We start from the raw sequence: 62,994 nt of genomic DNA on the forward strand, positions 1-62,994 counted from the left end.
CCCCTTTAATTGCTGTTAATTAGGCGCTGGAGGGGGGGCGCAAGGCACGGAGGCCCCGCTCAGGTCCCCCCGGACCTGCAACACAGAAGTGAGGAGCGCTTTAGTGTGGGGGTGCGACACAGGGGGCGGCGGGGGGTGGGGGACACAAGGGACACTGAGCCCAAAAGAGCCAGCACCGGGGGGGGGCCGCTGCCAGGGCCCCGCTCGCCTGCTGCGGGCACCCGGCGAGTTTATTCCCAGGGCTGGTCCCCCCCCGGCCTTGGCTGGCTCTTTGAAGCTATGGGGGGGCCACAGAGATGGAGACAGCACAGGGGCAGCCGGACACACAGCGACACGGACAGACGGGCCCATGGCAGCAGTCCCGGCCCGGGGACGGAGGTCCCGTGCCGCTGGGCCGCCGGTGCCTGACGGTGACGAGGAGACGACGGGGGGACAGGCGGCGGGGGCTACACTCCCTGCTGTGCTGGGTCGTACCTTCCTCGACGGATGTTCCTGGGGGCGGCGGGGGGAGAGGACAGGAGCGTCAGTGCCCCCCCCATGTCTCCCCTCCTTCATTTTGTGTCCCCTCCTCCGCCACTGCCCCCTGACCCATGACACCCCCTGGTTCCATGGGCAGCAGCCATAGCCCCGAGCACGTAGGGGTGCTGGTGCCCGAGCACACAGCGGGACAGGGCTGGGGGGAGCCCCCCCGGGACCCCGCACCTGGGGACAGACGGGCAGGACACAGCTGGGGTCGGGGTGACAGCGAGGTCCTGGTGCCGCATGCAGGCAGGGCCAGGGGGCAAAGGGGACACAGGGACAGGGGCACCAGGCATCCTCGCATCCCCAAGGGATGGCACCAGGGCCACCTTCCCCACTGCCATGCTGGGAGATGAGGAGGAGCATGCGGCATCTGCTTACTTAAATCCCCAGCCAGTCCCTCCTAGGACAATGGCAGCCACCAGCACGGCCCCAGCGATGGAGCCAATAATGATATTGGTGCCACTGGGACCTGGGTCAGGGAGAAGAGGACAGGGACACAGGTCAGCAGGGACAGGGCCACGGGGCACCCTGGGGACCCAGCTGTGCCCAGCTGAGGCGCAGTCCTGGGATGGAGGGGGGAGGGAGCTGGGGACACGGTGGGAGCCCCCGTGCAGCGCGCACTGACCCTTGTATCGCTCCGTCTCGCCTGTGGGCTTTGGCTCGGGGATGGGGTCGTAGACACTGCAGTCCTTCCCCGTCCACTCGGGCTGGCAGATGCACTTGCCCTCATTGCTGCAGACCTGTGAGGGGACAGCGTCAGCACCCTGCAAAGGCCCCGCGCACCCCTGGGAGCCCCCCCTCCTCACCCCATGGTCAAAACAGATCTTCCCGTCCCAGCTGCCGGGACAGGAGCTGAAGTTAAAGGCTGTCACTGGAAGGCATTTATGGTCAAGACACAGCATGCTGGGCCCGCAGGGCGTCCCGTCCTCCACGTAGCTCAGGTCCGAGCCGTCCACCAGCTGCACGTGGCCGCCCCTGTGAGAGGGCAGTGAGTGGGTGACGCAGGGACTCCCAGGCCCCACGGTGGCCCCAGCCCCGTGCCCGCAGTGGCACCCACCTGCAGTCCACGTAGCGGTTTTGATGGAAGAAGGTCATGGTGGCAATCTCGCCGCTGAGCTCGCCCAGCCGGGGAGCACCCGAGATGTTGGCACAGAGGAGGAAGCCGCAGAGCACATCCCTGCAAGGCACGGGGGGCGATGGCACCAAGGGGGACGCGTGGCAGGTGGGGGGGCATGGGTGGGGGGCTCGCTCACTGCTTGTTGCACTGCATCCAGCCCGAGCCCTCGCGCCCGCAGTTGCCCCTCTCGGTCCCCTCCACGTTGAGCTTCTCATAGCAGAAACGCTCTGCCGAGCCTGGGAGAAAGCAAGCGTCACCCATTTGCCCCCAGTTTCCCATCCCCAGCAACTCCCCGGCTGCAGGGGATGGGGCACGGGGCGCTCCTCTGAGCACCCTGGGGCTTTCTGCAAAGACATTGCCACCCCGCGCTCCCTGATGGGCACAGGGTATGGTGTGGGCAGGGCACTTACTGCGACCCCACAGCGCGTTGCACTGCCGGTCTCGGGTTTTGCAGCGCCCACCGTAGCATCGGCCCTGGGGAGCAGGGAGCGGTGTCATGGCATGACTGGCACCCGTGGGTGAGCACCCAAGGAGGTGGCTTGGGCAGTGCAGGGTGACAACCCTGGGTGCATGTGCTTGGGGCACACGGCCCCGGAAACACAGCCTCAATTGCACGAGCACAGGGATGGCTTGCACGGCACAAGGACCCGTGCACACAGAAGGTTTGCAGCGCACAGGGACCATGCCTGCAGGCACACATGCACAACGAAGACTTGCGCGACATAAGGGCCATCTCTGCTGATGCACACACATGGGAAAACCTGCGGGGTACGGGGACCACGACTGCATGCACAGGGAAGGTGCGCGGCACAGGGACCATGGCTGCAGGTGCGCACACACTGCTGTACAGGCACGGATGACCCCACGCACTGGGGGGGCTCGCACAGCCCAGGGACCAGAGCTGCAGTGGGGTCCTGCTCTCCCCAGTGCATGCACCCCATGCACTGCAGCTGCCAGCACCGATGCCGGAGCCCACGGGATGTGCCCGAGCCCCCGGCCACGTCCCACGGGGCAGACTCACCTGCTCGTTTTCGCAGAAGTAGCCATCCAGCTTGTGGAGGTTAGGGGGACACTGGGGGTGGGCAAAGAAGAGGGGTGAGGCCGTGAGCCCCCTTGAGGCCCCACAGCCCCGCTCCGTCCCCGCCAGCCCGAGTCCTCACCTGGCTCGAGTCCCCAGTGCAGGTCTCGGGGATGTCGCACTCGTTCACGGCCTCCCGGCAGGACACGCCACGCGGCTCATACTGTGCAGGGGAAGGCACACGCGTCGGCACAGAGACCCCCGCGGCCCCCAGGGACTTCGTGCACCGCAGGACACAGCCCCCGCCGCCTGCCCCGCACCTTGCAGCCCTTGCAGCACAGCCCGTCGCTGCACATGGCGTCGTGGGTCAGCGTGCACTTCTTGCAGCAGTTGCCTCCGCTCTTGGCGCATTCCTGCCGGGGCCGGTGGCGAGTGTGTGAGCCCGCTGCCGGCCCTGCTGCTCGCCGCCGGCCCCCGGCCCCGCTCACCGCCAGCGAGCCGCAGTCACACTCCTCGCCCGCCTCCACGAAGCCGTTGCCGCACTCCGGAGGGTCCAGGAGCTGCCAGGGAGAGTGACTGCTGCAGCCGGGGGCATGCGGCGGGTGCTGGGCACAGCACTCCCACCCCCAGCGTCCCCAGGGGGGTGTGAGCCCCCTGGCACCCCAAAAGGGCTCTGCATCCCCAGGGACGGCAGGACCTACCGACCTCTCACATTTTGCAGGCAATTTTGCAGCTCAATCGGTCAATTAAGAACCAGAGCTGGAGCCAGCACCATTACCTCGCGCGTCACAGGGCTGGGGCAGCCCACAAGCCCCAGGGGACCCCCTGACCCTCCCCAGCATTGCTCACCCCCATTTTGCACCCACCCCGGTGCCAGGCCCGCTACCTTCAGGGGCTTGTTGAAGAGGCAGCTGCCGCCGCCGTCCTGCAGGAACTGGTTGTACTCGTCGATGCTGCAGCGGGAAAACTTCCGTGGGAGGTAGTACCTGCGGCAGGGGGAGGCGGTGACCCCGGGGGACGCCAACCCCAGGCAGCATCTCCCCGCAGGGTGCCGTGGAGCGGGCTGCCCAAAGCCAACGGGTCCATGCAGGGACGCAGCCCCCTGACGGGCACTCACCCTGTGTCCTCCATGATACAGCCCAGCCACGCGTCGGGACACCGGCAGTCCCCTGTGAGGAGAGAGGAGAGGAGCTGCATCCCCTGGCAGCCCCCGGGGCTGGCACCCCGTGCCTCCCGCCCGGCGGGTACCTGCCGAGGTGCGGTGCTTGTTCCACATCATGCCCACGTTCTGCCCCAGCGTCTGTGCCAGCGTCACGGCCATGGCCGCCACGTTGCCGTACTGCGCGGGAGGGACAGCAGGGTCACGGGGGGGGGACCCCTCGACCAGCCTACCCGCCTGCTTTCCTCACCCACCTCATTGACCCCCCCGCCGCGGCCGGGAGAGCAGATGCCCCCCACGAACGCGGTGCCGCTGCGGCTGCTCTGAAACGTCCGTCCCCTGCAAGGGTGAGGGAGGAGGTGATGGGCAAAGCGGCCGCCGGCTCCCGGCCCCAGGGGAGGCGGTGTGGCTGCAGTGCTCACGAGAAGAGGTGGACGGTGTCGCTCTGCTCCGGCATCGCCTCGCGCCGGTACTTCATGAACTCGTTCAGTGTCTCCAGCGAGTCCTCCTCCATGCGGATCCGGTCCTCGGAGGCCCACGTCTCCATGGCCACCAGCACGATGCGGGTGTTGAGCTGCTCCTTGTAGATCTGCGCGGGCGAGAGGACGGCGCTGGGGACAAACCCACGGGGGGCCAGGGACGAACCCGCCAGGGACAACCCCGCTCTCACCATGTCGGCCAGGTTGACCACGGACTTGGCAAAGTTGCTGGTGAGGACCACAGACTTGCGGAGCTGCAGGAACTGAGGGGAGTGGAGGTGAGGAGGGCTGGGGCCGGCCCACGCTGCCCGCTCTGCTCGGCTCCTCTCGGCCCGGTGCTTACCAGCTGATGGTCGTTCACCACCGCCAGCTCGATGTACTTGGTCTCGCTGTGAACCGTGTGCTGCGCTCGTCGCACCTGCAAGCAGGAGCCAGGAGCTGAGCCACTCCCCACACCCCGGGGGGATGCATGGGGCAGGACTGGCCCCGTGGAGCCTCTCGCTTTCAGGGAGAGTGCAGTGAATGGGATTTTTGAGCCCTGTTTTGCGTCTCGAGGTACATTTGGGAAGCACTGGCATCATCCTACTGACAGCTGGCAGGATGGACCTGGGACTGACACCCCATCACGCCCCAGCTACAGCCTCTCTGGTGGCTCCCAAGGGGGATCCTGTGCAGGAGCAGCATCCCACAAACACGTCTCCAGCACCCACAAACCAGCTCTGGCTGTGCCACGAGCGAGCAGCCACCTCAGAGATGCTGAGCGGGCAGCCGGAGCCTGGCTGGGGCTGAGCATCCCCATCCCCTGCCCGGTGTCCTCCACCCTGTGCCCACAGCCCTGCCACCCTCGCTTGCCTGCCGCCGCCGCCGCAGCTTGGGTAAACTGTCGGAGATGTAGTGGTCCAGTGCAGCGAAGAGGCAGCCTGGAGGGAAGGGAGAGAGCTGGCGGTGTGCGGGATGAGGGCACTGCCCTGCGTGCTCGGGAACAGCAGGGGGCACAGGCGCAGTGGCACGGATGCCAGCCCTCAGGAGCGAGCGTGGTGCTCACCTGGCTGGGCACAGCTTGGGGTGCGCTGGATGACGTGTGGCCGAAGGCCCTGCGGTGGGGAGAGGAGTGTCACCAACACCCAACGGCCCCCGCTCTCCAGCTCCCCGTGTCCCCGAGGCCGTGTCCCCTGACACCCCTGACCCACAGCCGGACCCTACAATGGGGAAACTGAGGCAGGGGCGAGCTCACCTGCCCGTGCTCAGCGCCCGCCTGGGGTTCGATCAGGTACGTGTCCCTGCCATCCGAGAAGACACCGCTGCAAAGGAAGCCCAGAGGTGTAAGAGGGTGCTGGCAGGGTGTAGCAACCCCTCGAAACATCCGTTTTGACCCAAATCATGGACGCGGGATACTCACTGCAGGCCCTGGCAGCTGGAGAGCGCCACGAAGGAACGGGGCCGGCCGCGCACCCGGCCCTGGTAATAACAGTGCTCCCCGGCACCCTGCGAGAGCCAGGAGAGGCCGCTGAGCCCATGGGGCCGGCGCTGCCTCTGCGGCACGGGGAGCTCCGCGCGACGGGCAGGGCCAGCACCAGTCGCCCGAGGAGCTATTTCTGGAAATCCCATTTGTCTTTTTCACACCGCCTCTGCTGGAGCCGTGCTGCTCCCTGCAGCCACCGGCCCCGCTCGGACCCCCCCACGGCAGCGATGGCACTGCTGGGCCCCATCCTGCCCATCGCAGGTGGCTGCACCCATCGCTGGTGTCCCCTGGGGTTCGCTGCCTTCCCAGCCCAACGCCCGAGCAGGCACCACCACGGTCCCAGAGCAGGGCTGTGAGCGTGGCAATGCGCTGAACCGTGCCAGGGGCAAGCGGGGAGCCCATTGCAGCAGTGCCCACGGGATGCGTGTCCCTGCGTCATGTGCTGGGGCAGTGCCCGGACACCCGGTGCTGGGCACAGAGGCACCATGAGGCTGCCCAGGTGGAGCCACCCACAGCCATCATCCATGAACCGAGGGCTGCATCGGGCAGCTCGGCGCTCACAGCCCGGCATGGAACCGTGGGCCCTGTGGTGCTGCTTGGCACGGCGCGGCACGGTGCTTACTGTGCTGTGGCTGCTGTTCTTGCCCGTGCCAACGTGCCGCTCCACGTAGTGTGAGGCAAGGAGGTGGCTGCGGGGAAAAGCAGAGGGGTGAGAGGCCACAGGGCAGCAGGCAGGAGGAGGATGGGGACGGCTGTGCCCCTGCCCCATGCACCCTCATCCTCCAGCACACACCCACGTGCCACCCCGTGCACCCGGCATCGCCTTGGTGCAGGAACCCCGTGGTTTGGGAAACCCAAGGCCTGCAGCCCCCCAGCTATGGCGCTGGCTCCTCTTACATCCCCTCTCCCTCTGGAGCGCAGCTCTGCCCATGGCCAAGCAGGCTCAGGGCTCCGTTACTGGAGCTGGGACAGCTCCGAGCGACTCCATCAAATATTAAGGACGCCTGTGCCAGCACGCCGAGCGGCACACGCTGTGCCAGGCACACGCTCCCAGCAGACACGGTGAGGACATCCACCTGTCCCCTTTCCCCGAGTGCCAGGGGGCACCAAGATGCCACTGCTTCTGCACCCCATCCCTCTTGTGGGGGCAGTGGCAGCCCCACAGCAGTCCGTTCCCCCCCCCAGGACACTTACTGGTTGAGCTCGAGGTCGAGGGTGAAGGCTGAGCCGAAGGCACGCACCATGAAGCTCACCTGTGCCAGGTGCACCCCCTGCAAGAGAGTGGCAGCAGTGAGGCATGGACGGCCCCGCGTGCCCGGTGCCGGGAGAAATCCCATTGGAATCGTGAAAAATCACAGCCGGGTCTGAGCGGAGCAGAGAGTGTTTGCATAGCAGTGTGGGAACGAGGAGCAGCTGATGTGCCTGCTGCCACCCCAAGCCAGGATCTGGCCTTAAACCCGTCACGGATCTGGTGTCACACCAAGGAGCGCAGCGGCCGTTTTGGCTCCTTGGTCCCACGGCAGCTGGGCTGGCGCAGGGACGCCTCTGGCCGATGTCGCCGTCACGCGTTGCGCATTGCAAGCCCCGCCGTGAGATCACCAGCAGCCCCCGGCCCCCCCATGCCAGGCAAGGACCACACACCGCGACGCAGCACGGCATCGCTCCGACAGCCCCGCTCGCGGTGCCCCAAGAGCCTGCGCCCACGAGTGCCCGGCACCGAGCCCTGCCCTGATGAAGGGTGCAGGCATCAAAAGCAGCCGAGGCTCCCACCTGGAGCTGATGAAGACTTTTCTGATTTTTACCTAAAGAAAAAAATAATAATCCCTAGACCTCAATCATGTGGTCTCTGAAGGTGTTCTTTCAATTAAAAAAAAAAAAAAGTAAAGGAAATAATCATTTTTTCACCCAAAACTTCACTAGCTGTGACCCAAGCTGCCCGTGGTCTGAGTGCTGGGAGCGCAGCATCTCGGAGCAGCAGCGCTGGGGACCAGCGCGTCACCGAGCAGCATTTCGGCGGAAGCCACTGCTGCTCCCGCAGCCCGGCCGGACATCGCCAAACCCACCCCAGGATGCCAAGGTGCCAAACTCCTCCGAGCCGGTAACTGGACACCGGTGGCTGGGGGGGAGCCGCCTTCGCCCTGCCCGGGGCTGCCAGAGCTCAGCCCCCAGCCCTGCCTGGGCTGCAGCAGCCCGGGCTCAGCGTGCGGAGCTGGCGCTTCACCCGCCCTGCGGCGCCCGCCGCTCGTGACCTAATTCCTGCGAGCGGCAGCGTGCCGGAGGCGGGAGCCGCGCTCTGCAGCGCCCGGCTGAGACCTGGCAAACTCCTCGCGTGGGTGAGGGGCCGCCCGGTGGCTCCTCACCTCCGGCCCCCACCATGCCCCAAAGCACCCTCGCCTCCGACACGCGGCTGTCACTCGCTGTCCCCGTGTGTCCCACGGGAGCCAACGCTCGCCCCCGCTGCCACGGCCCCGAGCCACCTGCCAGCCCCTGGGCTTTGCCCCCCGGGGGAAGCTACAGCAAGGAGAAGCCAAATCGTCAGGATGTGCTTCTCCCGTGGTTTTTGGGGTGAAAGCCCCCGTTATCTGCTTTGCTGAACCAAAAAGCTGTGACTGCAGCATGGGTCAGGGGCACAGTGCCAAAACCAGCAGGGACAGCTGCTCCTTGGCCACCAGTGGGTGTCCCTGCACCGCCGGGCGCATGGGCAGCAGCATCGGCACCGTGTCCTGCCCAGGGTGCGGGAGAGAAGCAGCAGGGGGTTAAGCTGGAAGCCAAAATCGAAGTGCTGGGTGATGGCCCCGGCACCTCCAGCTCCGCAGAGGGAAGGTGATGCCCCCTTTGGGGCTGGCAGACCCGGTGCGGGGTCCCCCTGTTGTCTCCCACCCCTTCCCCACCGAGGGGGTCTCTGGGCTGCAGGGGCCGTGCCCAGGGCGCCCCAACCCCAGGCTGCCAGCAGAGCTGCTGCCCTGCCAGGTGCTGCACCAAGGGCACCCGGAGCAGGAGCCACCAGGTGCCAGCCATCCATGGGCACAGCTCGGCACGGGGTGACAGGGACATGGGATGGCCCCACTGGCCCCTTTGCCACCACAGAGCAGCCACGCAGCGTCCCCAGAGCTGATCCCGGGAGGGGACGTCCCGGCCGCGGATGACATTGAACCGAGACCGTGTCCTTCAGCGGGCCAAGCAGTGCAGATGGAAGCAGCGTGCAGGGGCTCTGCCGGTGCTGGGACCCATGGCAGCACCCGACCCTGTCTCCTGGGGCCTGTGGCCACGCTGCCCGCCCCACGGCCGTGCTTCCTCACGCCTCTGCTTAATGCCTCCCAAAAAACCACCAGCGCCGGCGGTGCTGCAGCCGTCCCCTGGTGATTCTTCCCCCCCTCCGTGACATCCTCACCGTTAGGAGGTTTTACTTAATGCCAAGCTTAAATCACCTTCGCTGCAATTTAAGCCCATTATTTCTCCTTTTATCCAGCAAGGATGTGGGGAATCGATTATTGCTGGTCTCTGCGGCGGCCGCCTCTTTGAAAGCTTCCCCCTGTGCGATGGGCTCTCACCGGCTCCCCGAAATGCAGCCGCCCCCTGGCTCCAGGCAAAGCGGCCGTGTCCGAGCGTGACCGCCTGCCTGGCGTGGTTTGGGGCTGGCAGGATGAGGGTCGATGGCCGGCATGGTCATGCCGTGGGGCCACGGCTCCAATTTGGGGCCACGGCTCCTGTTTGGGGCCATGGCTCCGGCTCCGAGCGGCGAGCCCATCCATTATGCATGAGCCCTGCCAGCGTGCTGCCCTTCAATCTCTCCTAACGCCCGCACGCGCACCTCCGGTACCGAGGTTTAATGGAAGCCATCAGGGCCTCGCCGGCCAGGGGGAAGGCGGCGGTGGCACGGCCACGGGGCCGCTCGTGGCCGCGTGCGGCTGTGCCCGACCGCGAGGGCAGCGGGAGCCGCCGCGGGCCCCGGTACCACGGGAGCAGCCCTCGTGCCCGGGGGGCCCCCAGCCCCAGCCTGAAAGAGAGCGGAGGGGGGATGCGGTTCACTTACAGGGCCTCCTCCTCCTCCTCTAGGCTCATTCCTGACCCTGGTGTCCAGCTGATGCTTCTGGACTTCTCCTCCTGAGCTCTGCCCCACTAACCTGCTGGGGTGGGTGATTTCGGAAACAACACGCCCGTCCTGCCATCCGGCCCGCGGGAGCCTCCGCTGCGGAGCGCTGGCGTGCGCGGCGGGACCTGCGGGCGAGGAGAGGGTCGGTGGCGGGGGGACGCGGGTGGGCTGCCGTGGGGACACGTCCTGGGGGGGGACCCGAGGCCGGGCTGCGTCCCAGCGGGGACGTGTCCCCAAGCGGGGGACACGGAGGGCTGGCGTGGGGACGTGTCCCGGGGTGGGGGGCGCAGTGGGGACCCGAGCATGGCGCTGTGCCCGGGAGGGGACACCCGGGGCGCCAGGTACACGGCGGGGGACGCGGAGGGGACGCTCCGGAGGCCCTGGGGAGGACGGTCCGTGCTGGCGGGGACACCCAGGGGACACGGGGCTGGGAGAGCGACGGGTCCCGGAGGGGACAGGGAGGGGGACACCGGGAACGGCTCCGCAGCCGGAGCAACGCGGCCGGGGGCCACCTCCCGGGGGGTCACCGGGGGAATAGGGGGGGGGACACGAGCGGGGCCGGTCCCGGGGCCCCCCCGCGAGCAACCGGGCCCGGGGGGGGGTCGGGGCCCGCCGGGGGCAGCGGGGGCCGGGGGCGGCGGGCCCGGGGCCCCTCCCGCGCGGCTGCGGGGCGGCGCTGCGGAGAAATGTGTCGATGCAGCAAAAAAGCCCGCAGCGGCGGCGGGGCCGGGACCGGGAGCGGGGCCGGGAGCGGGAGCGGGGCCGGCACCTACCTGCCCGCGGCGTGAGCGAGAGGAGCGCGGCCAGCAGCCAGCTCCGCAGCGGGCTCATGGCTCCCTCATAATCCGCCCGCGGCGCTCCGGGCTCTGCCGCGCCGGGCGGCCCCGCGGCACCGGGCTCCCTCCGGCCCCTCCTCCGCCCGGGCCGGGCATGGGCGGCGGCGGCGGGGCCGAGCGGGGCCGAGCGGGGCCGAGCGGGGCCGAGGGAGCGGCCGCGGCCCCGTGCGCGCCGCCCCCGCCACCTGCACGCGCACTGCACCGGGCCCCGCCGCTCCCGCCCCCGCCGGCACCGGCGCCGGCACCGGCACCGGCAGGGCCCGCCCCGGGCCCGCCCCGCCGCGCCCCGCCCCCGCCCCCCGCCTGCCGCAGCGCCGCGGCCCCCCCCCGGCATTGCAGCGCGGGACCGGGCGGCACCGGAGCCCCCCCGGCAGCACCGGGCCCCGAGCCCCCGCCGGTAGCAAATGGGAGCCGCGACCGGAGCCACGGCAGCCCTTACGGCCCCCCCGCAGCCCGTACCGAAGCCCCCAGTCGGTACCAACCCCCCCCCAGTCGGTACCGGAGCCTCCAGCCGGTACCGGAGCCCCCAGCTGGTACCAGGTGCCCCCCAGCCACTACCGGAGCCCCCACCGGTATCAAATCAGAGCTGGTACCGGAGCCCCGCCAGCCCTTACACACCCCCCCGAAGCCCGTACCAAAGCCCCCAGTCGGTATCGCGCCCCCCAGCCTGTATCAGCCCCCCCCCCTCCAGCCGGTACAGGAGTCCCCAGCCGGTACCGTAGCTCCCCACCAGTATCAAAACCAAGCTGGTACCAGAGCCCTGCCAGCCCTTACACCCCCCCAAAACCAGTACTGAAGCCCCCAGTCGGTACTGGCCTCCCGTTGGTACCGGAGCCCCCACCAGTATCAAATCCCAGCTCTGAGCCAGAGGACCCGGGGCAGGATGGAGGTGCCTGGGCAACTGGGTCAACCCCGGGCTGCCGCCGGTGGGTGCTGACACCCGGGGGGGCCGTGGGGCCCCCACCCACACCCCGGCTGGCCCCGATCCCCCCGCACCAGCTGGGGACACCCGGGGGAAAGTAACAGCACAGCCGGGGTGCTCCCGTGCTGCCCCGGTTCTGGGGGGTGCTGCAAGGCTACATTTGCAACCTGGAGAAAAAAAAAACAATTGTTTTTGGGGAAAAACGATGAATTCCCTTTCATTCCACAGCAGGACAGAGCCATGGGATCGAGGGTGCAGAACAGCACGGGAAGGTGACACAGCCTGGGGGGGGGCAGCAGAGCCACAGGAGGGACACGGCACAGACACCGGCAGCGCGGGGGTCCCGGGGGGAGCAGGAGGGATGGGGAGCTGCACAAGTGGGTCAGCGCGAAGCTTCCCGGGGAGCAGCCGCCTCCTCCTCTCCCTGGAGCATAGCAGAAAGCTCAGCTGCGGCTGGACCGAGGCAGAGGCTCATTTATAATAGAGCTGCTGCCTCCCCCCGCTCTGGCTGGCGGGGAAGGCCCTGGGGACCCCCACGGCAGCGCCAAACCCAGGGAAACGTTTCCCTGCACGTGCTGGTGCTCAGCGCGTCCACGGGGCTGGCGGAGGTTGAAGTTTGTCGAGGATTTTGAGCAGGGACTCGCGTTAATGCACCAGGCGCCCTCCCCACAAAGATGGGGTGACAGCGCTGTGAAGAGCGGCTGCTTTGGAGCTCCAGCTACCGTGCAAAAAGGGGACAGGAGCTTTTAGCAGGGGAAGTGAAGGCAGGGACATGCCAAAGGTCATGGAGCAGGGTTGGGAGAGGTGAATTAGCCACGGCCCTCCCCATTTCCTCTCCCTGATGCTTCACAGGGCCTTAACAAAGCGGGAAGGGTTGCCCACGAGGCTGGGAGCAGGCTCTGGGGACTTCCCATCACCTCTGATGCCACCAGGCCGAGGGTGCACTGCCACATCCCACAAAGCCTTCCCTGTGCCCAAAGAGCAGGGTGGCAGTGGTGTGGGTGCAGTGACAAGGGGTACCAGAGCTTCACAGGAGGGGTCCAGGCCAGCTGATGCCAGCCAAGCACCTGCTGGACGGCTCAGATGGTCCTCGAGGGTGCACAGAGCAGCTCGGCTGCCCTCAAGAAGTGCCAGAATTTGGCTGTTACACAGGGGAGGGTTTGGCTTCAGAAGGACAGCTGAAGTCCCCAGCTGTCCCACCCTCCTGAGCAGGGAGCTTTTCCTTTCCCAACCTGCTCCCAACCTCAGAAGCCCCACTGGGCCACCTGGCACCACTGAAAGAAGAGAGTGGCTCCCTTACACCCGTAACTGCCCTTCCCCAAGTCACAGCTTTTCGACACCCCTCAGCAACACCAGCCCACCCCAGGCCCGTTCCCTGGCCAGCTCAGCAGCCTCCAGCGCCAGCTCTCCAGTTTCTCCACATCCCTCTCCACCTGGGGCCATCCCACACGCGGCTGTCCCTGTGCTAAGCAGAGGCACAATGCCTTCCCCCAACCTGCTGGCCACAACGTTCCTAAGGCAAGCCCCATCCCGGGGGTCGTTCTGGGACTGCTGGCTCCTACTCAACCTGGTGCCCCCCTGCAGCTCCTTCTCAGCTCAGTCACCGCCCAGCCCAAAGCCAGGGAAGATTCACACTCCCTGGAAGCAGCTGTGAGAAACAAGGCAGACAAATTTTACCCAGCATACAGCAGAATAGTATCTCTTCCACTTTATTTCAAAGTTTAAAAATTCGCTTAAAAAAAAAAAATCAACTTATTACCAGCTATAAACATCCGTAAACACTCAAGACATCCGACGCAGCCCCAAACCACAAGAACACAGATCTCACCGCCACAGCCCTCCTCCTCCCCATCTCTGCAACCCCAAAGACAGGGTGGAAGGGGGAACAGGCCATGCCCTGAATCTTGCTGGGCAACGAGCCTATTCCCACTGAAGATTTACCACCAGAGACAGACCACCTTGTCAGCAGCCTGGTGAGGAGTTAAGGAAGGAAGCTACCAGCTACAAGTAAGAGGAGGGAAGATGCCAGCCCCTGAGGACAGTGAAATCACTGCAGCACCCAGCAGATCCCAACAGTTTCAGATCCCGAATGCCTGCACAAGGAGGACGCACGTGTCACCATACCCTACCCAGGCCGGGATGAGGAGCTGCCTGTGGTGCTTCCTCACACATCCAGTGAAACGCAGCCATGAGGAGCTGGGCTGTGACTCGCAGCCGCTGGCGTCTTTCCTCCAGGGAATCAGGCAAGATGTCAGAGCCTAGGGAAGGCAGTGCTGGACAGAGATGCATCGCACCAGAGAGGTGTCGGCACATCTCAATCCCTCAGGCTCAGCCCAGGCTGTCTGGAAGAGGCTGTGCAGGCACCGTCCTCACTCCAGCTCCCAGCTGGCCCTAACAGCGAGGGTGCCTTGTTAAATCCCTCTCCAGCCACTCTGCAGCTCCCATTAAGGGATCAGAGAACTGCCAGGAGGCGGTTTTAACTTGTCCAGCTGCCAAAAAAGGTCTCAAATATAGGGAGGGAGGCTTCTTTGGTCTCCGTGCAGCAGTTCCGGCAGCTCTTGTCACCTTTGGCTGCCCACTCAAACTCCGAGTTCTGCTTCAGGACTGAGCAGAGCTGAGACTCGTACCCACTGTCCCTCACATTGACGTGCGTCCTTTGGAGCAAGTCCCTGTCCACAGCCCGAATCCTGCTGTCTTGGACACCCGTTAGTGTGGAGAGCAGCTGGACATCCCAGTCTGACTCAGAAGAACTCTTCCTGAAGTCATCATCGGCCTGTGTGTTACACGGAAGACGCTGAAGGAGCCCAGGGCACGTAGTCTGCTCCTTGCTGTGGCTGGGGAGGCTGGGTAGTTCAGGGGCTATTTTTTCTCCTGTTTTGACACAGAGGGAGCAGCAACATCTGGCTTCAGCCACAGGCAGTTTTGGAGAGGGCGACTGGCCAGCAAGACAGCTGCTCTTGCTCATTGTGGACTCCAGAGCAGGACTGTGCACATTCCTGGGTGTATTTCCATTCTCCCCTCCAAGCTTCCCATGGGAACTCGTGTTCCCTCTGCTCCAGCCATGCTTGCTGACAGTGCTCGCTGCAGCAGTCTCTGTGGGATCAAACCCCACAGACAGAGCTTCCAGGGAACCCGGCTGTGATGCAGGGTCCCCCCCAGGGTTCCCACGAAGGCACAGGTCCAACACAGGAGGGCGATGAGGCCTGGTGGAGAGCTTTGTGCTTAGGGGCCAGCTGCCAGCCTCCACACCAGGCAAGCCTGGCTCAGGCGTCCGTCCTGCACCCTGCACACCCATCCCGCCACCCACTGGGCTTGCCTGCTTACACAGGGAGCGGCCACCACCCAGCTCCAGCCTGGGCTTCTTTCCCACCTGGGTGCTCTGACTGGAGGAGAGCTGGCGTTTCCTGGAGACAGGCAGCGCCTGTGGATGGCTGACAGACCCGAGCACCTGCTGTTTATGAGGTTCAGAGGAAGAAGCGATTGCCCCTCCGACATGACTGGCTGCTACACAAGAGCCCCAGCCCAGCTCAGGAGCCGAGTCTGAATCCGTATCCTCCACCACAGCAAAGTCCTCGGCTGTGCCACGTGCAGCGCAGACCCCTGCGGTGAGTCCTGCTCCAACAGACAGCCCCAAGGAGCAGTTCTCAGACAATCCCCCTGCTTCTCCGGGGTTACTGACCCTGTCCCTGGGCAGGCCAGAGGAGCATTCCTTGGTCTTCAGGCCAGGATCAGGCTCTGCATCAACAAACAGATCCACAGCACCCTGCTCAGGCTGCTGGCTTTCCTTTCCCAGCTCTGCTGTCAGCTTCTCAATTCCTCCAGTAACCTGTGCTCGAGGCATTAAGTGTTCATCTGTCAGGCAGGACGGCGGCACCCTGGAAAGAACCATCCGTTAATGCTCGTTCTCCCTAGGCCTGGCGACACCCTCCCCCCAGCAAGATGAAGCATTTTCTGCAGAGGCAGTAAGAAATTTTAGACAGGTAAGGCTCAGCAAACAGCGATACTGCTGCTGGCAGAGGAGACGGGCAGCACGAAGGATCTCAGCCTGCTCAACAGCCCACAGTCTGGGCACAGGAGTGTAACAGAGCAGCAGGGTTGTGCCAGATGTGGAACAGAGGAGACAGGTCTGTTCTTTCGAGTTTAAGCTGTTCTTTCCAATTTAAGAGGCACTAGAAGCCCACAGGGAGTTCCTTGAAGCAAAGAACCCACAGAAACTGAAGAAGATCGTCTCCCACAGCTTGCCTAAGCCTTGTTGGCCAGGCCAGCAACACCGGGTTGGTTGTGCAGTCAATCCCAGCCCTCAGCTCCGTGCTGGCAGATTCTCTGGCACAGGGCATGAACTAGGATCTAGTACCACAGTGGCACGGTGATTCAGGCCTGTTCCCGTGAGCACACCACACAGCATGGTGCTGCTGTTCTGCTCCAGGAGTTACCACACACACAGAGACTTACTTGGCTGGCTGCTCCACAAAGTCATTGGTGAGCTGCGAAATGACATGATCCACAGGGGCGTACCGCGAGTCGTCCAGCGCGAACCGCTTGTGCTGGGGGCTCTGGAGATGCTGGAAGGTGGCAAAAGCCCTTTTAGCAACACTCATCCTTTCACAGAATTTGTAGTTAACAGCCACTTCCCAGAGCCTAGAGGGCACACAGTCTTTTCACCAGATAGAGCCATTGTTCGGAAGCAGATTTGGGAAACGTAGGCGACGCTGTTACCCCCAGTTGCTTACAGTGAGTATGCTGTTCCCATAGACACCTGATGATGAGGAGGCTGTGTCTATATCTAACAGCAGCCTACAGCTTTCCCCAGCAGCTACTAAAAAGGCAGATTCCAAGTATGTACTGTCTATCACTAGAGGCTGGGCTCTGAAAGCCACATTGTTCAGCATCTTGCAGGAGATAAAAACCTCTTCTCACCTTTTTCCATCAGCCTATCCCTCCCAGCTGCCAGGGAATCACGTTCTCATCTTACACTTCAGGTAACAGGACGATCCCTGAGGCCCTCCTAGCCCCAGAAATGAGCATGCCATGCTCTGATCTTCATAACCAGTTTACCCAGACCAAGAAATCTGGGTAGACATTCCATGGCTTTCGCCTACAAGGCAGATCCTACTATGTACCACGAAGGCTGTGTACCACGAATACAAACCTGCCTTTCTTCCAGAAGGGGTTTGTATTGATAACAGGCACATCGTGATCAGCTAAGCCACTGAGTAGTCTCCGTAACTTCTGCAAGGACCCAGGTCCCAGGGGAGCCTTTACCTTTTGCAGCTCTTCAAATGTCTCTCGGCAGCACTCACAAAATCCCCTCTTCTTCTTTGGCACAGTGACAGGCGTGGACCGGGGGCTCTTCTCCCCGTTGCTGTGCATCAGACAGCCCTCCGCACCCCTGCAAGATAACAGCAAACATCTTCCCTGCCCTCACATCACAGCAGCAGCAGGCACCCAGCTGCCTGCACAAGGCCAGGGACATGGTGCTGCCTTTGAGCTACAACTGTTTAACCCAGAGCAGCGCTCCTTTCACCCACGCTCACAAGTGCTTCTCCAAGCCCTGGTAGCCAGCAGGTCAGCAGGATTAAAAACTTGCACAGAAGTACCTACAACCTACCTGGCTCTGCAAGAATTCGAGAGGCTTTTCAGAGGCTCGAACGGGCTGGAACTTTTGGGTGCCAGGAAGTTCAGGTCAGGAAAGCTTTTAAACTGGTGGTGGAAGGGCCGGAATTGCCTGAAAGAAGCACATCAGGACATCTGGCAGTGATAGCAAGGTTAGAGAGCTGTCCTTCCCTCAGAGGGGCTCAAGGCACTGTCTCGCTTATGACGGGATACTGGCCATTGTTTGTCCTTATGTTTGGCTGTTCCAGAGACCCCTGCTCCAATGAGAAGTGGGAGAAGTACTAAACTGGATCCCCAGTAAGCAGCACTGAGGGGGGATGTTTTAGACAGCAGCAGCTAGCGTAGTACTTTCAGCTACGCTGCAGCGTAGGAAGGTTTCAATTCCCAGACCACATTTCTCTTCTTCACACTTTATTGCAGGCAGCATGTAAAACCTAATATTTGACCCTGTAGCTGCCTTAAATGTTGTCTTCAGAATAATTAGTTGGTGCTGTGGATACTGTTAGAGTTACAGAGTTGTTAGAAACACCATAGAGATCAGATCCCCTTGTGCTGGATGCTGTAATCAAATTACAGGCCTTGACCTTATGTGCTTCAATCTCTTTCCCCATTTCAGAGGGCTCAAACAGATTAAGTGACCTGCAAGGATCACATATGGAATCTGAGCAAGGAAGTAAACTCTGTTGTCAAGTCTCATTTAGCACCTTTTTTTCACCCCGACACACAAGCCGCCTAGATTATTTCTCTAAACTCCATTTGCCTCCTCTAGGAGAGTGTCACCTTTCTGGTGCATAACAGGGTCTTCAAAGAAGCCTTGGGAACAGGATATTCATTGCCACACAAGTAAGGAAAAGCAGAAAAGGATTCCCTCCCTGGGAGCCCTGAAGTTTTAATATAGTTTGGCTGTGATATTTGGAAAGGCCTGATTTACCTGCTCTGGTCTTCAACCTTCAGAAAAGGGGGCTTCAGTTTTCCTGCTAGGAAGACAGCTGGTTAGAAGTTACCCTGGCCAAATTCCCTACTTATTCATTCATTCCTCAACAGAAATGGGCTACAGAGCCAAGCTCATCAGTACTTCTGACACCCATGTGTGCCAAGTGCTGGCTAAGTGCAGCTAAGACAGGATCCAGCAAAAAGCTCTTTGGGAAATCTGCAACAGCCCCCACCTCCAGAGCATTCACTAGGGTGAACAAACCCTGCAGGCAGTCCACTAGTGGACTCTTTCCTCCTTTAAAAGGACATCCAGCCACAGAGGTTTGCATCTCAAACATCTCCTCAGCCTTAGCAGTCAGTGGCCTAACTCCAAGCCTCCAGTTTGGACTTGAATCTTAAGAACTGTCACGCATCCTCAGTGCAACATGCCACCAAGCGTGAGAAACAAGTCTGGAAGAAACAAAGCGCAGCTACAGTCACATAAACACAGTGCTCTGCCTCAGCCTTTCCAGTGCTGGTTTCTCCCCTGACTTTTATACAACAGCCCAGAGTTCAGAATGGCTCAGGCCAGGAGAGTTGAGTCTAATAGCTAAGAGCTGCTGGAGACACACCAACACGATGCAGAGCCAAGCCTGCCACGAGAACTCTGCTAGAGAGCAGTGCCTGGCCTTAGCTTGGTCCCTTAGGAGGTCAAACAGCAGCTATGTTTTGTACAGAGGCATATATTAAGGAAGCAGAAAAAAGCCTCACCAGTGCATTCAGAGAAAAAGGTTTTCAGAGGCAGGCAAATGACCAAGATAGGAAAAAACTACTTGGTCCCTCCTGCCTTGCAGGTCTGTTCAACTCACGAGTGATAACACTATGCTTAGCACACATATCTGAGTACAGACCTGGTTGAGAAACAGAAGGACACCAGGGTATTCCCGCTGAGCACCTGCCTGAACCTGAACCCAACCCTCTCCTCTCTCTCTCCTTGCCTCTGAAGGGCGAGGTGTTTTGTTGTCTTGTGATCCTGGAGCTCAGTGCCATTTTCTCTGAAGAAATTTTAACCTCATTCTCCAGAAAGGCAGAGTCCACCTGTTAGTTTCTCAAGTCTCATCCGGAGCTTGTACCAAATGTGCCGTTATGTCGCTAAAGTAGCTATTTAAGTACAGGATCAATGTTTCCACATAAATGCTGCCAAATGCTTAGCACTTCTGAGAGCAAGGCCACATTTAGGGGCCTAGATAAAACCAAGGCTGGTGGGCAGACCCTAAGCTCTTGCAGCAGAGTGCTGAATGGTGACAAGCCATTCAGCTGTCACCACAAGTCCCCAGGCAGAGTTCGAAGTGTGCCACAACTATGAGCTCTGAGCTTGCAGCAGACAATCTGGCTTACTCAACAGCTTTTCATGCTGTTTTTCACAACCTTTCCCCCAAAACTGGAAAATAGTCTAAGCAGCACACGAAGAATCCAGGTTGGAGTCTGCTTTAAGATGTTCTCTAACGAGCAAAATCTAAAAGTCACAAATAGACTTTTATCACTGGTGCCAATCCCAGTGGCATAAGTGGCTCTTGTCTAATTGCAGATGAGAACCTGGGCTTCCCCCCCTCCTTTGGAAGCGTTAGCCCTAGATTGTGTCTCAGCAGCGCATTTCAGCCTAACAGCAGTGAGTGGGTTGTGAGGAACACGCTCTCCTCCGTAGGATGCATTATTCTTCAAAACTTAGTTTGAGCCAGCGGATTCAACACAGTGCCAGCAGCACAGTTCTTAAGTGCCTTGGGATTCTGGGAGTTGAGCTGCAAACTGTTCATGGGATTTTAGAAACGCTGCCTGAAATCAAAGGCATAACATTCTCATCTGCATTAGGAGGCTGCAGCTAGACTCAGACAAGGAGTTACAAAAACTGTTCAAGAGAAACTGCCTTAAACAGTTGTGGTATCTTGCTTTGCTGAAGTTTCAGATAGATGTTCGATTTCTAAATGAGGCTTCTTCAAGCAGCTCCACATTTGAATGTGAAGGGGAACACAACTTCCAGGCCTACCTTTGCGAATTTTTGATCCAGACGCAAGGCATTTTGCCTAAAGGAAAAAGTGACATATTTAATATGGGAGCCAGTGCAAGCAGAACCGTAATTACTGATCCTCAACAAACTGAGATTACAGCAGTCTCACCCACCACTTCAGGGCTCTTGCATTGCAGACTATATCACCTCCCCCTGATTATTTTGTCTCCCAAGTTACCTAAAGGTACTTTAAATATGATATGCAGGCTGCCATTCTCTAATCTTCTGCCTTACCTTCTCACTGACCTCTCCAATACATTAAAGGATAGTTCAGAAAGCCAGTACCCCAGCCACATACAATTTTATTTTTTTAACCCTTAGTCCCCTACAAATCAAAATCAGCACCAGCTGTGCTACAGATGAGGTTGATAACTACCAGCTGTCTGGTTCTCATCTGCTTTTATCCCCACTTTAAAAATTCTTTGACTGTTGCGATCCCCATCAATGAACAGAAGCACCAATGCTGAATGAAAACCCAGGTCACCCTGCTTACTAACCCACTGGCATTAGATGAGCTAGGAGGAATGCTCAAGAGCTACCAAGGGATCCCAAGCACTTCCAACTGGGCTGGAGTTAGGTCAGTTACCTCTGTCTTCTGGCTCTGCTTCCTCGATCCTGAGATGGCACGCAGCAGCTGTTGAGCATACAACAACATTTCTGTAGAGGAGGGCTGTCAAAGAGCCATAGCTCAGCAAGAGAAGGTGAGCTGTTCCCCCTGCACCGAGTGCAGGGCAAGTACAACTGCCTGCGTGCACTGAGGAGAGCACGCAGTGCCTGAGCCTGCCATCACCTGGCACAGTATCACTACTACACAGGTAATTCACCCAAGAGCAAGACAAGAGTATTTTGAGGGAAGACACCCAACATTGCTCTTTGGCAGAGCTGGAGGCTGGCTTTGAGTCTCCGCAGAAATAAGACACTGTCAGGGATTGTTCAGCACACAGACCAGACCCTGGAATTTGAAAGCCTTGACAGACTTGTAACTCTGCTGCAGTTCAGCAGCGCTGGCTGCTCGGGAAGGGGTACTAGCAGTAGCAGCCTCCATCACGCATCCAGACAAGTGCAGCCAAGGCTGTATGTCACTGTCATTGGGCACTCAGGAACCTTTTACTCCAGACGTATTCTTAGAATCAGTTTCACCATCTGTCTTTCCTATCACCCCCTCCCCATTCATCACCAAGGCAGGAAGCGCCTTCCAGCACAGGTCCTCAAACAGCAGCACTTGCTAATTAAAAACAACCAAGTCCTGCCATTACTGTGATCTGTACTTCCAGGTCAATTAGTAAAAATGGTCTCCTTGGAAGAAATTCAGGCACCGACTGAGCTATTAACATTTCCTAATGTCACAGTCTCAGTATTTTACAACATACTCTGTGTTTGCTATCATAAATGTGACGCTAGCATGTTCTATGCATACAAAGTTAATCTCATTTTTGAAGCACAAACCTAACCAGTGCAGCATAGCTCAAGAACCAGGTATTCCTCACAATTTTTTCCTTCTCCCATACCACACTCACTGTATCACTTCTGCCCATCCTCCTTCAAAACCACTGATTACCAGAAGCTAAATTCCAGCATACAGAGAAGGATACCATCCACGTGCAAGATCTGGACTCCCCACAATCGAGCATTGGCGAGGATACTGCTGCCACTGCAGGTGTCCTGTTCAAACAGAGAGGTTTGGCAAGGTACAGCTCAAAGCAGACAGCACATGCAGCAATAGATCTAGTTTATTGTTAACCCTGCTGTCTGATTAACAGACCAATACATAGGTATTATTAAAACATGAGCTTCGGGGTACAGAAGTAAAGGCTCATACTCATGGCTTTACCTACCCCAAATCAACACTAGCATCTAGTTCAGATTTTTATCCCTGCTATAGTCTGAGCTTCTTAAGTGGGCACTGAGATTCTTTTGGCCACTGTGACAGTGAACAGACTCCAGAGGAGCCCTTTGCCCCAGCCATATGGCTTTAGTTCTTTCTAGGCTAAGAATTCATCTGTTAAGAATTCATCTGTTGGTTTTATGTTAATAATTCTCTTATGCAGAGCAACCAAATCACTAGGACAGGCCTTCGAAGCAGCTAACATGGAAGGATGACGTGGCTCCTTGAAGAACAGCGTCCAGGAGCACTGCATAGCTTTCCGCAGAGCCACAAACAATAGCTTCATACCTTTATTAGCCCCAGAGTCTGCTCCCGTCAGCAGGGAGGGGCTCTGGAGAAGTGGCTGGCACTGGTTCTGCACGGCTCAGCAGTACTGTGAACATACCCAGCTACAGGAAAGCCCATCCACATGCTGCTCACCTGATTCTTCATGGCCTTCTGCAGCAGCTCCTTTCCCCTGCTGATCAGGGCCTGCAGAGAAAGAAGCCAAGTACTGTGCTAAAGCAGAGAGCTGCCAGGCAGCACCAAGCTGAGAACAACATGGCTACCCAGTAACAACAATTTCTAGTGATACCTGCTCTCTGCTGGGGAGAGGAATCTGGCCAAGACTTCATCTCAAAGACAGCAGGACTTAGCTTTTCCAGGGAATACAAACCGCAGACACCCTTTATATCCACAGTAAGCAGCAATTCAGCCAAGGCTTGGCTTTTATTGAACAGCAGAGAATGCTCCAGAGGGAGCCAAGAGGAAGCAGAGACTTAGTTCTGAAACTCCACGTGCCAACAGGCTGGCAGGGGTTAGAACCGTCCTTGCTAGCCCTTCCTGGGAAGCAAGTCTCATTTGATAGCCTATGATTTCGGCAAACAGGTTAAGCTTATTGTAAGACAAATGGATAGGGCTGCAAGCAAGGGTGGGGAACAAACACACCATGAGTGAACCTCCTGACACCAGCCCAGGCTTCTCCAAGAGATGCTATGCTGCAAGTGGTCCAGATCCAGCTGGCAGAGATGCCTATGGCCTGGACTCGGGTAGTAGGCTCTGCCAGCATTGCTGCTGCCCACGGCCACAGCTTCCAGCAGGCCCCAGCACTCAAGGACACTGGAGCTTTGGCCACAAGCACTGCTGATCAGAAAGCCCAGCTCCAGCAGAGTGAATAGGACCTAGAGAAAACCCTTTTTGCAAGCTGCCCTTGCAGATCTCCTCCCACACGGCAACTGCTGTGCCCTACCCGTGTCTGTCCGCATGCAACCACAGCCTGCCATACTTCTGATGCAGATTTATCTCGCCTACGTTTCTGCACTTTCTAAATACACCTCTGTGTCCAGATGGACTACCTGCTCTGTTGGGAAGCCAACCAAGCCCTCTATTTCCTCTGCCATTTGAGTAGGTACCCTTTGCTTACTAGCTCAGTCGAAGCTGTGACATGCACATTAGAGGGGACAATGATGCAAAAGCACAAAGAACATTGGCATAAATATGAATGATTAGACTGATGGGAAAAAACAACACGGTTGCTCGGAGCAGAAACAACTACCTTGAACACTGGTCTCAGGTTCTACTCTATAGATCCCTTGGGACTATCTTCGGGTGGCCTAAACCTTGGTAGCTCTTACCGTGTCTGGTGGCTTCTGCTGAAGTTTGGTATGATTCCCCTTGGAGGTAGAAGGCATTGGGCTCTTGGCTTTTGCATCCTCTGACGTTGTGTTGCTCCTCTTTTCAGTCCGAGTCTTGGCTTTGTCTCGTTTGGCCTCTTTGTTACTGGACACCACGTAGTTGACTTCTTTGCTTAGGAAGCTTTCAGTGACCTGCAGCAAAAGAGAGAACAGAGCAGCTCTAAAATTGTCCAGCATCTGAGTCAGAAGAATCCTGCTAAACAAGAACTATTGCCTTTAGCTTAACCTCTCTGCAGCTAAGGGGCTACTGAACATACTCATCTTCCCAAGTACATCTTCCTTCTATTGCTTGCTGCGGTCTCTCAGAGGGAGGAAAACCCATGATATGGGGACAGTGTGTGTCCTAGAGATAAACTGCAAATAGCCACCAGAATTTTCAAACTGAGATTTATCTGGCACGATGCTATCATCTACTCCTCTAGCAGTGGTTTCAGAAGAAAGCAATGGCAAGTTTTCAAGGCAGCGAAAGCCAACAGGTGAAAAAAACAGACCTGGACATCATGCAACACTGGAAGACCTCAGTTCTGAGGAGAATAGAGCACATTTTGGCAACAGAAAGCAGAAAGTAAACAGCTGGGACAAGCAGCTTAGTGCAGAACAGAATGCCAGGCAACCAGAAAGCTGAAACACAAACACCTTTGTGCAGAAGGTAGAAGACTAAGAGGTGGAAAACAACATGCTTCATTTGGGGTACTAACTGTAGGCTTATCAGAAACTCAGCAGAAGGCAGAGTCACGGGGCACTAGCACACAGGTATGGGGCACACAGGAAGACACACAACCGAACAAGGTGAAGTCACGGCTGCTGAACAAGCCAGGCCTGCTGCCCTACAGAATCCCTGTGGACCAGGATCCCAGACTCACACACGTGAAGTGCCACAAACGACATTACAGGCTGCCCTACGGCAGCGACCTACGCTGCAGGACATCGAGAAAGCTGAAGGTATTAAAAACAAACTCAAAATATCCCAGTCCAAATAACGCTTCAATGTGTTATCACCCCTATATCGAGGTGAAATTTAAGGCCCCACATTCAAGTCAGAGTTAATTGCTCTTAACCTGGTCCTCGAAGGACACACAGGTTTCAGATGTTACCACTGAAGGGACACCACGTACTTGAATTCAGCATCTCCACAGCAGCAGAGGAATGAGAACTCCACCATGGGTGGGCTGCACTTCAGAGAAAGAAGTGACATGAGACAATGCCTGATAAGAAGCCAGAGGGACAGCCAAAAGGCTAAAATTAGATCCAGCTACTGTGGCAGCTACGTAGAGCACTAACCACTGGGAGCAAGCATTTCTCAGGCTTGAAAACACGCAGCTAAGTAAGGGGGAGGCTTTGAGGAGAGCCCTTGGAAGTTGATGGCAGAAAGAAACCAGCAAGTTAAGCATGAGCAGATGATTAAAAAAAAAAGAGGGGAAAAAAATCACACATCAGCCTCCCCAGGACCTGATCCTGAGGCAAGAACTAAGCAGGGATTTTACACCCGGGTGTAGCACTGAGGGACTTAGGAAGCTTTGGGGCGCGTGTGAGAAGATCTGCCTCAAGCAGAGAGAGGAGACAGCCTGAACGCAAGCAGCAACACCTCAGGACCGCTGCATGGTTGGGAGGGGAAGGCAGCACCGGGGCCCCCTGCTCCAGGCCCTGCTCCAGCCCAGAGCAGGGTGCCCAGGGCCAGGTCCCGGCAGCTTCTGGAGGTCTCCCAGGAGGAGCCCCCACAGCCTCTCCTGTGCCAGCTCCGCCACCGCCAGGGCACAGAAGCGCTTCCCGGCGGTCAGAGGGCACCTCCCGGGCCCCGCTTCGTGCCCGGTGCCCCTGGGCCCGGCTCCATCCTCCCCGCGGGGATTTACGGGCACGGCCGGGCCCCCCCAGCTCCCCCCTCACCAGGGGGCTCCGGGCCCGCCACCGCCTCGGTGCCCCCGCCGGGCCCCCCCCAACCCCCCTCCTACCGAGGAGGACCCCGCACGGAGGCACCGGCAGCCCCCCGGGGGGGGGGGGGGATCCCAGCGAGGCCCGGCAGCAAGAGGGGGTGCGCCGGGGCAGGTCCCGGTGCCGCTCACCCCGCCCAGGTGCCGGATGGCCGCCGCCAGGTCCCGCGCCGCCCGCCCGCTCGGCACGTCCAGGTAGAAGGACTTCCCGCGGAGCGGCCGGCCGGCGGCGGGGCCCGCCATGGCGGGGGAGGCTCCGCTCGGTCCCGAGGCCCCGGCACGGCCCCGCTTCCCCCGCCGCCGCCGTTTAAATTTCCGCCCGCCCCGCCCCTAACGGCGCCGCGGAGGGCCGCGGGCTGCCCGGCGAGCCGGGAGCGGCGGCGGCGGCAGCGGCGGCGGGGCTCGGTGCTGGGAAAGGGGGCGCGGGCCGGGATCCCGTGCTGCAAGGCTCAGCCCAGCCCGGTGCCGGTCCCGGTGCGGTCCCGGTGCCGGTCCCGGTGCAGCCCCGCGTGGCCCCTCGCGCACGCGCAGCCGGTAGCGGCGGCGCTGCGAAATGGCGGCGCCCAGCGCGGCGGCGGCGGCGGGGGGCGGCGGCGGCGGGTTCGAGCCGTGGCTGGCGGCGCGGCTGGAGGCGCTGGGGCTCGACCGCGCCGTGTACGGCGCCTACATCGCGGGGCTGCTCCGCGAGGAGGAGGGCGACGAGGAGCGGCTGGAGGCGCTGCGCGGGGTGCTGGCCGCCTGCCTGGTGAGGGCCGGGGACCGAGGGGAGGGCCCGGGGCACCCCCCCACCAGGTTGGGGAGCCCGGGCCGGGCTCCGTGGGTGGCGGGCGGCCGGGGCGGGCCGAGCGCGGGGCCGAGCGCGGGGCCGAGCGCGGCTCCGGTGCCGCAGCGGGAGGCCGGCGGTCTGCGGCGCGGGGAAGGGTCCCGAGGGCGAAACGTGAGGGGAGGGTTGGGGGGGTTCCGGGCTTGGGGAGGCCTCGTGGCGGCTTTCAGCCTCCTCACGCGGGGAGCGGAGGGGCAGGCGCTGAGCTCTGCCGGGGGACAGCGACGGGACCCGAGGGGACGGCACGGAGCTGGGCCAGGGGAAGGTCGGGGCGGTGCTAGGGAAAGGTTCTGCACCCAGGGGTGGTCGGGCGCTGGGACAGGCTCCCATGGGACGTGGTCACGGCACCGAGCCTGCCGGAGGTCAGGTGTTTGGACAAGGGTCTCAGATGTGCAGTCTGATCTTTAGGTAGCGCTGTGCGGAGCCAGGAGTTGGGCTTCATGATCCTGGTGGCACCTGGCAGATAGCTAGCGATGGGACTAGAGGGAGCAGCCTCAAGTTGCACCAGGGGAGGTTTAGGTTGGAAATGAGAAGACATTTCTTCTCAGAGCGATCAGGCACTGGGACGGGTTGCCCATGGAGGTGGTGCAGTCACCATCCCGTGGGGTGTTCAAGGAAATGTTGGACGTGGTGCTTGGGGACATGGGTTAGTGGGTGACATGGGTGGTAGGGGGATGGTTGGACCAGATGGTCTTGGAGGCGTTTTCCAACCTTAATGTTTCTGTGATTCTATGGCCCTTCCAACTCAGATATTCCGTACCTCCTTCACACCGTGGTGCCAGCTCCAAGGCTGGCCAAGAGCTGCAGCTCCTGCGGGGCCCGGCAGCTTGCCGGGGAGCAGAGGGTGCGAGGCTTGGGCTGCGAGCTGGCGGCTCCCAGGGGCGCAGGGCATGGCTTTGGAGGTGGTGTTCAACAGCAGACCCTCTCGGCAGCTATGCAACAGCTGTGCTAAGCGGTTATCGTTCCTTAAACAGGTCTCATTTCTCCCAGTACAGCACGGTCGTACAGGAATCAGTCCCTGGGATCCAACTGGAGCTGGAGTTAGTGACTGGGAGAGACTGAAGGTGCTGCCAGCCTCGCCTGGCCGGAGCCTGGAGCCTCCAGTGATGGGCAGTGCCTGCCTGCTCTGCCAGGAAAGCGTTAGGAGAGTTCACAAGAGTTTCTTCCCAATGGTCAGCTCTTTTGGGGGCTGTAAGACTTGTATATCAGCTGTGTTTCAGGACTTTGCATAAATGGATATTCAGTAGTATAAAGTGTTCAGTAGTAAGTGCACGCTTGTATTAAGTAACGGTCTGCTCAGGTGCTGTCACTGGTTTCCTCCCAGACTGTCTGTGTAAGAGCATAAAACCCAAAGGGGTTAGCACTTTTTGTTAACATGGGTAACTTTAATTCCCTCTGTTAGCTGGCTGCATGCCATTTTGAATCAGTTTTCCAAAAATTCAGTGTGGCTCTTTACTGTGTTCTGTTATCACTTCCCCACCCTGGTGGGGCACCAGCCATGAGTTTCTAAAAGAAGTTTAACAATGTCAGCGTAGCCATGTGCCTAGACTAATAGGAGGAGCAAACACTAACTCCTCTGGAGCTAGGGGCAGAGTGAAACGTCTTTGGAAATGCTGTTCTAAAGCCTTGTCTGTAACTGAGGTTAATTGCCTTGCCTGTAATCACCAGACTGCTTCTTCTCATCGCCAAAGGCAGAGCCTGTGTCTGAAGCCTGACCGTGCTGGTTGCAGACTTGCAGCTGGGGTGGGCCTTGTGTTTCGGTCTGCGTGCTCTTTCTGAACCTCGGAGGTACGTAGCTCATTGCCCTTCCCTTGCCCTGCAGCTGGCTGCAGTATGCTCTGATATTTCCTGTTTTCTCTTTATTGCTGAGGTACCCTTCTCTTGCACTGGCACCAGTGCGGTTTTTGAAGACTAGTGTGCGGTTTTCATGTGCATCTAGTTCTAGGCTGCCTTTCATTCATGACAATCCCATTTCTTCTGTTTTCTCTTTTGAGTCAGGGTTGACTCTCTTGCAATTGACTTATGCTTCATTTGCAAGTTCCAGGTCAGTTTGATTATCTACTCTTGTAAAATGTATTTTTGCCTCTTGAACCCTGTGACATTCTTTATATTTCTTCTAGTCAGTGCGTCTTTTCTTTATTTGTTAGACTCCATGCTTATTTCTTTATTGATTTTTGAGACACTCTTTCATTTGGTTAATTTGGGGCCTTTCTTTACAATTGTTTTCTCTATGTTCTGTGTACAAATTCCAGGTCGTCTCTTCATTTGTTTTTGACAGTCATCACTAAAATACATCTTGAGCAGCCTCTGGACCTCATGTTCGGGTTCCTCGGTCTCTCATACATTAGTTCTCTGAGTTTATTCAAACTTGCTCGTTTCAGATCAATTTCTGTTCTGTTCTCCTCCTTATGCCAAACAGACTCTGGATCACTCAGTCCATGTATATCTTCCATAGTTATTTTTTCCTCTGTATTTACTGACCTCTAAGATAACATAATTTCTTGTTTAGAGAATATTAGATGAAATATGTTATGTCCACAGCTATCTGAGCTCCACCAGTACCAGTAGCATTTGTTCTTCAGCTGTATACATGGGAGGTGAGTCTCCCACAGACCCAGAAATCGGTGCTGGTAGAGGTCTTTATCCAGACTGCGGTAAGACAGAAAGGTTATAATAGCAAACGCCCTGCACTATGTGGCAGAACTTCTCTCTGCTTCCTTCTGTAAAGGTTTCAGCTGGGCTGTCCCATCATGTTTCTTTTCTGTTGCTCCATTCATGTCCATTTGCACGCTGTCATCTTGGTCTTTCATTTCTTCCTTTTGGAATATGAAGACGCTCCAGCTCTGAGGCTGAGCTATTTCTTTATCATGTTTCAGGGATATCTGAAATGGCTCATCTTTGTGTTCTTCTCCCCATGTAGGCTACGCTGGTATACAAATACTTGGTTTGCTCTTATTGCTCAAATCCTCATAAGAAGGCACAGGTATCTGCCATCATTATTAGTCTTCTGCACTTCGTTTTCCTTCCTACTTACTGCTATTCCTTTGTCATCACTTACCTGATTTTCATCTTCCTGCACACTGAAAGCAGGCAGATGGGGAATATATCTTTCCCATCCTTCTTTCCTGCTTTAATATAAAGTTGCTGTCCATTTTGCCAGCCTTGATTTCAGTGGACTCGTGTTCCCAGTGCTTGGGGTAGCCCATCCATCACGGAGGATCCTCTTACTGTGAATGTTTCTAGCGCTTCAAATCCTTCATGTCTTTGAACCTTGTTGATGCTTGTTATCTTTTCACGACTCTGTTTTTTTCTCTGAGGACTGGAGACTGTCACATTGTGTTTCTATGCACATCATCCTTGGTGCGGTCTGCTCATCTGGCATGTGTGCCTGTGAGGATCTCAGAGCAGAATCTCCCAATGTGAATGGGGTCTGTAGGTTCTTACGCTTGATCTTAGCAGATTGGGCATCATCCCATCCTCTGGATTTACTCAAGGCAAGTTGTCTACTTAAAATGTTGGTGTGAATCACAAACCCTTCATCCTTCTGCTATTTCTGTGTTTGCACATCACCTCAACCTCACAGCCCCAAGTATCCTGCATACTTCTTGTAGCATCTCCTCCCTAAGCCAGGGTCTTTGTTCCTTGTTCATGTGCTGTGCTCGTGATCTCGGTGCTCAGCAGATTTGTGTAACGGTATTACTGCGTGGTGCTCTCCTGCCATCTCTGTTACGTGCAGAATTTTTTGCTTAGCTGTTGTAGACTAAGGGTGGGAGGACTTCACTCTGAGTTACTCTGTATTAGTATTGCAGCAAAAGGTGAAGAGATTTATGTGTTTCTGTAGATTGTCTGTCCCATGGCTGTGGAAAACTCAGCTTCTTTGCTGTCCCCCACGCAGGTGAGCTTTGCTCTGCTGGATGAGTGATGTTTTCAGCGACTATCCTGGAACTTGGAGGTGTTTTTTAGGTACCTGTTGCCCAAGTTTTCGAGATGAGAACTGTGAACTTGTTACCTGTTTGGCGGGAAGCCTGTGTGCAGGGGTTTTGTGTGTTGGCTTTCAAATGCCAGTTACTGCATGCCAAGCTGGGGAAGATGGGGAAAGGGACAGCTGAGGCCAGGTTATTATGCACCTTTATAAGATATTCGTTTCTAGGCAGAGGTTATCAAGCTTTCTGCAAGTATTTAGAGCTAGCTTTTGGCATAGGCAGGGTAAGCAGTGGTCATGGGTGGTAGAAGTAGTCTAGGAAGAGGCCACCACTGCTTTGGTGCCTAATTTGACCCTGTCTAAATGTAGCACTGCTTCCGAAGGAGGGTAGGAAGACTGCAAGAAGCTGCAGGCCTGGACTTAGCTGGACGTTAACGCCTGCGATGTGCTCAGCAGCCCTGCCAAGGTACCAGGGAGGGAATGGCTCAGTCCCAGCTGCCTGTGTCCTGGCCAGCTAGTTTCCGTTTGGTATTAACCCTTCTCAAGCCCCTCAAACCCTCAGCAGCTGTTTTTTCCTAAGCTGTGGGCAGATTTGCTGTTGGGTGATTTAGTGTTAATTAGCAAAAGCAAAAAAAAAAAAAAAAAAAAAAAAACCCAAAACCTTGAAACCTTCCGCATGCTATACAGGTACATGTTCCCAGTCAAGCGCTCCTGGCTGTAGCTGGAGCGGTGTGTCTGCTGCTGGTGCTTGTGTTACGCTGCTGGCGAGACCCCTGAGAAGCCACAGGTGGACAGTGGGGAGAGCGTCAGTGGTGGCGGAGCAGCGTGTGAAGGACCTGGTGGTGGGAACAGCTCCCTGCTGCTGCTCAGGCGTGCTTCCTTTCTCCCCACGGCTTCAGGTTTTCCTTTGCAATGACCAAGTGCATTCCACTGTCGCCTCTCTGTCATGTTTAATGCTCCAGGCAGGTCAAGGGGCTGCCAATATCGGTCCTTTAGTTGCTGGTGGGAGGATATTGTCTATCAATACCACCAGAGTGGGTTCCGTTCCAACCCATCCTGTCTCCAGTCTCGTTCATTAGGGTCGGTGAGGAGGTGGTCTTTGACTAGCTTCTCTGCAGCCTGGCTCAGGAGGAGATACGATGCTGCTCAGTAGCTGGCTAGAGTTATGGCAGCCTGCTCGCCTTTCTTCGGTGATGGTAGGGCTGTTGTGCCTAGTGAGCCTGCAGCTGTGAGACCAGCGTTTGTGAGGGCCGTACCTGGTAGAAAAGCAACGCGCGGTGATGATGCGGCATCTCCCGGCGTGGTGCTTGTGCTTGGGTAGCCGTGCGTAGCTCTCGCCCTGAGCTGTGTCAACAAGTGAGTGCATCTCGTGACTTGCCTTGTCCTGCTGCCCTGGGTTAACAGAAGTCCTACGCGTGCGTTTATTGAGTAGGGTCCATGTGAAAAGCTGTATCGCTTGAGCTTATTGCCGGGTGTTCAGGTTCTTTGCAGCTGGTACTACTTATATCTGATTCGTGCTTGTTTAAAGCAGACCAACTTTGCTCCAAGACTGAGTCTCTTTTCCCCTCACTAGGAAGAAGATCTCTTAAACGATGTATGCAGGGAAGTAGTCGAGAAGTGGTCTGAATCTCAGATTGTTGACGCCAAAGAGAAAAAAGAAGGTAGTGTCGCTGCTCCGTGTGTCTTTCCACGTGGTATGAGTACTTTGCAGGGCTTTACTAAGATGAGAACTGTGTGTCTGTCCTGTTAGGAGCTAAAACCAGTGCTGCTAATATGTGTGCAGATCTGGCTCACTTCTCATTGCCATGGCTGCTTATTTACTGTTTTGTCTTGAAACACGAAATGAGGTTGAGCAGTTTCACTTCTGGCTGTCACTAGCATTCTGCTGCTCTTTGGGCTCAGAATCCTGCAGAGGAAAAAGTTGTTTGTTTTTCTGCAGGATTTTTTAAATTTCCTTTTGCAAAAAAAACAAGGGCTTAATCTCCGTTAAATGCGAATGATGTAGTGATGGCAGCTAGGGCTCTGACGGTAGGTGCAGTTATGGTATAAAATGCATATGCTGCTTCAGTTTGTGCTCATTTGGGAAGTGAGTAGTTTTACACTACTACAGCTGCACCTACGGAGAGCTGTGCAGCCCCTTGTGCTGCTGCTCACCCCAGCAGGCATCAGGAAAGCATCCTTATTTTCCTCTTTCAAAATCTTCTCTTAAAACTGTCCTTTTTTTTTTCCCTGAACGCTTGCAGGGGGGAAGCTCTGTCGGGCTGCTGCTGTACTAATGCTGCTACTTTCCCAATAATGTGTATAGTCCCGCTGCTCCTTTCTGCCCTCTCTGAATCCATCCCTTGTCTTCAGCTGCTGGCTCTGGAGTGAAGACCTCTTGTTCTTGTCGGCTGGGGGAGGCATATTCTGGTCACTGAGCAGAGCTCTGGAGCACAAGGAAGTCACACTGAAAGGTTTTGCAGGTTTAAGCACACTGCATGGTTCAGTTAGGGGTCTTCCAACTGTACGGACCTAACTGCCGGCCTGCGTAGGTGACAGTGTAACATCCCCTTGGGCTAAATCTGTTTTTTTGGTTGCTTTGCATTTTTTTTTGTCAGTTCTGGTGCAGACGGAACATTATCTCTGATGTTGTTCTAGAAATAGCTCTCCCCAGTGAGCCCTTGTCTTGAGGGCTGCGTTTAAGCAGCGCTTCTGTCGTCTAAATCTTGGGGTTTCACTTAACTGCTGAAGCACACCGCAGTCAAGTGTCTTTCCCTGAAAATTCATGGAAGTACTCTGTCCTTGGCCTATCTTTTGCAGAGGCCAGGAAAATGTTCTGTTATTCTTTGTATTAGAAAAACAAATCCCTCTTTTGTGGACAATTGAGTGGAATTGCTGAAGTTACTGCTGGACTCCTGCAGCTCGTACCATTGGTTCCTCACAGTAAACCAGGGATTTTCTTACCTGTCACAAAAAGAAGGTAGCAAAATACATATGAGGTGTTAGCTCTTGTGGAAGAATGAAGTGTGTGAAATTAAAATCCTGGAGTGTATCTTCCAGCTTTTAAATTGAGCACAAAAGCTAACCCGTATGGAAGCCTGGCCTTGTGAAGCTGGCAGTGTGTAGCAGCCTTTCTACATTGGAAATAAAATTGTAAGTTATTAACAAACAAACAAATGCCAAAAATAAATGTCATTTTAAAATAATGGACACCGTGATATTAAAAAGTTAATCAACTGTTCATTTTCCTAGGTGAAAAAAGAGTATTGAACTGATTAGTAACTTTTTTTTCCAGAATTTCTATATAACATGATTTTAACTACATAGCTAAATAAACATACTTAGCCTCTTTTCACCAGAAGAGAGTGCAGTTTGGGGTGAAATGGATTTTCACCAGCTAATGGTTTTATTGATTTAAGAGTTGAATCGTGAAGCTTCCCTTACTCCGGGGAGAACAGCGCCTGGGCAGTGCTGCGTGCTCAGGTGAGCTCCTCCTTGCCACGAGGAGCCGCTGCTCCCATCGCCTCGGCCAGGTGGCTTTGCCTTTAGGTCAGCAGCAGGAGGGCGGCGTGCTTGGCCCCGGTGGCAGGATGAGGCCCTTGGGGGCCTGCGGAGGCACAGGCGGGAGGTGCAGGAGGGAGCAGCTGGGTCTTGGTGGCCTGCATCTGCAGGGACTGACTGATGCTCTGACTCTTCTTGCCAGATGAGATCCAAGCCATTGCCAGCATGATGGAGAAGCAGGCCAAGATTGTCGTGAAGCCAAAGGAGATCTCCCAGGAAGAGAAGCAAAGGAAAGCTGCCCTCCTGGCCCAGTATGCCAACGTGACGGATGAGGAGGAATATCCTTTTCCTGACCCAGTCAAGATGAAGTGCCTGGAAGGACGATGCTTATTTAAAAAAAAAAAAATCTCCTGAAATGCCTTTCTAGCTTTGCAGTGTCTAGTGGAAGAATTGGAGGAACTTGTCAGTCTTCTTTTTTCCTAGTGAAGTAGCTTCCATGGGAAAAAGCATGGAATCTCTTAGTTTGTGGAGTGCCATGTGTGCAGACACTTCTTTGAGTGTGGTTCTCCACCATTTTCACACTCCCACCAACACGGCTTGGCTGGGTAAGGTTTGTCCACTCTAGGTGCGTTGCAGAAGATGGGTGAAGCTGCTCCCAGCATGTGCATGGTAGGTAATGTATTGAATTTCTCTCTGGCTTTCTGGCAAGAAATCTGCTGAAAAGATCCTCTTCAGAGAGAGTATAGGTAGAGTGGGAGAGCTTCAAGTTAGCTCTTTGTAGTGCTGAAGAACAAGTTCTTCCTTGAAGAGAAAGTTGAATAAGAGCGGATCTTACCTGGCATTTGAGCAGTGGAGGGGAGTTAAACGTCGGGCTTTATGCTTGTCTTGTCCTTGATCATCAACATTAGTTTTTAGCTTCTTCCTCCTGGCTTGGTAAAATTGCTATTTGATGTATTTTGACCTGAGTGTGACTGTATAGAGGCACAAGTTTGTTACTGATGTCCGTATTTCCTTAACTCTCTCACTGGCGACGATGAACAGGATGGATCTGTTGGGACAGCAGTAAATATTGGATCAGAGAAATGTATCCTTTGATTCTCAATGACTTGGGCTTTTTGGAAGGAAGGCAGCATCTGTGTGAGTTTCTTGTCCTTTTTTAATCAATGTTGATGCTCACTGTTTCTTTAGGGCCACCATTTAAGCTGGTGATTATTTTTTTTCATGTGACCTCACCTCACTCGTAATGAAGTTAAAGGTTATCTGCTTTTCTGCTCTCCCCCCACTGCCTTGTGTGCACAGCTAAGACTGATCCTGTCATTTTCTTTTCTCTCCTTTATCCCTTCCTTTTCTCTCCTGTCCTCTCTGAAGCTTCACAGAACGTGCTACTGATAAAGATAATTCTCCTAACATTAGTTTAATGCTAAGTGGTGTCCAGATAGGCAGATCATATCAGGAACTAATAAAAGTGAAATAGAAACAAGACTACTGAGAAATGCCTGAGGGCATGGTGCAGTTGAACTTCGTTGGTGAACAAGGGCCAAACTATCTCATATTTTTCTCAACGCAATAATTTGGGACATTCCTTGAACTCACCAGCTGGTAAGTTTAAGTTGGAAGCAGGTTTTATCACAGCACAGAATTAAAATGTGAAATATTTAAATTATTCTTGTCCCTAAATTGCTGATAGTTAGGAGGAAGAGACAGAAAAGGAGACGCCCGCTTGCTCTTTCAAATGCTGTTCCCAAAGGGCTTACCATTAGTTCCTGCAGGAGAGAGGACCTGAGGCTGTGGCAGTCCTCGGCGTCTCATCTGTGCCCGTGTCTGCAGCCTTCCTCCATGGCGAGCAGGACGGGTAGAGCTGCGCTGCCTGGGTCTGTCCGTGCGGTGCCATTTCCTTTGGCTTGACGGTTACAGAGCTAGCGGGATGTGTTGCACCTGCTGGCTGACAGCTCTGTGCCTGGGATGTCAGCTGTAATCACAGTGGACGCAGCTATATGTGCACACATACATGTATAAACATACACATACATACAGCTGTAGCGAAGCCACTCAAGGAAGCTTTATGAAATGCATTATTTTTCTACTTCTGGTTTGTAGAGGTTTCACTTTTTTTTTTTCAAATCAGTCTAAAGAACCTGCAGGCTTGGTTTTGAACTTGCATTTTCTAGGAAAGAACTTGATTTTTCCATTTTCTAGGAAGCACAGATTTAAGCTACGTGACTTTTCTGTTTGGAAAAACAAGCAGAGTTTCCTTTTCGTTTTTCCATTCCTCACTTTGCATTCCCAGATTCCTTACCTGCTTGGTGAGAAAGCAGAACTGGGAGTCAGAAATGTTCCTTTTCTTTGCACAGCACTTTCTGTAGAGTTGCTGGCTGCTGGCGTGCAGGGTTTCTTTTCTCTGCAGAGCCCTTGGGTGAGAAGTGAGCAGCTGAGATCTGTCTTAGGTGAATCAAGGCTGAGCTTCCCAAGGCAGAACTCTGCCCTGCTCCCAACGAGGCAGGGATTCTGCAAGGTGCAGCCATCAGCAAGAAGCAGGAGAGCACAGGAACTGGGGGCGAAGCAGAACAGAGCTGATGCAGCCGCTGCCTTTTCCTGTGCCGCGGGGCTGCGCTGTGACAGCAGACACCCCTCGGCCCTGACCGCCGTCCCTCGGGATGGGAGGTGCGGTTCTAGGTAAAGGGGGAGATAAAACAAAGCAACCCATGTGCTAAAAACGGCGTCTGGTTTACAGCCCCAAAATACCGCTGAAAAGACGAACTGTGCATGTTCAGACAGAGCATGTTGTTTGCCCTTAACTCGCTACCAGCGCTGTTCCGAAACACCAATGTGGAGGATGTCTTGAATGCCCGCAAGCTGGAACGGGAGCTGCTGCGAGATGAGTTCCAGAAGAAAAAAGAGCAAGATAAACTCCAGCGAGAGAAGGATAAGCTAGCCAAGCAGGAGCGGAAGGAAAAGGAGAAGAAAAGGACACAAAAAGGAGAGCGGAAGCGATAGCTGGGGTTTTCTAGTTGGACTCTCAAGGGATAAAATCAATTAAGAATATGGTGTGTGTTTAAAAAGCTGCAGAAATTCTGGGCACGTGGCTGGTGACTGGTTCTCTGGAAGCATTTCCTCTTTTTTTTTTTAACCTAGCAAAAAAGAAATTTCAAGCACCTCTTAAACTCAAATTGTGCCATGTGCTTGTGGTGTCAAGTGTCCCAGTCGGTTATTGTGGCCAATGTCTGTACCAAAGAACGGTGAAGTGATTGTCTGTGTTTCAAATTGATCAATTTTACTTCTAACTACTTAAAGCAAAGCAAAATGAGATGTAGGAAAGGGCTTCCAAACTGGCTGCATCCTCGTGCTGGCCTAGGATTTGCAGCATCAGCATTGTATGACTTGAGAACAGAGCAAAGCCCCTTTCTGACATGTAATTAAGGACATGCTGCTACAGGGTGAATGTGAATTTACACTAGCCTGAAAAATGTATTTGCAAATACGTTTATTTATGCTGCCAAGAACAATGCTATGTCTTCATTCTGGCTGAGGGAGCAGGGTTTGGATCTGACCTCAGCAAGGGCAAGTGCTGTTCTGCAGCAAGAGAAAGGAAATCGTATGAAATATATATGAGTTCCAGCTATGAGACTGCTTCACCCACAGGCTCTTGGTAAGGGAAATGCCACAGTGATCTGAGTATCAGCTAGAGCAGTAGCTAATGGGTCAAGTCCTTGTGCTGTTCTGAGATTTAATGCTGGTAGCTGGAAAATGGTGCTCCCCGATGTTTCATGTGGGTGAACATCGACTGTTATTTCTACAATAGCTGCCAGGGCAAATGCTTTAATGCAGGCTCAGCGCTGAGCAGCTGCGGCTGTAAGCGATTTGGATGCGCTGGCTTTACCAGCAGGTCACACTCCCCGGGTCCAGCTTCGCTCAGGAGCTGTGTGTAGGGGTTGAAGGCTTCTCTTGCCGCATAAGGGCTCGTTACCTGCCATTTCCAGCCGCCTTCGTGACAGGGTCACCTGCCTCTGGTAAGGAGGACACCACCTCCTGTACACTCTCATTGGTGTGTGCAGGAAGACCTGCAGTGCTTCCAGGGGCGCGGAAGCGGCGTGCCTCACCCCTGTGCTGCTTCGTGTTCTGGCCACTGCGTTCACTTGCAAGGTTTGCTTTTGGCAACAGGCAGCTCCTGACCTGTCGGTGGTAACTGTCCCTATCTCCTGCTTTCAGCACCAGTCTGATTAAAGGGTAATGCATCCTATTTAACTATTTTGCAAGTGTGAGTATCTAACTGCTTTATCTTTGGACTTGAATAATAAAGCCGGCTGGCCAAGAAGCTGAGCTCGTCTCTGCGTCTTTGTGAGCGCCGGGGTCAGCGGCTGGGGCGACCAGGGGTGCGGTGTAGTGGCGTGGGGCCTGCTCTCTGGCGGGTTTATCCCAAGTCCTGCAACCTCCCTTACTCTTGCCCAACAGCAGTGTTTCAGAGGGCTGATCTGTTGCTGTCACGGTGCTGTTCTTCTCGTTCGCAGCTCTCTGCCCACGGCTGTAGTGCCTCCCTTCTCCTCTCCTGCAGCCTGGCTGGGTTGTACAGGAGCAGCGCTGCCTCAGGGCCGGGTTCTCCCAGCCTCAAGCGCTGCAGAGGAGCCCCGCTGCAGGGTCATCGTTTCCCTGCAGCTGCCACCAGTGTGCAGTGCTGCAGTGGGGTGGGGGGTTAGTGGGGGAATGGGGTGCTCTGACCCCAGCATTGTTGGCTGGTTCTCGCTTTTTCCTTGGTCCTGGAGCTCTTCCCACAGGAAGGTTTTGGGCAGCTGTCGGTTCAGTGTGTGTGTTAATGCTTCCACTTGCACCTCAGCTGGTCTGGCAGCAGCCTGCAGGTGGTACAAGTCCCTTTTCTCATGTTCCAAAACTGGGCAAGACAAACTCTGCAACTTGCTACTGAACCTTTACTTAGATGTGGACAGAAAGCTGAGGCCTGGAGCTGCCCATCTGTATAGCCACTGGTACACCAGAGCCTGCTACGTCTTTTTTTTTTTTTTTTTTGGAGACCTTTGCTTAGAAAGGTCAAGAGAAAACAGCCCATGTTACCCTACTTGTCACTGGCTTAGTCCGGCCTTTCAAAGAACAAAAAACTGAGCGGCACGTCACCCATCAAAACACATGCACATGAAATCATACGCATGAAACAGCCGGTTGTATGGCTTTCGGAGGAGACTGCTCCCAAGCACGCCACAGCAGCAACCTCTCGCAGATGGGTGGCTCACCTCTGCTGGCATCGTTTGCACTGCAGCCACAGGTTATTGGTGTAAACGTGCGATGTCTGGCTGGGGGGTCAGGACAGTACTCCTGGCAGCACGCCCAGGAGCACCTACAGTTAAAGCCCCTCCTGTGCCCACAGCGAAAGACCTAGATTTAAGCAAGGCACCTTTTGCTGTCAGGGAAGCAGCACCAAGGGAGGCGCCCAGCCTCACACACCCAGCAGGAACTCCAGGGCCACAGCGGCAGAGCCCCCCGCCAGCCAGCGGCACCTCACCACGGCAGCTGACCAGCATTCGGAGCTGGAAAACCAAGAGCACGGTGAAGTCGTGTGCGCACACAGACGTGTCAGCCGATGGGACGTGAGGAACTGAAGTTCTGCCTTGGCCATTAGCCCATTTCAGCAGTTAATGCTTCCCAGCTTGTGATGTTACAGGTCGTCCTTTAAGCCGCAAAGCTATTACCAAATGTCAATAAATTTTGGTGTTGATTCAGACAGCTGATCACTGATGTTAGGCTAATATTCAGGAGTGCATTACTGCAGACCCATGGGTCCCTGTTTAGGAAGTTCCTAATCTAAAAAATTGTTACTTTACTTTCCTTGTCCTGGCATCGAAACCCAGAAATTTAGAATAGGAGAACTCCAGACACACTCCTGAGATTTCTATTGCGGATACTGAAATTATTGCACAAGCTTTGTCTGACAGTACAGAGCTTGCAACTAAGAAAATACAGGAAAAAAAATATATATACACCACTTTGGATTCACTGCACTGATTTTGCCTTAGTTTGTCTAAAGTTGCAGTCATTTCCTCTATTAGCATCAAGAGAGTAATTTCAGTATTACCACTGCTTGGTAACTCTTATTTCAATAACTAACTGAAAATTACAATCGCCATTAATGGAGAATGTTTTAGGAACTGACGCTATGAAGAAAAACATAGCACAAATGCTCTTCAACAAAAGCTAATTTATTTCCTACCAGACAGACTACATTCAGTACAGTACTGTTTTTAACATCAACATGTCCTATGTTAAACTTAACAAATCTTAACGCAGTGACTTGTGGTATCAAGATGTACTTTGTCCTCCTGCCCAATAAAATCACTCTGGCAGTGCTTTTGGTCATATCAGTGATCAAAACGGTTACTCTACTTTCTCCTGCATTCTCATTCAGTTTCTTTCTCACATCATCTAATGACAATTTATGTGGTGTCATTACACCTTTTACGTATCAGGATTTCTAGAAGTAGGAAGAGCATAGACATTTCAAATATCTGGGTATCTAGGCAAGCATAGCTGAATAAATTTAATCCAGACATTATAAACGCGATGCTATAAGTGTTAAAACCCCTTATCTCCTGAGCCACATAATAACAACACTTTGTATCAATGAATAAGTTATTTATATTCCATACAAAGAGACTGAGATAAGATGCATAAACACCAAGTATTAATAGCTGTCAAAAATACAGATGTAAACTAAGATACCTAAAATATGACAATCAAATCACAAACCAAACTAGTGAAAGAGTAACTTTAAAAAAAAAACAGATTTCAGAACATTGTGATACCCTCTTTTCAAAGTTTAAAGCGAAGGTATTAAAAACAACACTCATTATTTCAGCTGTCGGACAGCTTTCTAGAGGTTAATACTGTGTGCATGTCATATTTTGATTATGTTTAAATACTTTAAAACAGAGGTTCTTTTTTTTTTTTTCCCCAAGAGCATGCCCGAATGATTTGAACACATTCACTAAATTGCATGGTTTCACAACAGCAATTTTATCATCATTAATTTAGTAGAACCTGGTGCATTTCCATTCACAAACTTAGATTCTAAAATCTCAAATTCATAAATATTAATATTTTAAATATTTAATTTTACATGAATATTGGGTACTTTTAGCGTTTTTCCTCCTGTTTCCAGGTATTAGTTTGATAAGGAAAACATTTTTACATCACAATCTTATCTGATACTGGCTGGACACCACAGTAGACTACAGTCTTTAAGACTCATTATTTTAAAACCTACTTACTAAAGCAAAACTAAATGAACTTAATGGAAGAGTTTCACACCAGGACTCACCTGTAAAAGTTAAATAATATCTTAGCTGTTAGTTGTTTAGTGAATCTGATTATTTTAAATTAACACTCATCAGTTTTTACATTCATCAGGCTTTACAACATCCTGACGCTGCCTGTAATGTTGACAGTTTGAGTAGAACTTGAGAGCCCTTAAGAAAATTCAACTTCTCATCAAGGTAGAGATTTAAATATGAATATTAGTTATTTGAACTTTAGAAATAATTAGGAAGATTTAATGTATCATCTCTTCATACATACACACTGCAAAGTTTACTTTTGTATGCAACTGATACTTCATTAGTGCTTGCTTATTTCAGCCCTCTGATTTAGGATGCCACAGCCGTTCAGATTTTCATGCACTTTTTCTTCAGGTTGTACCATCTCCCGCAGAGCTTTCTCCATAACTAGTTGTCCAGCTGAAGGTTTCGGTAGGGTCATCTGGAGCGCGCACCAGAGAGTTGTACGTGCTTTACGTGTTGCTACACTCATCTCTTTAATTGCCAGAGCAAGAGCAAAAACATCTGTGAGGGTGAAAGGTATTTTAATCTTTATTACAGAGTTAATCAGCAAGCATTATTGGAATTAATTCACCCTGGTGCTGATAAAAAGAGCAATACCTTTTAGGCCCTTTTTTAGTCTCATTTTGTGTCTTTTCCTTTAGGCCCCAATAGAAGGTATATGGAATTTAGGTACTTATTTTGTCGAAATTCCTGCTTAGCACTCATCTATTATTAAGAGCACCTAAAGCCTTGCAGTCACCTCAGTGTTTGAAAGTATTCCATGTCCACACGCATACTGAAGGCTTCCTCCCTGAGCTCATTGCTGATTACTCACAGTGACCTCTTCAGATTAACGCACTGGATCCTTTGCCCATCTTGCCTAATAAATCAGGCAAGACAACTGAAGGGATAGCGCATTTACAGCATTTTATTAGAGCATACAGATCATGTTCAGCAAAAACGTGACAAAACCCACCACTTTAAGATAAAACGAAGCAGAGGTGGTGCAGTGGTCCGTCTATTTAACAGCTCATCGCTTACAACAATCACTTAATGTGTAGATAATGCTTTGATTTCAATTCCAGCCTCTGTGAGGAAACAAATTTAATACCCTCTTCTAGGCACCGTAATTTTCAGTCAGAACTTGCATGTTATTTTGAGATAGGGGCACGCTCCTGTCAGAGCTGGTTAACACCCCACTGCAGATTGGACTGCACAGAAAGCACGTGAGTACTTGCCCTCCCTTGTCGAACACTTCCATGGGGTTTGGAAGAAGTGGAAGACTAAGATTTAAGATCTGCTCCTCCAAGCGCTGATGCTCAGTAAGCGTGACTGCAGTTTCATGCTACTGCAAAAAGCTTGTACCTACCTTCAACTAATATTCTTGGATTCACTGTTCTAGCTGAAAGCATCTCTCTCCTGGAGGTATTAAGGGTACCTCAGAAAAGGACAGAATACAAAGGCCTAACTTCACCTCCTCACCAGCTCATCTGGCTCTCACTCAATGGGCTGATTTCTGTGAAACCCATTCTGAGACATCTTCTGCACAGTGACCACTGATTCCTATATAGTTAATACTATAAGTAGCTGGAAGGAGTGATACAAGGAAGTTGATGTAGGTAACTAGGAAGAATCACAGATGAAATACACTTGTCCAACACAAATGTCAGCCACCCAAAGAACTCTGAAAGGCAATATTGGAAGGATAGCTCTGGAGAAATTAAGGACAGAATACAGAGTGGGAGGATTTTATTATTGACTCTTGAATTTTCAGAATTCCAACTTTTCACACCAAACTTCGTGAAATCAGGAACAGACCACAGCAATGGTATCATCTGGACTGCCTAGAAGAAGCTAAGAAACAAGTGACACTCAGATAAACGTGTATCTCAAAGCAGTAAGATAGGGTTGGTATTTGGTCACTACCACGTAAGAAGGGAAAATCCCAGAGGAATACGGAAGAGTTGTTTTAAAGTCTTTGGCTGAATGCAGTGTCAGAGTTACAGATATTAAAAGGTCTTTTTCCCCCCAAACAAACAAAAACAACAAAACAACCCCCCAAAAACCTGTAACATCTAGATTCTTCTGAGAAATCTTGAACATTGCATCTAGGGCAATCTCAAAACAGAGGTATGGTCACAGACGGCTCTGAATGCTGCACTGAAAGGTTTGATGGCTGTTCTGGGTGACAGATGGCACTCAGTATAAACCCTTTTCTCATCACCACTTCTTCCAGAACTTCATTTGTTAAGTGGTCACGAACATTTACAAACAACTGCCAGATACCTTGTACAGTTCTGCAACTCTAGTGTGTAAAAGCATTATTTTTCAGACTCGTGTTGTGCATGAAGGGGCAGATAAGAGGCAGCTCAGCTCCACCTGCTTCCCACTGAAGTAAATCTGTGTTGCAACAAAAGCAAAGTAGCTGGGAGAAGAAAATATTATTGTTTGTCCTAGAATACTGGACACAATAGATAGGATATGAAGTATCTTACAAGGCAGAACCTATCAGATGGAATAGAAAGGCGCACTGGAAACAAGGCTGAGCTGGGGGAGACCTTTTCTCAAGCAAAACAAACCTCATATAACAAGAAAGCTCTGCCAAAGAGAGGAGAAACACAGCTTCAAGTGTTTTCCTCAAGGCTTTCCCAGACATGCAACAAACGCAGTTACTAGATTGAATATTCTACTGTCTGAAAGTCTCCCCAGTTGCCATAACATGCTAACATGTTAGAGACAGCCAGCAGGGAGGAGAGGCAGGCACAGAAATTGTGACCCATCTAGTTCAGTCATCAGATCCCGTTGTACAAACCCCACTTCTTCCTCTGCCGGGGAACTGATCCTGAGGACATCTTGTCTTTGCCAGTCTACCCGGTTCCAAAGAGGTCACTGATCTGCTTAAGGAGCCAACACCAACAATTTGAATGGGCTTAAAGAAAAAAGTGACATGACCTTCAAGGTAAAGAGAGACGAGAATGATTGTGAAGAGGTGGAAAGGAAAACTGCTGTAGCGTGTCTTCTGAAGTAATCCTGAGAATTGGAGAACTGCATGATGGGACACACAAAAGGCATAAAGTAATCCAGATAATTCAGTTTGGAAAGCGAGGCAGGAAATGAACAGAGCAGTCACAGAAATGTAGCAAAGCTCCAATACAAGGCCATAAAGCAGAGCATCACAGGTGGCAGGACTTTAATCTGACACACCTCAGGAACAACGAGAGAAGAGAACCTGCCATTCTGCCTGTGTACTCGTGGAAGATTAAGCTGAATATTCTGCGTATTTTGGATGCCATTAAGAATAAGAACATTCTGACCAATGTGTCATTGTATATTCATCCAAAATATTACTTGCATTTTATGTCAATCTACGACAGAAATATTTAAAGAGGGAATCCATTCATAACTCAAGGCCATCTTCGTCTCTTTTCACAGATTCAACATTCAGATACCAAGGAAGTTGTACGCAGAAACACAGACAGGACTAGAAGGAGGGTGATGGTAACGGGGCTATGAGGGACTGGAAGAAGAAAGAGGCAACAGCTTAGTATCGTCTCCAATGCCAAGCTGCATTACATAAAAAACCCACTGCCTTTTATTAGTTGCTAGTTTATTAATCGAATAAATGCAATCAAAACTGATTTAAACCATTTGCCTCTAAACCGCAATGTTTTACCGTGTCCTCTCAAAACCATCATTTAGAAACCACAGTCTGCCTCTCTCAAAGCTGAAAAATAATTTAAGATTGTAATTTATTTTAAAATGGAATAAAATTGTAATATAAAAACCTTTACAAATTTTAATACAGACTTGCAATACTTGTGGAATGTTTCAGTTGCCTTATCGATGTAAGCATAGTTATACCTCTGTCATCTTGGCATCTGGGAGCTCCTTGCCTCTGTCGATTCGAAGCATTTACAATTTCATCTTTTCTACGTGACTGCACTACATGAATTACCTCCAGATGTTTATCAAGAGCAGTAGAAATGTTAGCATGAAGAGGAGAACTGCGAAGGCGCTCCATTTTTCCCAGCAAAGTCACAACCTAATGAACATTTCACACGTTACAAGAGTTCATGCTGTACTCACCAAGACTTACATGAAAATTAACCAGAGTAGGAAGAAAAGGTTAACAATAACCATTATTTTCCTTTGAGAACAGTTCATAAAGTTATAATTGAAGTAGTTAAACTCTTACCTGGGATTTTTTCTTCTCCAAAAACAAACCTGTAACATACATGGGTGTGCACACTGTAACAGCAAAACCTACAATAACCAAGTGTTAGGACACCTGCTTACTTGTTAATAATGGATATATCCAACTTTGAGACAACTCTGTAATGGGAGGTGGTTCCATGACAACATGCCCTCTTCTAAAACAAGATCACCATGTTCCTACTTTCTCTCAGCAATGCTGCAGCTACCTGGGTGAACAGCAGTCCCACCAAGACTGGCCAGTTTTCACCCAGATGATCTCCTTGTGCCAGTGCAAAGCAAACGGCAACAAGGCAGAGCAGCAGTCCCAATTCCGACCGGCTAAAGCCAGTTGTGGAACCACTGACTGAGGATGGGTCCTCAACACTAAAGGAGCTCTCTCAGAGAATACCAAGCACAAGCATCAAAAAATCATTGTTTTTTCAGTCAGTTGAAAACGTGCGTCTTTGCTGTCTTGTTTACCTTACAACAGTCACATTACTATGAATTTCCCCTGGGTGAGTGGTTCACAGACCTCTGGAGAACCTGGTTTGCAGAAACAGAACACAGAATTCCAAAACTGTAATGCTTACAGGACAATGGCTACACCTGATGATCTATAGAGATCTGATGACTAATGGTCATCCACAGATTAAAAAATACCAGGGGCAAAACCAAGTTCTTGATGTTTCCTTGCAACAGGACTGTAGGCTTTCCTAAGAAAAGGACAAGCCCTGAGTTTGTAAGATGTAACAGTGGGAAACAAAAGCATTTGAACCAGGACAATTCGTCCAATTTGCCCCAAGTACCGTCAGAACAGACTGCTGGCAAGACAATTATTTTGACAACAGCATCCACAATAGCAGCACAGGGCAGCCTCTTCTTTGCCACCAGGCTCAGGAGTGAGCATTTGGGAAGTAGCAAGGTCCCACTGCCAGAACAGTCCTGCTCTCTCTTAGGTCATGTGAAAGCCTTGAAAAAATGTAGGCAGGAATAAATTTTGTGAGTTACTGTGACAGCAGCAGCAGCAACCAGTAAACTCCAAAAGTGACAATCTACGTTTAAAAAAAAAAGAAAAAGCGAAGGAAGCAGGGAGAACTTCACATAAACAGCCGAGGAATCAGCCACTATGAAAGGAAACAAAAGTCAGTAAGATTGTTTGAAAATCACTAGAATTGTTTCTGAAGAAAAAGACAAATTTTAGGAGTGGCGTAGCAGGAAAGCAAGTAAGCAAGTGAAACGACGTAAGATGACGCTGACAGTCATTTCCCAGTCTCACTTAGGTATCTGATGGTTGGATTTGATGATCTTGAAGGTCTTCCAACCTAAATGATTCCATGTGCTACTCTTAAGTCCAGATCCACGGGAGGAGTTAGGTTCTGCAAGACCCATTTTTCAGGTACCACAACCTAGTCTAATGGGATCACAGTGGTGAGTGAAATGTCTCCGTTCTTTACACTGTGCCTGTGTGCCAGGTGTCTAAAATCAAAGTCCGTGAAGTCATGAAAACTGGGCTTCCCCAGCAACCCAAGGGGAACCACTGAAGGCTCAAATGCTCTAATTCCCACCCCCTCACGATTTTCAGAAGTTCCTTCTGAACTCCAAAGAGAAATTTGCTCCCACTTGCGACTCAGAGGCATTACTTAAGCCTGCCCTCCCTTGTAAAGCACAATCCTTTGACTGTCACAGGGCTTGCTGAGTAATTCAATCAAATCCTCCAGTGGGAACAGCAGAAAGCCAGCAGCAATGTTGAGGCTGACCACTGGAGTGGCACGCTCATAGGGAAACAGCCAGCACCGTACTGTCCCTCCATTTCAGAGGTGAGAACATACCATGGAGTAAGGACTGAAGTTTCAGGCCCAGCTTTGATGCCTGTTTGTCACAAAACGTCTGTGGATCAGGGACCATGATGCTTTACCAAGCCCATACAGATAACCTCATGACTAGAAATAAGTTCATATTTACTGCCTCTGGCAAAAATCATTGTTAGTCCAGAACAGAGAGGCTTCACCAGGACAGACTGAAGGTCCAGGCTCCAGGTATCCCCCAGCGGGATGGCTATGGCATTCTACAGTTACAAAAGAGCTGCAGATTCACATTTCCCCAGGCACAAAGGAGATGAGAGTCTGCAGAGAGTTGATTCTGGTTTGAAGTGTTTTTAATAGCTACTGATGGCACAGTGAATGAAGCTATTGTCACTTCTCCTGCCACTATTTTTCTGAAACTGAGCACAACTGCAAGTGGAAATCTCAAATGAGAAATGCAAAGTCTGTGACCACCAAGAGGATTTAACTGGATGCTCCACACTCTGAAGAGCTAATCCCAGATCCAGCCAACTCAGCTTCCACTTGAACCTTTGTGCCAATGTTTCTCTTTGGCTGTCACTCAGCTTTTTGATGTTAGAATCCAGGTTAAACAGCCCTACTGTGCTTTCGAGCATCCTTGAAACTACTTTTCAGCTGCCATCTACCAAGCATTTGCTTGGTAGATTTGCTTCACCATGAAGTTCGGTTCCTCAAATGGCTGAACAAGATTAAGTCCTATTTTAGACAAAGTCTTAAAGTAGTAGGACAGGGACAGACAAGCCTTCTCAAATTAAGGAGGTAACTTCCTAACACTGCTCTTTTGGGGTTCACAAAACACTAGTTTAAAAAGTGTCCACTACGACTTCAGCCTATCAACATATCTTGTACTATTCTCTCTACTCAGACGTATGAACAAAACCAGGCGGTTGCAGAAGACTGATTTCAGCAGGCTGTGAGCAAACACAGCTCCGTGGCTCATTTTTACCAGTGCAAGACTGGTGAGACTGCGCCTTAGCACCGCTGCCTCGGCAGCAGCTGAGCTCAGTCGCACTGCTTCCTCCAAAAAACAGCATTTTTCAGAACAACAGCCACCGCCTTTAATCTCATGTCCCTTAGCAGGGACAAGCTGCAGCGTCTCTGCTTTCAGCCCACATTTCTCTTCCTTCTGCAGCACCGGCAGCCTGGCTCCGGCCTCTCTGCCTCAGAACAGCCGGATCAGGCCGTCGCTGTTCTGTTGGCAGCGTGCAGATCGGCGCTGTGTGTGTTTGTCTCCTCCCTCTGGTCTCCCTGGCAGAATTCTGTACAGGCTGCAGCCTCTCAAAGCAGCACGACGCTGCACACTGGCACCATCGTTTGGCCACAGAGCCACACGCAGCCCAAACAACACCAGCCTCGTTTACAGGTTGTGGCTGTTTGGCTTAAAAAGTAAATTAATGGTGTAGAAATTCAGTCTAAAGCCGCATCAGATAAACATTCTGCACTAACACATATACAAGACTCTTACGCAAATATGTCAATGTCTTATAAACGTTAATAAACACCTGCTTTTTCACAAGTGCTTCCTCTTAATAGAGTGTGTACAAATCCACAACAAACATTTTTCTGCTGAGCAGGGGCAAAAGAGGTGTTCAAAACAGAAAAGCTCAAAATGCAGGCACATCTCAGAGCTGTGCAAGCAGTTTGGCTAGATTAGATTGATTTCTGGCATGGCATGCACGCTTTTGAACTAGAAAACACACCTCACATGTACATAGGTAAACGTGAGCCTCAGCTACTCAGTGGGTTCTCTGCTAACAGAGCATTGAACCTGGAGCTGTAAAAATTCTAGCTGTACCTGCTGAAGTATTATTCCCTGCACAGCCTTTAAGAACAAAGCTATTTGGAGAAAAGCTGCTCTGATAAATTTACATATCTTACTCTGTAGTCTAAGATCCACGTGATAAGTACAACAGGTTTTTTTAATCTTTCTACAACTCACTCTGGCTTGTTCACGTAGCTGATCCACAATTAAGCGATCAACTCTTGATGGGTTTGATGTCAGCCTTGGAATTGGGGTGTTGTTAGTACTGGAAACTTTTTTCCCTGGGTAATTCTTAGCAAGAGCTGATTCAGTCTGCAGGAAAACAAAAGATAACTTCCTAAGAATGTAAGTTGCGAGGTGTGCTTTATTATAGAAGCAAGAAGTGTAAGAAGCACAATATTTTTTCCCTGGGGTTTTGGATTTTCTGAAGTAGATAATGCAGATTCAGACACTTGGGATTTAACCATTTGGTATGACAATCACCTGCGTTAAATGAACACCCAGCTAACTCAAAGCAGTTCAAATAGAGTAATTATGGCAAGATAACGTGTGGTGTATATGTGGCACGCAGAAGTGCCACACCTCACTCCGATCACAGACTGTATAATTTTTTTTTCTATAAATAATATGGAGGCAAGCTAGAACTACAAGGCAAAAAAGAATGGGCAAACGGGTATACACCTCATCCAAAAAAATTGCCTAAGTCAGCAATTAACCTAGATTTTGTACAGTTTTGCCAAATCGCACAAAGTGTAGGCTTTTTTGTTGTTGTTGCTTTATGCCAAATCAAGTTTTATTTACCTGTAAGAAAATTACTTTGAAAACTGACTGCAAAATTTCAAATTTCCATCTCGTTCAGTCCAGTACTATGTCACTCTGGGACACCTGTAACAACAGAGACCTAACTAAATCTGTTTTAAAGTTGCCTTTCTTAAGATAGTTTGGTGGTGGTCCAGGCAAGGTTGCAGCCTCATTTTCTCCAGTCCCCATGTACTTCTCAGCATGCACCTTTCAACTCTTTCTCTTTTGCATTTTCCATGCAGACACCAACCGCATTTCCCTCTAACCACTCTATTCGAAGCAACAACTGGCTTTTGCCATGAACTGCTTTGCAAAAATCTACATTACATCCCCATTAAATTTATTCTGTTGGACTGGGACAACAGTCCCGGTAGTTCCACAGAGAAGCTAACAACCAAATGGCCAGCCCCCACTACTCCCTGGTTACATTTGGTCACAATTCCCTCAGAGAAAATGATGGTTCCAGATTGATTCTGAATTTCCGTATCACCTAAGCTGGAGAAATTAAGACAGCTTTTACATTTAACAATGGGAGCCTGAGACACTTAAGCTGATCACCAAAAAGGGCAACTGCTGTAAGTAAGGAAACTGCTTCCTACAGAATTGTCTGAAGCTTTTAAGTGTTTTAATGTTACTGTTTCTTCAGTTTCTGGAGAAAAACAAAAAACACTTCCCACAATATATGTTAGGTTTTAAACATCAGGGAAGCAGGAAGTGAGAAGAACCCCTTGAAAGAACTACAGTTCTTGAAAGGATTGATGTTTAGTCCTAATTCAAAATATAATTAATGTATCTGCCTTGCAAGTTTCCAAATGCATTATTTCTTGTGCTAGAGTGTATTTCTTTTTTCCGTCATACAACAAACCTTTCCCTGATCCCCAAAGAGAAACTGAAAACGCCACCAAATTCCTGCTCTAGGTGTAACATGCAGTACAACATTGGGTATGCTCCAAAGCAGGCTATAAAACTTCAAAAATTCTGTATTCAATCTCAAATATATATGGAAGCAAAATCTTTAAGTGTTTTAACTCATAACAGTGAGAACTATCCATGTTCTCTAATGGGTCTGACCTTTGAGTATGATGAGATCTAAATTAAATCTGTGCTATGGCATATTAATATACATACTTTTTTTTCCTTTACCTTTTTTCTTTCTTTTTCCAAAGCTCTCCACTGTTCATAACACTCTTCTAGTCTAAGATGGAGCTCGCTGGCAGGCCCACAACGGGTTTTAACTTGCCTTTGAAATCCAAATGCTGGTACAAAACCCGAAAAAGAGCTGTCACCATACGTCATATCATTAAAGTAAGGATAGAAGCGATTTAAATCATCACCGGAGAACAAGTCGTAAGACTCCATCAGAGGGACAACTGAATGGCCAAATGGACGAGCTGATCTCAAGGGGAATGCGCTTGAACCAAGCTGCGGATTACGTCTCAAGTCACCCATCATGCAGTTGTTGGGAAAGCTGGAGGCCTGCAGGCGAGTCAGATGGTTGATAGCATTACTGTCTCCGCTTCCCTGCCTGAGACTAAACTGCCCCTGAGACTCCACTGAACCTTGGTACATGTTCTGCAACAAACTGCCTGCATGTTTTTGTCCTTCCAGATCGTAATGTCCACTCTGTGGCTTCAACTGAAAACAGTGTTTGTTCAGATTTTCAATGATCCCAAACTGCTGAGCTGAGTAATTTTCACAGAATCCATTTGGTTGCTTTAATTTCTTGTCATTCAGATAGTCAATGAGATTCTCTTCTCCAGACTTTACCAGTGCTTCCACATAAGAAGCAGACTGAGCTCGTTCTGAAGCGTTATAACCAAAATCAAGACTTGAAAAAAAGGAAGGATTATCTTGACAGTACTTATGAAATAAATTACTATTTAAAGGGAAGTTTGAAGATGATAACGGAAAAGAATCATGAGGATGACTGAATTTTTTTGGAAAAGCAGATAAATGATTATTCAGTTTCACCGAAGGACTTGGGCTCTGAAATGGGACAGAAGCAGTGGTTCTACTTCGAACATTCATCCAAGTTGGCCTTATATTAGTACCTGCTGAAGTGTTTGCTGAGTTTGGTAGTAAAGGAATTGATTTACAGTATTCAGAATTCTGAAGATCAGACCTGGAAAACTGCTGCTTATCTACACCATTTGCACAGTCACTATTTCCTGGACAAGCTGCAAGAGATTTTAGTCCATAGTCAAATTTTTGTCCCAGATCAGTGCAGAATGAAGGCTCATTGGAAAACTGTTTTTCTGATAGAAGTCCTGCAGCCTTGGGAAATGTAAAGTTCTGCTGATCTGGAATTGTATCTTCTATTTTTTTCTGAGTACCTGATTTAACTTGAAATAATTTGGTATAGGGTTCTGTGTCCAGAAATGATGCCTCAGTTGTTCCATTTACTAACTTCTTATTTTCTTGGAGGCTACAATTGGTGCTCTTGTTAGGCTTTGCTTTACTAGAATGACAATACTCAGTGTATCTGCTATAATCCATACTTTCGTTGCATCTGTGAAACTGTGGAAGAAATGTTTCTGCCCGCTTTTGGTGCAACTGCATATCTGCTCCTTTGGGACAGACCTTCTCTCTTCCGTAGGAGTAAGCATCAGCTCCTGAGTCTTTAATTACTTCTAAGTACCCAACCTGAGGTGTAAAGGTGTTCTTTATATATGGATAGTTCTGATATATGGGTGTTGTCTTAATATTCTCGTTAGTCTGCATGTTGCAACAGTTGACATGCTCATTTTTAGGAGAGTATAACCATTGCTCTTCAAGGTCTATACCAGTAAACCCGTCATAACATTCATCTACTTTTTGTTGTGATGCAAGATTACCACTTTGCAAATACTGTTTTTCAGCAGCAGATGTGGATTCACTACTATAAAAACCCTGTTGCGAGACAGCTGCAACAACTGGTCTTTTAGTTTCTGACAAGTCATGGTGGTCTGCGATTCTGGTTGCATTCATGGGCCATACTGACTTTAAGCTGGAAGAGCAACTCCTTGAAAAACAAATACATGGTTAGATTCTGTCCGTGGTGCTCCTCTTCCATTCCCAAATGCAGGAAAAGGTTTAAGCATCCAATTCTCCCCCAACCATTTCTCTTAATTGATTAAAGGATCTCTTTCTCCAACTTCTATCTACTACTGTAACCTGCTCAGCTTCCCGTACCTGGACTAGACAGCTAATTCTGGCTTGCCTAAACCAACCCATACAGCTTGGGAGCCATGTACAATGCCTGCAAGCCTCAAGTGATGCATGCACACCAAATACGTTCAACCAATTCTTTCCAAGTATTTACTATGCATTATCGCCAACATATTCCTGGTGGAGAAACAGGTTAAGATTATCATACTGCTCAAACTACCCACAAGCCTTCAAAGCCATGACTGAGTTCTCCAGACAAAATGCTTCTGTGTATCATCTTGCTTCCTGCTTCTGAATCGCCTGTGTTTCACACTGGCTTACACTGCTTCCTACAGGTAAATCAACTCACTAAAAATAGGTTTCTCAGCAAATTTCCTTTCATTCCACTAATCACCATGGATTAACACAGGAACAAACACTATGTGTCAAGGAAAGCTGTAAACCGGCTAAGTGAAAAATGGAACCGTAGCTGGTTCCAGCCAAATTTGGCAGTACTGAGAACAGAAATCCAGTCAAAACTGGCTAAAGCAAAGGAATTACTAGGTACATATTTTGATCGAGACTGACTCTCTCTAAAGTCTTCCTTCACTTCAGCCACATAACTCAGCAAACAGAGAGAAACCAGTAGAGCTGTTTGGGGAAGACGGGAAGGAAGAATGGTGCCTGACTTGGGAACCTTGAGAAATGGGTTTCCTTTCTTATCCTTTAAATCTAGAATGCTCAGATTCAGAAAAAAAATGGGATCTGAATTGCTCTGTGTCAAGTTATTGCAACTATCTAATGGTTTCTTACAGCATTAGAACATCGGCATAATTAATATAACATTTAGATATATAAATATTGCTTAAGGGGCACATACATAAAGAAATACTCTTCCCTCCTGCCAATTCAAGCGTGTGAAAGAGTACTATTTCTATTTTTGTGTATTCTTTCTGTGACTTGAAATTTATTAATAAAGAACCTAAAGCCTGAACCCAATCTTGATCTAAAAAAATAAGCCAAGGCATACACTCAAGGAGATTTGCTTTAATACAGCATTTCCAGAAGGCTCATTAAGAACTTATTTAAAAACGTCTATTAAAAGAGTTCCATAAATACCAGAAAGCCAAAAGGTACTAAGCTACTCTCACAAGTAAAATACTTAGAAGATTAGGGTGAAAGAAGGGTGAAGAATATGAGGAATATGAGGGCTTGCTTGCTAACAGCTGACATGAAGATGACAAATAGAAAGCAGACGCAGATCAGTGAGGGTAGTTTTTGTCAGAGAAAGAGAATGACAATAGCGCTCGCACGGCAACCTACTCACCCCTCAGCACAATATGGCTGCGATTTATCTTGTTCTTCCAAGATGTTAGACACTAGACCATATAAATCTGTTTCACTGCCATAATCATTCCTTTCAGTCTGAATTCTGAGAACAAATTGCATATCAAATAAAATAATTACTTTGTTTTAAATACTTCATTAGATTTAAATCACACAAAACAACAACAACAAAAAAATCTATTCCTTCAACACAGATGATCTCTGTTAAAACTGACTACCTGGACTTCATATTAATCTGGGAAGTGGCAGACTGCTTATTGTCATCTCCATACACAGACCACGGTGCATATAAAAGGGAAGGGTCCGCAGGTGCAGAGTACTCTGATGTTGAAAGGGAAGAACTGTAGGTCTGAGGTAGGTCTACATTTTCTTCATTCTGCATTTTATATACAATAAAAGCATTGATTTTAATATGAAACACTTATTATAAATTGTAATATTAAATCAAATTGTCATCTCATCATCCTACCAGGTTGTAAATGAGTTTACCCCTGGAGTACCCGGATCACGAGAAAAAAGCAAACCACATGGTTGTAGCATTATGTCAAAAAGTAACTCCTGCTACTGGCTACTGCCCGGTGCAGATAAGCATAGAAGTACAAATTCCAGGCCATGTCAGCCATAAACTTTACGGCTATGAAATGCAAAATGAAAAGAAATCTAGTATACGTAACTATCACGGCGCTTCCTACTGGCCAGACTAATCCTCCTGCTCAACAGGCTGGTTTATGTGAACGCTTGGACTCTATGGCATGCCACTCAAATACCTGTTGCAAGATCTAAGCTGCTGCTTCTTCCCAGTTTTCTTTAGAATAGTCATTTGTTCCTCACTTTGTTACAAATGTTTATGCTAACAGCAGAACAAAGCATATATTGAAACATTATCTTCCTCAACACTATTCCTTCATCTCTCACACTGAGATAATATACTTCATAATATCTCAATCTTTTTTTTAATGCTTCATTAGACACCCTCTAACCAAGTCCTAATCCCCTCCCTTCATCCTTACATTTTGTTGTTTTTGACTTTAACTCTCCTTTCAGTCACAATTTCTTGATTTTGCTCCCGTGACTTTTAATTTTTTTAATCCAGGTGAGCTCAATACAAGCAACTTCAACAACTACTTTTTAGCTCCAGATGTCCCTTTACTCTAAACCCATTTCCCTCTGCTGGCCCTAAACACTCCACATTTCAGCATGCCAGTGGTTAACTCTTCCATGACTTATTCAGCTACATTTAGCACATCTGCAGCTGAAGTCCTAATTTCTCCTCCCACACTGCTTTTTGCTCCACAGTCTCTCTTGTTGGTTAATGCTGCCTCTCACATATTTATCAGCTTTCTACATAAATGCCTGTGTCTTCTGCCACTCTGCCTCTAAAACCATGAAATGTTCAAACGGAACCCATCTGTTGTCCTTTCCCTCTCTTTCCAGTACTGTCAGCCCCATTTCTGAGATGTTTGGGATGAAACAGAGGGACAAAGTGCAAAATAAACAAAGCAGGTTTATGGGAAGTTCATGAACTATGAGAGGGAGAGAAGGGGTAGAACGCCCTGTGCTATTCTGCAGTTATTCTGTTATTCTCAAATTGAAGTCTCTCTTAGGGGGAGTTTTCTTGGAATTCTGGGTGCAGCGGGGATGACAGGGAAGCTTTCAAAATCTATCCCAGCACAGCAGGTGGTATCGGGCAAAAGCTGACAACAGAAGTGAGGCAGGAAAAGATGGGATACACAAGCGAACAGCCTTTATCGTGACTGTACTAAAAAAGTCACTGTCCTTTCTGGTGGGCAAAACTACCGCAGACACTTAGTATGAACAAACCAAACACTGTAATTGGTGTTCTCCAGTATAAGAAACTATATTAGAAGTATTTTTGACTGTTTTGCTTACAAACAACCAAAACTCTTACAAAGATATAAAAAAAATGATTTATAATCAACTGAACCTGTGATTTGTAGCAACCATACAGTGAGCCAGAGCCCGTCATTACGCTACTGAATGCATCAGTCAGCCTCCCGCCAGCTTCCGTGCTACTCCAGCAGCAACTGCCACCTCTGCACGCAACTTTAGACTATGCAAGACAAGGGGGAAAAAACAAAGAGGACATAATTACACATAGACCTGAGAGTTGTAGATCTTATACCAACTTTAACTTCTCTTAACATTTTCACTTACCTGTGGATTCTGCTCATCTGAGCCCTCGAGTTAGCTCTACATAACGTCATTTTAACACTTTCAGATTTACTCTCAGATCCAAGTTTGATCCAACAACCACAAGAAATTCACAAGGTGCTTAAAGACAGAGGAGGTGCAGGTAAAGAGGAAACCTGTGTTCTCCGCTAGGCTTCTGAACAGCAAGAGCAGACAGGTTGTTTGGCTATCTATGCACCACATGACACCTCTTGTCTTTAGTGATCCTTTCATTGCTGCTCTTATTGGATATGCTGTGCTACATAACCGCACATACATGCATTTTCAGATTTCAGGAGCTATAATTTCACTGTAATGCACACACAGTGAGATACTGGGGAAATGTGCCCCGTTCTCTAACTCGGGGAAACAACCTCCACCTAGGAAACCCCTGCCCCACCGCCAAACTGGATGTGCTCAGAAAGAGGCAGCCAGTGGGAAAAGGCAATGAAAACAGAATGAAAACTTCAGCTTTTCTTCCCTTTTTCAGAACACTGAGGTACACAACAAAATTAAAATTAAAATCCAACTGGCTTGCTAAAAAAACACCCTTAGTTCAGAAATACAGAAATGAAGTTATTTGCATAATGTTTAAAATATTACTGGAGCACCTAGAATCATAGGCTCGTTTAGGTTGGAAAAGACCTTCATGATCACCCAGCCCAACCCCCAGCCTGCCCTGCTGAGCCCCATCACTACAATGTGTCCGTAAGCGCCACATCCACACATTTAAGAGATGTGTGAGACACATTTAAGAGATGGGTTTAAATACCCCCAGGAACAGGGACCCCACCAATCCCTAGGCAGCCTGCTCAATGCCTCACCACCACTTCTGTGAAGAAATTTGTCCTGACATCCAATTTAATCCTCCTCTGGCACAACTTGAGGCTGCTGCCTCACATCCTAGCACTTGTCACCCGAGAAAAGAGATCGGCAGCCACCTCACTGCCACCTCCTGTGAGGAGCTACAGACTGCGAGGAGGCCTCCCCCCAGCCTCCTGTTCCAGACCAAGCAGCCCCAGCTCCCTCAGCTGCTCCTCACAACTCATTTTCCAGTCCCTTCACCAGCTTTGTTGCTCTTCCCTCCATTTGTAATGCTTACTACATTCAGAAAACGTACAAGTTTGACAGTGCTAACATTCTGAAATTACTTGGAATTAGCCCTCCTCTCTAAAATGTTTTATCTATAGGTCCATGACAGGAAAACGCGGTCTGCAGCACGAGCTTCCTTCTAGTTTACACAGCAATTACACTGATGTATTTTAACACATTGGTTTCTTCAGACTTTACAACTGTGTGAACACACAAAGCCAGAACCAGTGTGAAAAACTGTGACTTTTTAATCCAAATTACGCCATGTTTTCTCCTCAGTAATCTCCTCGTCCAGGAGGGTCACCTAGCACTTACTGTGTACTTGCATGGTGTGTGATCTCAGAGAACGAGGGGGCACAGGGACACACAGGGGCAAGGGAAGCTCCTGCAGACGGGTTACACCTCCCCACCCCCAACCCCCAATTTTCCCAAATAAATTTTTACATGGCTGTTTGGAGCTCAGCTTTGCAGCGCCTCCTGCCACTACCGGCAGCCCGCACCCCTCACAGGCAGTGCCCGCGGCCAAGCCCCAGCACTGAGGGCGCTGAGGGAAGCGGGTTGGTGACAGGAGCCCCACCGGGGCACAGAGTAGCGCCTCGCCCGCCCCCGGCCCCGCTCCGTTACCGGCACCCCAATTCCCTCGCTGCCTGCTGGGGTTCTGACAGGAGAAGTGCGGCGGCCCGGCCTCCCGGGCCCCGCGGCCGGGTCCTCGGGCTCTCCTGGCCACCCTGCCGCTCGCCTCACCTCCATGGGTGCCCAGGACGGCGCCTCCCGGCCCCCAGCACTACCGACCCCCGGCGCGGCCGCCCCTGCCCCGCACCGCCATGGCGGCTCCTGAGTTCTGAGGCGGCCGTTAGCCTCCGCCGGGGCAACCGCCGGCCCCGCCCCGCGCGCCCGACGCGATTGGCCGGCTCCTGAGGGAGCGGGCCAATGAGGAGCCGTTCTGGCTCCTCGCGCCTCCCCGCGCCGCGTGACCGCCCCTCTTCTCCACGCGGCTGCTCGGGCTTCGAGAGCAGGCGGCGAGCTACGGGGAAACGGGGCTGTATTTCGATTGGCTCCTGCCTGACGAGGAATAGCCAGTGAGAAATGAGCTCGCTCCGTCCTCCCGCCCGTATCGGCTGCCGGCCGGCCTATGAGGGCCCGCGAAGGAAATTTTTACCCGGAGACAGCGGCAGCGGTGTTTGGGCGGCCTCGCGCTGCCCCCCCCCCTCAGGCGCTGCCCCCCCCCCAGGCGCTGCCCCTCCCCCAGGCGCTGCCCCTCCCCCCAGGCGCTGCCCCCCCCCCAGGCGCTGTCCCCCCCCCCCAGGCGCTGCCCCCGGTGGCTGCTGTGTTACGGGCACTGGCAGCAGAGCATTCCCGGGACCCCCTGCCCGCCCTTGGGGGCCCTGCCCCGGGTGGTCGGGTCGGTGGGCACCCCCCCAGCGCCCGCTGCGCCGTGCCTAAAAAAAAGCAACCACACACCTAAAAGCCCTGAAACCAAACCCAGCTTGGTTTTCACTGCTCCAGCTATTTCTGTGCAATCTAGGGATGCCGTTTTTGCTGCCGTAACCGCACAATGTCTCTTTTTGGATAGAGGCCCGAATGTTTTCTTATGACTTGCGAGCGCTTGTTTGGATGCATGTCTCTCGTTCCCTGCCCAGCTCGCCTCCAGCGCTCCCGCTTCCCTCAGCGCACCACAGCCCGGCCCCGTGCAGGTTCACGGGCAGGTCACTGGGACGAGCCCGGCTGCTGCAAAACGCTCTGTGGTGGGCCTGATCCTGCCCCTTGTGCCTCCCCAAGCTCACCAGGGACAGGAGCTGTCCTGCCTGCCCTGGGATTCAGGACGCAGGTGTGTTTGCCTGACCGAGAGGTTTCGCCTGGGGAGACCGCAGGGTGAGTGGGGAAGGTCTTGGTTCTGTCACATTCATGGCTTTCCAGCATCAGCCCTCACTCCCTGCCCCACGGAAAGGCCGGCTGTGGGGCAGAGCTCTGGGGCATGCCCTGGCGAAGGCTCTGGAGTGCTTTCCACTACCCTGCTCCGAGCAGGCTCAGCTCTATGTTCAGAGCTCCCCAAGGTGCAGTCCTGGTAACTTGGGAGGCAACTTGTGGCTGGAGCACTGGGCCAAACGGGGGGCCGGGAACATCTTTGGTCTTGGACCTGAAGAGAAACTTGTGCAGCCATAGTGTTTGGTTTGGGAAGATTTGCTTTTTTTTTTTTTTCTCTTAAAAAAAGGCAAAATATGGGGAAACAGAGGCCAAGTGACAAAGCTGGCACCCTACCCTTGCCATTCCCTTATGTGCCCTCTTGTTCCCCAGATCCCATCCTGAAGCCCAAGCAGCCACAGCCCGCCAGCAGCCTCCAGGCCTCCTTCCCAGGCCTCTGCATGGAGATTGGAGCTCGAACTGGAGCAGGATCCTTCCTCCCTTGCCACAGGACTACACAGACAGAGGCCAGGTAGAGCCCCAGGAGCTGCAGGCCCTGCTGGGGAGGAGCAGGAGGGTGATGGAGGGAAGGGCTCCTGGTGCTGTCCCTAATGCACCAAGAACAATCATGGTGATTCCTGCCTCCCTGTGCACTCATCCACCTCCAGCCCTCTCTCCCTTTCTCCTCAGTTCAACCCCTCCATTCCCCTCCCTCTACCCTTCTCTCCTCATCTCCATCTACCTCCACCTCCCATTCACCCATTGCTCCATCCCCTCTTCTATCCATCCAGAGCAGTAACAATCAGTGAACCAGGCTGGCACTGGTTTTCCAAGGCTTAACCCACAGGTCCCAGTGCCATGAGCACTCTTCTGCCATTTGCTGGAGCTGGGGGCACTGTAGTAGTGCCCAGGCCTGATTCTGGAGGAGCTGGGCCATGAAGGCTGCCCCGGTGGATTAGTTAGTGGCTGTGTAAGGGCAGAGCAGGGACTCAACAGGTATTACCTGCCAGCAGCCAGATTTTACATGACTTAACCAGCGTTTTCTGTCTTGGAGACTCCAAATTCCCTACTAAGTTAGTGCAATAGTGCATTAAAATGGGCTGCACACACTGCAAAATCATTTATCAGGAGCCATAAGCACATCCAGTTTAGGTAGGAAGAGTTGCTGCAAATTGAAGTCTGCCCAGCAGCCTGGACTTCAGCTGGGGTCTTACATGTTACGAGACCGTGCTATAGGCTGGCTGTGAGGTGTTGAGCGGTCCATAGCAGGACTATCTCCCTGCAGATGCAGAGGTCATATTTCCTGTGCTTGTTTCTGTAAAAGACTTTTCAAGGCCATAGGGCAGAGAGCTTTGGGAAGCTCAGAGTGCTGAGAAATCCCCCCCGTTACGCTGTTTAGCTAGAGTTCATGGCTGGGGGTGCAGCAGCATGGTACCTGACTCCTGCAAGGATGACCCTTCAGACCAGGCAGCTTTGCCAACTGCAGAGGAAAATGCTGTTTCATCTGACTAGTGTTTTTTACATGTCGGCCTCACAGCTGGTTTCACATTTAACTGAGGCCACGAAGCAAACCCCCACCAACAAGAACTGCCCAGCAGATACCTCCCCTAAGCTGACAGGCTATTTGCACTACTGCAGGTGTTTGCAATACAGCCACTGCAAAATGTTTTTAGTTGCTGCTTTTATCTCCATAGTCTTGATGTTCCTTGTAAAGCATCTAACTCGGCAGAGCTCATGTCCACCGACAATACACAGCAAATTGCAGCCATACCTGTCAGTTCTTAGTTGGAGATTCTTAGAGCACCAGCTTGCAGTTGCCTGCTGAAGGGACCCCTGCTTTCCCCATGCGTGAAGTCTGCATTCCCCACTCTGTTACCACTGACATTACTACCTGTTCAAGGCAGCTAACTGGCAGTTAAATCAATATTAATATTTTATTATGTTGTCGAAGCCCTGCACAGGAAGTTGATGTAACAGGTTGCTAATGCACTAGAACTCGTGCCCAGAATTGATTTCCAGGCCATTGAGGTCAGCTTTGGAGACAGTATTGAACCTTGCTTTGGAGTCCAACTGTTTGCTGCCTTCCTCCTTCAAAGCAAAGTCAAGACAAAAGACCATAATTGGAATTTCATTCTCCCGCGGAACATTACACTGGGGGATGCAGCTCTCTTCATCTCTCAGTGTGAGACAGTTTACCCGATATGATTTGTTCTTAAGAGTGAAGCACTGTTTCAGCCAAATCCCAGGATGGGGGGCCCCCATGCAGATCCATATCCAGAAGTCTGGTTGCCAAGATTCAGCGAGTACTCAAATTGGACCAGACTACGCCAGCTGCCTGTAGAAGCAAGACTTGCACGGGCAGAAGACAGCCATGTCAGGAGTGAAGGCCAAGCAACTGGCTTTACAAGCCCCTGGCGCTCCCTACCAAAGAATGGGCTTGACTCCAGGCTCCAGCACACGGTACGAGACTGGAGTAGCAGCGCTAAACTCCTCTTATCTGGCTTTCTGATTGCACCCACCTGTAATTTTTAGCACAAACTAAAGCATGGCAAGATGCCATTAGTATAAGCCATATGCAGTTGAATGGAAAGGCAGTTCAAGAAAAGGTAAGTAATTGGATTTACCAATTATTGGAGAATGCCACAGCATCCCGTTTAAAGTACTATCTGCTGCTAAATGATGCACTGCCTACTAGCAGCAATTTGAAAGATTAAAGTCCCTCTTATTCCACAAAGAACTGTGAAACTGCTCATTGAAAGCTCTTTAAAACTCCTTGTCCAGGGGCCTGGAGATGTGAAAGGTCTCTGAGCCCTGCGTGTCCCCTGCTACAGCCAGCTGACCTCCTGCTGCACCCTGCCAGCCCCCAGTGCTGCTCTCTCACTCCCCCTCCTCAAAGGAAGAGAGGGGGAAAATATGATGTAAAGGGTTCACGGGTTGAGATAAGGTCTGGGAGATTCCTTACCAATTATTGTCACAGGCAAAACAGACTCAGCTGAGGGAGATTAATATGATTTATTGCTTAGTACTAGCAGTAGAGCAGTGAGAAACAAAAAGCAAACTTAAAAATCACCTTTGTCCCCCATCCACCTTCCTCTCTACCTCTTTCCCCTGGGCAGCACAGGGAATGGGGGCTGCAGTCAGCCCAGCACACTTCCTCATCCGCTGTTCCTTCATGGTCACTCCCTTCCCCTGCTCAAGCGTGGGGTCTCTCCCACGGGGCTGGAACTCCATACTGATCCTATGTGGGCTTCTCACAGGCTGCAGCTCTTCAAGAACTCCTCCAATACATGTCTGTACCACGGGGTCACAGAATGACTTGGGTTGGAAGGGACCTCAAAGATCATCTAGTTCCACCCCGCCTGCCATAGGCAGGGATGTCACACAGTAGATGAGGTTGTTCATGGCCTCATCCAACCTGTTCTTGAACACCTCCAGGGATGGGGCATCCAAAACCTCTCTGGGCAACCTGTTCCAGTGCCTCACCACCCTCTGAGTGAAGAATTTCCTCCTAACC

At 51.8% G+C, this 62,994-nt stretch overlaps 4 protein-coding genes across 7 annotated transcripts; 1 reads left to right on the plus strand and 3 right to left on the minus strand.

Annotated features, from left to right (window-relative positions):
* Positions 1-254: 254 nt before the first annotated feature.
* ADAM11 (ADAM metallopeptidase domain 11) lies at positions 255-10,913 on the minus strand. The gene is made up of 26 exons (XM_066981860.1): positions 10,624-10,913; positions 9,791-9,975; positions 6,952-7,028; positions 6,380-6,446; positions 5,695-5,780; positions 5,530-5,596; positions 5,341-5,389; positions 5,148-5,215; positions 4,639-4,713; positions 4,487-4,558; positions 4,239-4,405; positions 4,071-4,155; positions 3,906-3,996; positions 3,775-3,826; positions 3,544-3,643; positions 3,146-3,217; positions 2,978-3,070; positions 2,800-2,880; positions 2,661-2,711; positions 2,050-2,113; positions 1,776-1,875; positions 1,580-1,699; positions 1,329-1,497; positions 1,148-1,262; positions 901-991; positions 255-492 (listed from the first exon to the last, which is right to left on the minus strand). Exons 1-26 carry the CDS (start codon positions 10,679-10,681, stop codon positions 447-449), a joined length of 2,301 nt encoding a protein of 766 aa, XP_066837961.1. The 5' UTR covers positions 10,682-10,913; the 3' UTR covers positions 255-446.
* A 2,388-nt stretch (positions 10,914-13,301) lies between these two features.
* On the minus strand, positions 13,302-26,116 carry DBF4B (DBF4B-CDC7 kinase regulatory subunit). Of its 4 annotated transcripts, none has more exons than XM_048047815.2 (11): positions 25,817-26,116; positions 23,697-23,888; positions 22,504-22,554; positions 21,791-21,860; positions 20,785-20,855; positions 20,178-20,214; positions 18,153-18,195; positions 17,217-17,333; positions 16,871-16,997; positions 16,061-16,170; positions 13,302-15,483 (listed from the first exon to the last, which is right to left on the minus strand). In XM_048047815.2, the coding sequence occupies exons 1-11, from the start codon at positions 25,925-25,927 to the stop codon at positions 14,085-14,087; spliced, it is 2,328 nt and encodes a 775-aa protein (XP_047903772.2). In that variant the 5' UTR covers positions 25,928-26,116; the 3' UTR covers positions 13,302-14,084. The 4 variants fall into 4 exon arrangements, with proteins under 4 accessions (XP_047903772.2, XP_047903770.2, XP_066837960.1 ...); XM_048047813.2 differs by having other exon boundaries at positions 18,153-18,198; XM_066981859.1 differs by having other exon boundaries at positions 25,706-26,116.
* A 1-nt stretch (position 26,117) lies between these two features.
* CCDC43 (coiled-coil domain containing 43) lies at positions 26,118-38,226 on the plus strand. The gene is made up of 5 exons (XM_066981864.1): positions 26,118-26,429; positions 32,003-32,090; positions 34,112-34,247; positions 34,935-34,993; positions 36,716-38,226. The coding sequence occupies exons 1-5, from the start codon at positions 26,238-26,240 to the stop codon at positions 36,901-36,903; spliced, it is 663 nt and encodes a 220-aa protein (XP_066837965.1). The 5' UTR covers positions 26,118-26,237; the 3' UTR covers positions 36,904-38,226.
* A 2,117-nt stretch (positions 38,227-40,343) lies between these two features.
* Positions 40,344-58,532, minus strand: MEIOC (meiosis specific with coiled-coil domain). The gene is made up of 8 exons (XM_048047812.2): positions 58,323-58,532; positions 56,242-56,367; positions 54,515-54,672; positions 54,277-54,381; positions 50,967-52,824; positions 49,200-49,334; positions 45,087-45,267; positions 40,344-41,747 (listed from the first exon to the last, which is right to left on the minus strand). Exons 1-8 carry the CDS (start codon positions 58,326-58,328, stop codon positions 41,524-41,526), a joined length of 2,793 nt encoding a protein of 930 aa, XP_047903769.1. The 5' UTR covers positions 58,329-58,532; the 3' UTR covers positions 40,344-41,523.
* Between the last annotated feature and the right edge of the window lie 4,462 nt (positions 58,533-62,994).

Source organism: Anser cygnoides, chromosome 22 (assembly GCF_040182565.1).
Source record: "Anser cygnoides isolate HZ-2024a breed goose chromosome 22, Taihu_goose_T2T_genome, whole genome shotgun sequence".
Classification (NCBI taxonomy): domain Eukaryota; kingdom Metazoa; phylum Chordata; class Aves; order Anseriformes; family Anatidae; genus Anser; species Anser cygnoides.

Coding starts and splice junctions, on each gene's coding strand:
- ADAM11 (XM_066981860.1), bottom strand. CDS start 10,681: ATGAGCCCGCTGCGGAGCTGGCTGCTGGCCGCGCTCCTCTCGCTCACG. Junction 3,997..4,070: donor GCGGCGGGGGGGTCAATGAG/GTGGGTGAGGAA, acceptor CCTCCCGCGCAG/TACGGCAACGTGGCGGCCAT. Junction 2,114..2,660: donor ACTTCTGCGAAAACGAGCAG/GTGAGTCTGCCC, acceptor CCTGCTCCCCAG/GGCCGATGCTACGGTGGGCG.
- DBF4B (XM_048047816.2), bottom strand. CDS start 25,927: ATGGCGGGCCCCGCCGCCGGCCGGCCGCTCCGCGGGAAGTCCTTCTAC. Junction 21,861..22,503: donor AGAAGGCCATGAAGAATCAG/GTGAGCAGCATG, acceptor CTGTTTGAACAG/GACACCTGCAGTGGCAGCAG. Junction 16,998..17,216: donor TCGAATTCTTGCAGAGCCAG/GTAGGTTGTAGG, acceptor GTTATCTTGCAG/GGGTGCGGAGGGCTGTCTGA.
- CCDC43 (XM_066981864.1), top strand. CDS start 26,238: ATGGCGGCGCCCAGCGCGGCGGCGGCGGCGGGGGGCGGCGGCGGCGGG. Junction 32,091..34,111: donor CGCCAAAGAGAAAAAAGAAG/GTAGTGTCGCTG, acceptor TCTTCTTGCCAG/ATGAGATCCAAGCCATTGCC. Junction 34,248..34,934: donor AACGTGACGGATGAGGAGGA/ATATCCTTTTCC, acceptor TAACTCTCTCAC/TGGCGACGATGAACAGGATG.
- MEIOC (XM_048047812.2), bottom strand. Junction 52,825..54,276: donor CAGCCATATTGTGCTGAGGG/GTGAGTAGGTTG, acceptor TTGTTTTTCAAG/GAGTTGCTCTTCCAGCTTAA. Junction 41,748..45,086: donor CAGATGCCAAGATGACAGAG/GTATAACTATGC, acceptor TCACCCTCACAG/ATGTTTTTGCTCTTGCTCTG.